The sequence below is a fragment of the Trichosurus vulpecula genome, chromosome 2, assembly GCF_011100635.1.
Source record: "Trichosurus vulpecula isolate mTriVul1 chromosome 2, mTriVul1.pri, whole genome shotgun sequence".
NCBI lineage: Eukaryota > Metazoa > Chordata > Mammalia > Diprotodontia > Phalangeridae > Trichosurus > Trichosurus vulpecula.
The window spans coordinates 214,981,586-215,053,674 of NC_050574.1; positions in this window are offsets into that span (position 1 = coordinate 214,981,586).

The window sequence follows — 72,089 nt, forward strand, 5'->3', positions numbered from 1 at the left end:
TTACATCGTCATCATCATCTACTGTGGATGCTTTCACTCAACAGAAGACACATTTAAATCCTAACACTTTTAATCAGTTAAAAAATTGAGTCATTTTACTGCAATAGCCTGTCAAAAATAAACATAAAAGAATGATAACAAGATGACTTATCCCAGGACTATTTCTACCTGTACTCCATCTAATATAAGCTCATGATAAAATGATAATAATATTTACATAACTTCTACAATCGTGTTAGCCAGTACTTTTAAGCAAGCACTCTAACTGAATCTTTCATTTCCTTTTTCCCCCCATTGATTCTTAATAGATTCCAATCTCCTGTTTGAATCAAATGTGAAGGAAGTTTAGTTCTCGCACCTGGAATAAAACTAATAAAAGCTGCAGAAAGAAATTTAAAAAGTGGAATTTCTATGGAAAGGTTCATACCTTTCAATTTGGCTAGTAATACATACAGTCAACCTTCTTTTGACTCTTGTTAGGCATTAAAAAACTTCTTCAAGTGTCCTTCCTCCCACATTACCCAGTATTCTGACTCCTGGAGAATGGTGTAATTAACTTGCTTGTGACTTTGATATCAGTGTAGCCAGTAAGAAGCTGAAATCAGATTTTTGTCTAAACAGTGAGAACAATTCTATGATGCTATATTAGGGAAGTAATTTTGCAGAGACCATAAAGAGAAGACTAAAAGTCAGCACCTGACTACCAGTAGTTTTCCAAAATAAGTCTTTTTGCCTGGAAACAAGCAACTTTTTAAAAGGTACTAGGTCTTAATAAAGTTGTGAGGGCAAATTTAAAAATTTGGGGACTCAGTGAAGAAATAATGTGGACCATGAGCAAGATCTAGGTAGGTAAATAACAACCATTCCCATGTTTGCTGAGCATAAACTAGGCACTGAAACCTGACTAACTTAGCTTTTCAGGTACCAAAATTTTCTTTCTATAATCTTACTTTTTGAACTAAGGAAATCATATGAAACTAGGTAAATGTCAGAAATTTATTTTAAAAACATCCAATATGTTAAACAATGTTAAAACCAAAAGTGACCATAGAGTTCATGTAATTCAACCCCCTTTTCTGGTCACATTACAGTTTAGCTTAATCTGTACCTTTTACAGCTGTACTGTGATGCCAGGGACATGGCCAGGTTCCAGTGCTTAGTATACTGCAATGTGTCTTCTAACCACTCAGTTAATACTGGACCATGAAGACAACCTTGATAACTACAACTAACACTAACAAGGTTCCATAAGAGATTTTGAGAAAAAAAGCTTGAAATCCTTGTCCAAGTTCATTCATTTCAGGTGATAAATGTGTAGGTAATTTCACTGTTCTTTAGTACAGATTTGATTTTGAACACAATAAATTGCACTGAGTCTAGTTATAAAAAAGTTCTGCTTTAAAATTTTTGATGCTTTAAGTACTTTACTTTTTTCGCCACCTCTCCTAAAATTATGACCCTTTGTCCAATCAGCACCAACAAGCTAAATAGAGCTTTTAAATAGTTTGAAAGTTTCTGTGTTTTCAAAATCCTTTTAAATGATAATGTGCATTAATTGTATTTGAGCTTAATGCTATTTTCAGCCTTGAGTACAGACAAATGGTTCTATCACTTCAAATATGACATTGGAAAGATATCTGAAGCCAAGAAATAATGTTGGTTTGGATGAGTTCCCCAGATGGAAGAGGTTAATTGAGGGGAAGATACTGATTTTTAAATATTTTTTGCAGCACATAAGTTAGATGGTAGTGACATGTTTTCGTAGACCATCCATTCATAGATTAAGGAGGAAAGGGATATATAGCTTTCACAATAAGTAACTTCATTAAAACACAGAATCAAAGGCACAGCTAGAATTGCACCCGGAGTCAATAAGACCTGAGTTAAAATCCCATATTGGACACTTACTAGCTGTGTATCCCTTGGGCAAGTCACTAAACCTCAGTGTGCCCTCAGTTTTCATATCTGTAAAATGGGAATATCAATGGCAGCCATTTCCCAGGTTTTTTTGTGAGGAAATAATAGCTTTTTTAAAAAAAATTTATTCATTTTTAAAAAAAAAATTTTCCCCAGTTACATGCAAAAACAATTTTCAACATTCATTCTTAAAACTTTGAGTTCCAAATTCTCTCCCTTCCTCTTCCCCACCCCCCAATGAGAAGAGAAGCAATTCACCATAGGCTTGTATACATGTGCAGTCATGTAAAACATTTCCATATTAGTCATATTGTGAAAGAAAACATAGACAAAAAACTCAAGAAAAATAAAGTAAAAAAAAAGTATGTTCCAATCTATATTCAGACACCATCAGTCCTTTCTCTGGGGATAGATAGCATTATTCATCATAAGTCCTTCAGAGTTGTCTGGGATGTTGTATTGCTAAGAATAGCTGAGTCATTCACAGTTGATCATCCTGCAACTTTGTTGTTACTTTGTAGATAGTACCTTTCACTTTGCATCAGCTCATGTAAGTCTTTCCAAGTTTTGGTTCACTCACTCCTCCCTCTTTCCCTCCACTGTAAAAACTCTTTCTTGTCTCTTTTATGTGAGATAATTTACCGCATTCAACCTCTCCCTTTTCCTTTCTCCAAATACATTCTTCTCTCATCCCTTAATTTTATTTTTTAGGTATCATCCCTTCATATTGAACTCACACCTCTGCCTTCTGTCTGTATATTCTATCTGCCTGAATAATGAGAAAGTTCCTATGAGTTACAAGCATCATCTGCCCATGTGGGAATATAAACAGTTTAACCTTATTAGTTAGTTCCCTTATGAATTCCCTTTCTTGTTTACCTTTTTATGCTTCTCTTGAATCTTGTATTTGAAAGTCAAATTTTATGTTCAGCTCTGATCTTTTCATCAAGAATGCTTGAAAGTCCTCTATTTCATTAAATATCCATTTCCCTTCTGAAGAATTATACTCAGTTTTGCTGGATAGAAGATTCTTGGTTCTAATCCTAGCTCCGTTGCCTTCTGGAATATCATATTCCAAGCTCTACAATCCTTTAATGTAGAAGGTGCTAAACTTGTGTTATATTGTCTCTGGTTCAATGATACTTGAATTGTTTCTTTCTGGCTGCTTGCAAGATTTTCTCTTTGACCTAGGAGCTCTGCAATTTGGCTATAATATTCCTGGGAGTTTTCATTTTGAGATCTCTTTCGGAGATGATGGTGGATTCTTTCAATTTCTATTTTACCCTCTGGTTCTAGAATATCAGCACAGTTTTCCTTGATTATTTCTTGAAAGATCATGTCTAGGCTCCTTTTTTTGATGATGGCTTTCAGGCAATCCAATAATTTTTAAATTATTTCTCCTGGATCTATTTTCCAGGTCAGTTGTTTTTTTCCAATGAGATATTTCACATTGTCTGCTATTTTTTCATTCTTCTGGTTTTGCTTTATTGTTTCTTATTTTCTCATAAAGTCATTAGCTTCCATTAGCTCAATTCTAATTTTTAAGGAATTATTTTCTTCAGTGAGCTTTTGTACCTTCTTTTTTATTTGGCCAATTCCACTTTTTAAAGAGTTTTTTTCTTCAGTAAATTTTTGTGCCTCTTTTTCCATTTGTCCAATTCTGCTTTTAAGGCATTCATCTCCTCATTGTCTTTTGGGATTTCTTTTACAATTTGTCCTAGTCTGTTTTTTTAAGGTGTTATTTTCTTCAGTATTTTTTTCTGTGTCCTTTACCAAGCTGTTGACTCTTTTTTTCCTCACGATTTTCCTGCATCAGTCTCATTTCTCTTCCCAATTTTTCCTCTACTTCTCTTGCTTGATTTTCAAAATCCTTTTTGAGCTCTTCCATGGCCTGAGACCAATTCATATTTTCTTGGAGGCTTTACATGTAGGAACTTTGATTTTGTTATCTTCTTCTGAGTATGTGTTTTGATCTTCCTCATTCACCGTAGTGACTTTCTATGATCAGAATTTTTTTTTCTGTTGTTTGCTCATTTTCCTAGCTTATTACTTATTACAAGCTTCAGGGGTTTTCTGCAGCTGTTTTCAGAGATACTTCTAGGGACCTCTAAGTTTTCAGTTCTTCCAAAGTGGTATCATCTAAGGTGAGGTATGTTTACTAATCTCCTGGCCTGTGCTGTGGTCTGTGAGTGACCACAAGCATTCTTTTCTTCCCTGTAACTGTGAGGAGGGTCCCTCAACCTCCTTACCCTGGGACTACCACCCAGGACTGGGACCTGGATCTGAGTATGGGTAAAGCAACAGAGTCCTACCCCATTGCCAGCAAAGCAACCCCTGTAATCTCTTTCTGGCCAATTGTTTGACCCCCTTACCGTCTATGGGCTGAGAGCTCTGGAAGCAGCTGCTTCTGATTTAATAGCTCCTAAAACCTAATTTCCTGGGGATGGGTCTGTGCTGGCCTGACCTGTGCTGGACTGTGCTCTACTCTCACCCAGGTGGGACAGACCTTTCCTGCTGACCTTTTAATTTGTCTTTTGTGTCTATGGGCTCAGAGCTCTGGAAACTGCCACTGTTGCCACTGATTCAGTTGTCCTAAGGCCTGCTCTTGGTTTGCTGGATGAATTGCAGTGAACTGCGCTCCTCTATCTCCCCAGTAATAGAGGACCTGCTGACCTTTAAGTTGTCTTGGGCTGGCATATTGTTTCTCTCCGTCTTTTTGTGGGTTCTGTTACTCTAGAATTTGTTTAGAGTCATTATTTCAGGATATTTGTAGTGGTTTGGGGGACAGCTCAGGCAAGTCCCTGTCTTTACTCTGTCATCTTGGCTCTGCTCCCAGGAGATAATATTTGTAAAGCAGTTTTCAAATCTTAGCATGCTATATAAATGCTAACTGTTGTTATTCTGAGAGACCTTAGAGAACATTTGTTTCAACACCCTAATTTCATAAATGAGGAAAATGAGGTTCAGACAGAAGTTATGGGACCTTGGTTTACACAACTTCTCTTCCACAGTAAGTGTTCAACAATTTCAAATAAACAAGGAATTATTTTCTGAGCCTCAACAAATATTGTCATATTTGATACCTGTGACCTCTTAAGCAGTTTATCTGTTTTACATTTTATTATTTTATATTTTATTATTGTTGTAAATAGCTCCACTTTAATACTTGCAAAGCACTTAACACATGTTATCTCACTTGATCCTCACAACTCTATTAGATAATACTATTATTATCCCCACTTTACCGATGAGTCTCTCAGAGATTAAGTGCCTGAGGCAGAATTTGACTTAGGTTTTCCTCACTCCAAGTCCCACATTCACTTCATAACCTGCCTGCTTTAGATTATAATTATATTATCACATAAATATATCTCATACTTTTATTTTGGAGGGGGGAAGGCAGGGCAATTGGGGTTAAGTGACTTGCCCAAGGTCACACAGCTAGTAAGTGTGTCAAGTGTCTGAGGTCAGATTTGAACTCAGGTCCTCCTGACTCCAGGGCCAGTACTCTACTCACTGTGCCACCTAGCTGCCCCGATGTCTCATACTTTGAAATCTCCCTCCCCCTAATCACTTAATACAGGACCTTGCATACAGGAGAATATTAATGTTTGCAACTTTGTTAATGACCCTTTCCCATGTCCACTATTCCTTTCCACTAGTAGACAGACTAAAACAGAGATGGACAAACACATATATGCACCATTTTATCCCTATTGCTATTCATTTGGGACTGGAACTGACAGAACAAGACAGGCAAAAAGGGAGCAGCAAGATGTCTAGGAATGATCCTGCTCTACAATGATCCTACTCTACCTCCAGTATTCTCTTCCTTCACTGTCCTCTTTTTACTCTATCCTAAAATGTTGTGCTATTTTCTGAATCCCATTCACCAAGAACTCAAAACTTTTAAGGGGAGAGACATTTCAAATATATTGATTTCATGAATCACATGGAAATGGTATATACTTTGTTCTTCCAATTTAAAAAATGTAATTTAGAATGCTGAGAATTCGTATGGTACAAGGGGGTGACTTAAACAATGCACTTTGTAAATACACCAACTTTTTCTCGTGAAATCTGTCAAGTGTACCAACTAGAAGACTAATTCTGAAACCTGACCTTACTAGGTGGTGCAGTGGATAGAGTGCTGGGCCTGGAGTCAGCAAGACTCCTCTTCCTGAGTTCAGATCCAGCCCCAGATACTTACTAGCTGTATGACCCCGGGCAAGTCATTTAACCCTATTTGCCTCAGTTTCCTCATCTGTGAAATAAGATGGAGAAGGAAATGGAAAACTACTCCAGTATCTTTGCCAAGAAAAAACCAAATGGGTCATAAAGAGTCAGAAATGACTGAACTGAACTGACCTTGCTATTCCTAATAATGTCTTTAATTTTAATTATCCTGAATTGTCCTAAAATTATCAAAAAGGTTTCACTATAATTGTAAACACATATTTATACATATATGAGTACTTACTGGATGAGTTCAGGCATTGTAAAATTAAAATCTATAAAAATATTTGAAACTATTGCATAAAATAATAATTTGCTGAGAAGTGTTTTAGAGGTATAAAAGAATTACATATCATTTCAATTTCATTGCATTCTATTATTAAATCCCTATTATGTGCAAGGCACTGTACTGAGTCCTATGAGGATGAAAAACAATGTGGTCCCTTTCTTTATAGGGTAGTAGAGGAAGGAATAGACATATAACTTTGTTCCAAGGTAGGATGTGAAGGGGAAAAGGAAAGATCCAGACAAATTGTTCAAGGAAAATGGGGAACTCAAATTGGGATGTGAAATGTTACATGTTTGTTCTTCTATAGCAAGGCTTAGCAAGTCCTTTTGCCCCAAGTGGCATTGATAATATCAAGCAATTAAATTCAATGTTGCAAATGTTTACAGTAAATCCACTATGCATTTGCTAAACTTAATTTTATTAAGAAGGCAGGAAGAATAGAAAACATGGTCCCTTCCCTAGAAGAGGGAGAGAAAGAAGAAAGCAGAGGAAGAGGGCAGGAATGACAAAGAAAAGTACCTATCCCATTCCTTCTCTGCTCCTTTCATCAGAGGGTAGGGAATATACCAGTTAGGCATGCAGTAAAGGTCTGAAGACTGGTGGAATACTTCACTTTTTTCTTTATTTAAACTGGTTAATTTGGCAATAAAATTCCACACTGGAAGCAAATGAGATTTGGGGAATAAACACTTTGAACTTTAGCAAGTCAGCTGATTTTAATATGTCAATTCCAATACTCATTTATTAATTCTACAAAAGATTTATTAGAATCCACACTGGGCAGTGTAATGTGTGGGGCACTTGTGGGAGATACAAAGATATGTTCCCAGGACAGTGAATTTCACATAAGTTCCTAGGATTAAGAACTCAAAGGGAGCTTAGAGATCACATGTCTAATCCCTTTCCTTTTATAGGTAAGACCACTGGAGCCAAGAGAGATGAAGTGACTTATACCACCCATGTAGTGAGTGACAAGGCTAAGATTTGAACTCAGGGTCTTCTGACCATACAGACATTGTGGCTGTTTTTCTTTTCCTGAGATACCACAATGCCTACTCTATTCATTATTTGTAAGAGTCATACTTACAGGTACCCAGGCATAGAAAATTAAAAGGGCACTCGATGGTCAGGCTGAGCCACGAGTCAGAAGCAAGGAGTTTAGTCCAGGCTAGATGTGAGCAAATCACTTCACTTCTCTGGCCTCAGTTTTCTTTGATGAGGGATTTGGAGTAGATGATCTCTAAAGTCCTTTCCAAATGTAAGATTGTATAATAAGCTCATTGTCTGCAATATGCCAACATACTTTTCAAACTGGGCCTATGAACTTATTGTAATTAAGGGAACCACATTCAGAGGATTTAATACCAGCATGTCATTTAAAACATGAACAACTTTTACTCATCCTTCAGTCACGGCTCAAGCCTTTTGAACTTGTGTGAAATAGGCCTACCATACAAAATGTTCAAGATGGAAAGCAACCTTTATCTGGGATGCTAAAAGAACTACATTGTGCTCTCCAGGTTTTTCCATTCATTTGCTCAAAGATAAGCAGCAAGCTATTACTCTCTAGTGGGGCTGTCTTCAGGGACTATTTCTGGTCACCACTTGTGGGAATGCTTTATGAGATGTCAGCATGTGTGAGCAAAGATAGTATGGCTTGTCATGTGTAGATAGGCCATATTCTGCTATAAACTGATGGCTTTGTCTTTTATCACTGTCACAGGCTTACTTAACAAGCTATGACTCTGTGGTTCATCACAAAGGAAACTGTCATCCCCAGACACATGGCCTGAACATCCTTTCATCTTCCATGCAGGTAAGATCTGTCATGTGACACCAAGCAGAACAGTAAGTCCAGATGGACCAGGCTAGTGTAACTGCACAACAACAAAGGGTTTTATTGGCACACAACCAGGCTTTGCACCTTTGATTAGATTACTAGACGGGAGGAACATGTGTGGGCTTTTAAGCTATGTACGTTGATAATATGTCATAAATACCATTGCAAAGGCGATGGTACACCAGTTGTGTTTACGTGATAATTGTTTATCACAGGGTTATTCTGAGTAACAGATAAATCAATTAAGGTTGATTTTTTAAAGCCCCAAGTACTTTTCTCATAACCAGGTGATGACAGAAGGAATCATAATAACAGTATTTTCTTTTGAAACTTTTATCATGCACATTTATTTTAAAAAATGTATTGGTACGTTTTGCTTTGATTCAACAGTCAATTCTGAACAAGAACTCAAACACACTCCTTTATACAGAAAATATCATTCTCTCCCAAAACCAATAAGTTTATTGCTTATTTACAAAAAGAATTGATGTGTTCTTTTACTCTTGAATCAGATACTGATGTTGGTGACCATATTTGACTAGTTTTGTAGTTTCTCCTTGTTACATTTTTTACATTGTTATAATTATTGTATATATAAGTGTGCATATAATTGTTTTGACTCTACCTTTTGAATTCTGTATCAGTTCTTGCAAATCTTCCCATGTTTCTCCGAATTCTTCGTATTTGTCATTCCTGATAGTGCATACAAATATTTCCTGATTCTCCCAGCTCGAAGTGATTTCTCCCTCATCGTAATTCCTATAGATATTTGGCTAGATACCCTCCTTTATCCTTATTAAATTCTATCTTACAACACAACAATCGCAAAAATATTTCACTGAATAATAATGATAATAGCTAACATTTATGTAGTGCTTACTATTTGTCAGGCACCATGCTAAGCACTTTACAATTATTATCTCACTTGATCCTCACAACAACCTTGTGAGGTAGGTGCTGTGATGATTCCCATTTTACAAGATGAGGAAACTGAGGAAAACAGAGAAGAAGTGATTGCCCAAGGTCACACAGCTAATAAATGTCTGTGGCTAGATTCAAACATAGGTGTCCCTGACTCCAGGACGAGTGCTCCATCCTCTAAAGTCTTTTCCAGCTCTGGATCTTTGACTATCTATGACTATTAGATTATGAGCTTATAAATTCTTTGGGGGCTTTGGGGACTATTTTTCCTCTTTGTTTTCCGAGCATCTGAGGGAATTATCATTATAATCATAATAGCTAGCATTTATGTAGCATTTTAAGGTTCGCAAAGTGCTTTACATATTGTCTCTCATTTCATTGTCACATTAACCCTATGAGGTAGGAGTTATTATTATCCCTGTTTTACAGATAAGGTAACTGAGGCACAAAAAAATAATAAGTGACTTGTCCGGAGTCAGACAGCTAAAGTATCTCAGGTAGGAGCTGAATTCAGACCTTTCTGACTCTGAGTCCAACACTCGGTGCACTGAGCCACCTAGCTGCATTCTAGCGCTACATAAATAACAATCAACACTGATGTTATATACTGATAACATCTGCCAAGTGATTTACATTCACTTTCTCATTTGAACTTTGCAACAACTTTATGAGGTAGAAACTACTGGCATTATTATCCCCAATCCACAAATGAGGAAACTGAGGTTCAGAGATGTTAAGTGACTTGTCTTTGGTTAAAGAGCTAGTAAAAGTCAGATGGCTAATTCAAATTTAGATGTACCTGACTTCAACTGCAGAGCTCTACCTCTCTATGCCATGCACACAGCCATTTAATAAGTGTTTGTTGACCTGAATTGCTGTGTTAAAGGATATCACTATAATTCTCTGGTTCTGATTTTGAGGTAGCTAGGTAGCCTACTGGATGAAGTGTTGGGCTTGAAGTCAGGAAGAGCTGAGCTTGAATCCTGATTCAAACACTTGCTATCTGTGTGAATCTGGGCAAGTCACTTAACCTTTCTCAACCTCAGTTTCCTCATCTGTAAAACTGAGATGATAATAATAGCCCCTATCTCTCAAGGCTGTTATGAGGATCAAATGAGCTGATATTTGTAAAATGCCTTGTAAAATTTAAAGCACAATATAAATTCTAGCTATTGTTATCATCAGATAGTCTTCTCCGCTATGAAGTTGTGCCTGCTCAGTAGAACAAAATACAATGGTCACCTAGTTAGGGTGTCTGATCTCCTGGACAAAGTCAGATGAACTCTTACAATTTCTAACTTCTCTAAGATTACCTTTCATTTTTTCTTTATATATCTTATATAAAGTACATAGGGCATATGGTGTATTCAGGTAGGATTAACACCTCTGGTGCTAGGGCTTGCCGAATCCTTTTCAGGGTTGCTCATCTACCTTGGGTGTCCACCTGTCATCCAACTCTCACCTGTGGCTCCCATAAGCTATAGCAAGCCCAGCAGCCTCACCCCAGCAAAACCATTTTGGCAGATTGGCTAAACCAAGTTCAGGGCAACCAACGGGCCTCAAACCCATTGGTGAGTTATGGGAATGTCTCCTCTAAGCCTGTGAAGACTTCCTCTGGCAGAATGAATGGATGAGAACGGTTTGCTCCAACAGCCGTGAAGGCAGTGGACACAGGTGCTATGGAATGCTTAGAACTTGACCAGACACCCAAGATACCAAGTTCATCCACTTCATGCAGGCCACTGCTAATCATCTTGACTTTTGTTACTCAACTTTGATGATTCTGGAAGAGAGAGTGAGGCCGATGACTTTGTGCAACTGCCTCACTTAATTCCAATTCATGTTCAAGTGAAGACATCACCCCACAATATCATTGGTCCTCTTCTAAATGAAGGATGACCAACATATACCTTATACTGTAAGTACCTATTCATTTATACACACACACACACACACACACACACACACACACACACACACATATCTCCCTTTAGCATGAAGACTGTTTTGTTTACACAACCTTGCCCCAGTTAATCTTTCTAGCCTCATTGGACGTTTCTCCCCTCTTCCCTCCCCCACACTCTATGGTTCATCCAGACCAGCCTTCTCTCTGTTCCTCATAGGATATCCCATCTCCTTTTGCACTCCCCATCCCCCATTCCTAGAATGTACTCTTCACCTCTATCCCAGAGAATTTCTCTTTTATTTAAGATGCATCTTATGCTACCTTCTACATGAAGTCTTTTATTTCCCCCCACCCCGCTAATGTCCCTCTCTCAAAGTATATTATAGTAATTGCAATTATATAGATGATAACTCATCTTCACATTCCTTATGTTTTACTTTCCTTGATGAGATTTGGGATACAATCAAGTCTCTCGATTTGATTTTGGAGGCACTTTGACCTCCTTGATAAAGATTCAGAAGGAATCTTATTCTCACCAACAACACATTTGTAGCCCTCCTTTTATAGTAGGTTACTTTTGAGGCTAGCTAATTACATTTATTTTATGATGATTCACATTAACTCTGAGTTCAGAAGGTGACATTCTCTGACCTTGTCACCACAAGTTGGCATTCATTCTATACATGAGCTGCTGCTCATTGCTACACAGAATACATATTGAAGCTATTGTTTTAAGTAGGGTCTCAAAATTGGATCAAGGGATTATAGATTTAGAGTCCATAGGCTCATAGACATAGAGCTGAAAGAGATTTTAAAGGTCTAATTTAATCCCTTTGTTTTATAGATAATGAGTCTGAAGAATAGAGAGTTTAAAGGCCTTGTATAATATTACACAAGTCAAGTTGCTATCCAAACCCAAGTGCCCTCACTCCAAATCCAGCCTTCTTCTCATCATACCATGCTGCTTCCAACTGATGGCAAATGAATCATATTTTGGTTACACAAAACAATATTGTTAAATCTTATCTCTTTTGTTTGTAATATCATCCAAGAATGAACAAATCTAGCAGTCCCAAACAGAGAAGCCCTAGTTTTTTCTGGAGTGAATGAAGAGCCAACAATTAAGGTGGTTGTTTTGTACTGTGGCTTGCAGGTCAGTACTTTCTTGGCCTCAGAATCGGGGCATTGCCTGCTTACTTCAGCACAATGTCTGGCTGTGGCACATATTATATTGCTGGAGCAGTGATTCTGTAGATCAGATTAAACTACTTTGGGGACATTAAAGTATAAATATTTCATGGGAGCTTTCATGGGTTTGAATTTAAAGTAAGATGCTTACATGCCTCACAGTTGTTTCCTCTTACTGGCAATTTTTGTCTCCTCCTTCCCAGCCCCGCAAATCCCAGCCTTGTGCTAACTCATAGCTGTTATGAAAATAGAAAAATAATTCCCAAGTGTATTAAGGCAGGAATGTTAGTAGAAGCATGCTAAATCCCAGGACTAAGTAAGGAGAAAAGTATCAGTCAACAGGAGCGTCTTCTGATGGGCAAAATGACCAGTACTGGAGGGATGGCTCCTTTTATGGCAGGAACTTACAATAACAACTAAGCATAGAAAAGATTTCAGAGAGAAATTTTCTCATGCAAAAGCCAACTCATGCAGAAGAGTTAGCCAAAAAGGGCGTTTTATGAGTGAGAAGAGTGGAGGGAAAGTTTGAGACCTGTGATTTCACCAGTGTAGGGAACTCCAAGTATGGAAACTTCTTTCCAGATAGAACAGGAATTTTTCTGTTACTTATAATCTTGAGAGTTGCCTGAGGGCATTGAGAGGTTAAGTGCCTTGCATATGATTATATAGCTGAGGTATATACATATACATGTACATGTACATATGCATGTATTTATATATATACATATACGTGTGTGTATATCAGATGCAGGACTTTCTGACTTCTATCTATCATGATAACTTTTATTAATTTATTTTCATTTATTTCTTTGGCTAGTACTCTATAAGACAGTTTTGTCTTGGGTCCTATTCTGTTCTATTTTTTTTCTCTTCTTTCTCTATAGTCTTTCATTTCTGATTTTATAAAGTCTCACGGGTGATTATCATCTATATGAAGACAATTCCCAGATCTACATATACAACCCTAATCCTGTCTAAACCTTAATCACCAACCGCCTATTGGACATTTCTAATCATATACCCTATAGGTATATTAAACACATGTCCAAAACAGAATTCATTATCTTCTCCTCCCCCCAAATCCCAACCCATTTTTCTTCTGAACTTGCCTTTTCTCTCTAGGGCATTACTGTTCCTGTGGTCTCCCAGGTTTGCACCTTCAATGTTATCTTTAACTCTCCACTATCCCTACCTCACATATCCAGTAAGGTACCAAATCATGACATTTCTACTTCCATATTTTTTACATTTGTCCTTTTCTCACTAACCGTTATCTTAGTTCAGGCTTTCATCAACTGACTATTGGAATAGACTCCTATTTCATCTCCCTTATCCAAGTTTCTCCCAGCCTCAAGTCTCTCCTGACTCCAATTCAATTGCTAAAATTATTTTCCTTGAGAAGAGGTTTGAACACACCATTCTCCTACTCAACAAATTCCAGTAACTCCTTACTCCCTCTGAGATCAAATAAAAACTCTTCTTTATGGCTTTTACACTCTTTCATAGCTTTTCACAAACTTACCTTTTCAGGCTCCTTACATATTACTTCCCTTTTGGCACTCTATGCTCTAATCAAACTGAATGAATAGCAATTCCTAACCTATGACACGACATCTGCCATTTCCAGGACTTATCCCCATAACTAAAATGTTCTCCTACTATAATCAACTCTGTAGAAGCTATTTCCATCACATTCCTGGTTATAATCTTGGCTTAATTACTAGCTCCTTTTGTTATCTTGGATCATTTGTTTCCTAAGACCACCTCGATTAATAACAGGCCAATTAGTTGAGTATAGTGGAGAGAGTAAGGGGATAGGAGTTAGGAACCTACTACATCTCCACCATGGGCTGCCCATTCTTCATAGATAAAATAAGAAATCTAGGAGAGGGATTTCTTTTTCTTTCCTTCCTTCCTTCCTTCCTTCCTTCCTTCTTTCCTTCCTTCCTTCCTTCCTTCCTTCCTTCCTTCCTTCCTTCCTTCCTTCCTTCCTTCCTTCCTTCCTTCCTTCTTTCCTTCCTTCCTTCTCCCACTCCTCTCTCTGTCTCTCTCCCCCCTAGTTGGGTACACAGCACCTACTCACAAGCCCACTATCAGTACTGATTGTCATGAGAGCTTTCACCTCCTCCATTTCTGACCTAGGCTGGATTCCTCCCCCTCCTTTCCTCCCCTATCCCTTCTCATGCTTTTCTCTGATTTACTGCAGACTCCCTTTCTGATTTAGCCCACTACAGTCCCAAACTCCCAAGCTCAAGCAATCCACCATGCCTCCAGTGTGGCAGGAATTGAAGACATGCATAATCATACCCAGTGATATAGATTATTTCTAAAGTCTTTTCAGCTCCAAGAGTCTATGGTTTACCAAGTAGGCAATTGTTCTCAGAGTTACCTATTTTTTTATAGAAGATTATAGTCTCTGCTTTCATGGAATTTCCATTCAAAAAGAGACAGAAACTACACAATTTTAAAAGTTGTTAAAAAGAAATGGTTTTTCCACCCTATGCCCAACATTTGTGTCCCCCCCCCATCTTATGACCCTTCCCACCAAAACATCAGCACAATAATACCAGTAAGAAGAGTATACTTTTAGATTCCACTGTCTGAGTCCTGGAAATGATCATATCACATCTATTAGAACACTTGTATTTGACTTTTTCATAATGATTTTTCTTGCTTTGTTAATTCTGCTCCTCATCTATTTTTAAAGAATGTATAAAGGAGGAAGAAAGAATTGGAAGAATGTAAAAATAATTCAGAATGAAAAGTGAAGGGACACACAGTAAGGCAGAAGGCAAGGTATAGGATTACAAGTTTTTCATCAGACAGGACATTAGAGAGTTTTGTACAGTCTTATTTACCAATGAGGAAATAGAGTCCCACAGAGATTAAGTGACTTGCCCAAGATCATACAGGGAGTAAATAGTAGAGCTGAGATTAGAATTCTAATTCTTGGACTTCAAATTCATCTCTAGCTGTTGATATGTGTAGATGTAGAATGTTTTACACTGTTATACTTTTATACATAGCATAAATACACACATATACACACATAACATTATTATATAAATATATTATGCATTTATTGTCTAAGTTCCAAGAAGTTAAATGTATACTCTCTTTAGTGCCTTGCACATTATGACCAATCACATAATAGAATTAAAAAATCACAAAAATGTTAGATTTAGATAGCACCTTGGAGAGTATATCACAACACTTTTATTTTATGGATGAGGTTTTTGATGGTCAGAGAGGTTAAATGTCTTACCCAAGGTCACACAGATAGAATTAGAATCCAGGTGGCTTTTATCCCAGTCTAATGTAATGTTTTTTTTTCTATGATATCTCCCTACCTCTCTCCCTTTTCTATGGTCTGTGAATATTTTAGAATCTGCAACCATCCAATCAGGTTGCAGATGCTATTCACACAACCTGTTTACTTCCAGGATCAAATACAAAATTCTTTGGCATCAGAGCCTTTTATCACTGGACACCTTTCTACCTTTCCAATCTCCTTACACCTTACTCTCCTCCACTTACTCCACAATCCAATGATACCGGCTTTTTTGTTTCTTGCACAAAACATACCATTTCCCAGTTCTGAGCATTTTCGACAGTTGTACCACATGGCTAGGACTCTCTCCCTCCTTGTATCTACCTCCAGGCTTTCCTGACTTTCTTTAAGTTTCAGCTAAAATTTCACCTTCTGTAAGAAGCCATTAGTCTTCTATAATCTTAGTTCCTCTTTGCTGAGATTCCCCCCCCCTCCAATTTATCCTGTAGGTATCTTGTTTGTACATAGTTGTTCACAGGTTGTCTCCCCCATTAGTCTATGAGCTCCTTGAAAACAGGGACGATTTTTGTCCTTTTTCTGTATCCCCAAAACTTAGCATGTACTTGACACATAGTAGGTGCTTAATAAATACTTGTTGACAATTTATTACTTATCTTAGGGAAATACAGTTCAGGGGAATCATTCTAGCAGCATGAGGGGGAAGGAGAAGTGACACAAAGGGAATTCTCACTTAATACCATTTAAATTGAGCGTAAGAATAACATAGCATTTAATTGCCAGGAGTTGAGAATCCAGAGGCATATTTGTGATGAAGACAGGGTGAGCCCAGCTTCTATTTCCTAAGGCAGATTCCCCACTCAATTTGGCTTCCCTACTTGTAAAGTGGGAATAATGAACCTCCTTCTGAGCTTGTGATGAAGGGCAGTTTATCAAAACAGCCACAGAGCATCTGGCAATGGAAAACAAGTGGGTGTGAGGAATGAAAAGGAAACAAATAATAATTGCTGGGGTAATAAAATTGCTGAAATACGGGCACCTGTGGGATAAATCCCATTATTTTTCAGTCTGAGCACAAAGTTCCTACCCTGCCTTTTAGGATATCAAGAGACTTGGGAATCTATCTATCTATCTCTATGCATCTACCTATTTATTCTTTTATTTATTTATTCATCTATTTGTTTATTTGTGTGTTTATTTAATTATTTTCAGAATACTGGTAAAGATAAGGGAGAATATTAAAGGGGAAAATGAAAGGAGTCGGAAGACAGAAAAAAGGCACTCATAATATAGACTTTGAAGGTGAGGTTGGGGGATGGAATCCTTTTTTCACTGGGGTTATATTATAACATCTCTCAGGGATATGTTACTGGGTCACCATTGAAAGAACAGGGGTCATGACTAAGTAGGTGGAGAAGAATTACATGAAACAGAGCTGTAACCAGCAATTTTTTGTACCTAAGACAAACTTCACAAAATCTGGGCTCACCTGGGGCCCTGACATTAACCTTTTGAGACAGATTCAATAGATGGGGGAAAAAAGACTCCAGGGCACTTTCCCTGTGGGAAAAGACTCTGGGATACAGGGAGACTATTTCAGGGAAGGAAGAAGTGCATTTAGGGTTCAGGAGACAGAAGAAAGACTGAGCTGTCTGAATGCAGCTGAAAGAGCATAAATTTTCCTCATACTCAGAATTTTGGCACATTTTGGCAAAGTCCTGGCTACCTGCAGCTAGGTGTAGGCGTATTCAAGGTAGGCTGCTGTATAACAAGCAGGGGAGCACATAAGGGGACATTATTTTTTTAATAAATGTGGGTGTTTTTAATGGTGGAAAATTCTATTTTCCGTGTTACAGAGGGAAAGGAATTAAAAAAAAAGGAAGTAAGTAATTATATAGTGCCTACTCTGTGTTAGGCACTGTGCTAAGGCTGTTATCCTCATTTTATCATTGAAGAAACTGAGGAAAACAGAGGTTAAGTGTCACACAGCACAAGTAAATGTCTGTATCCAGATTTGAACTCAAGACTTCCTGACCTCAGTCCCAGTGCTCTATCAGTTACACCTCCAACTTCCTCAGAGAGGTATTTCTTTTGGGACATCAAGTTCCATGCATTGTAGTAAAGGACAAATGCCCCAGCACAATATTTTCAAGCCCTGTCTAGGATACACAGGTATTATTTACAGGCTCTAACCTAGAGAGGAATCACTGCTTGTAGGATCCCAGAATGTCAGTATTAGGAGTACCCTTAAAGATTTCCTAGTCCAACCCCTTCATTTTATGGGTGAGAAAATGGAGACCCTAGCCATTCCCCAACAGAGAAATGGTTAAAGGATATGAACAGGCAGTTTTCAGAGGAAGAAATTGAAGATATCTACAGGCACATGAAAAAATGCTCTAAATCACTATTGATTAGAGAAATGTAAATCAAAATAACTCTTAGGTACCACATCTGTTCTGTCAGAGTGGCTAACATGAAAAACATGAAAATGATAAATACTAGAGAGGATATGGGAAAACTGGAACATTAATACATTGTTGGTGGAGTTGTGAACAGATCCAGCCATTTTGGAACTATGCCCAAAGGGCTATAAAAATGTGCATGCCTTTTGACCCAGCAATAACACTCCTAGGGCTATATCCCAAAGAGATCACACAAGTGAGAAAAGGATCTGTATGTACAAAAAATATTTATAGCAGATCTTTTTGTGGTAGCAAAGAATTGGAAATCAAGAGGATGCCCATCAATTGGGGAATGGCTGAACAAGTTGTGGTATACAAATGTAATGGAATACTATTGTGCTATAAGAAATGGGGAAGATACAGACTTCATAATAAACTGGAAACTCCTACATGATATGATGCTGAGCAAGAGGAGCAGAACCAGGAGAACATTGTACACAACCACAGACATATTGATTCTGTGATGACTAACCTTGATAGACTTGGCTCTTCTCAGCAAGACAAGGCTCAAAGACAGCTCCAAGGGACTCATGATGGAGAGAGCTAGCTACATCCAGAGAAAGAACTGTGGAGTCTTAATGCAGACTGAGGCAAAGTATTTGCTCTCTTTTTTCTTTTCTTTTTTGATTCTCTTTCTTCTCTCTCATGATTCATTCCATTGGTCATAATTCTTCTTTGCAACCTGACTATTGTATAAATAAGTTTAATGCAAAGGTTTATGTAGAATCTATATTGGACTACATGCTGTTTTGGGGAGGAGAGGGGAAGGAAAGGAACAAAATTTGAAACTCAAGAATATGTAGAACTAAGTGTTGTAAACTAAAAATAATAAATCTAATTTTAAAAAAAGAAAAGAAAATGGAGACACTGAGAGATTTAGTGACTTATCTTGGGTCACACAGTTACATCTCATATTAACAAAATGGATATTAAAAATATAAAAAAGTGTAACTGGTCTTTGGAAAGCAGTTTTAGAGGGAAGACACTAGCAGCCTGGTGGGCAATGTGATGTATTAAATGCCGGGCACTGTGCTAAGTGCTGAGGATACAAATACAAACAAAAAGAAAGGAAATCCTTGCTCACAAGGAGCTTACATTCCAATGATGGATGACAATGCATAAAGAGGACCTGAAGAGGAAGTTGGAGAGAGAGAAAAGGTCCCCAGCTGGGGAGAGTCAGAAGGGACAGAAGTATGACTAAGGCTAAGAAGCTTGGCTGGGTTGTACCCTTCCCCAAAATGGAAGTCATGGAAGGAACTCACCACTTGGAGAAGGGGGCATGGGAGAAGGGAGGTTCCAGGGTAAGAAGGTCCCAGGCACTGAGAACAATCCCAGGGTAAGATATCAACTGAGACGTGGTGGCCAATTTCAAAGAATTGTGGAAAGGGAGAAAAACACCTACACCAGAAAGTAGGATTTGAGTGAAATCTTGAAGGAAATGAGGTTAAGGTTAAGACACTCTACAACTAGAAATTCAATCTTCTCAAAGAATTATCATTATATTATTTCTTATGTCCATAGAAGAAAACTAAGAACTTTTCAATCTACAATGTTTGATAAATCCAGCCTGCATAGAAATCTTCATTATTTTGACTAATATGCAGGCACCAAACAAATAGTTAAGAAAGTAAAAATAGCACTTAATTTATGAAAAGGTTGTTTCAAGAATTCATTTGTTCATTTGTTAGGAATTAATAATTCAAGGTTCCAATGAAACATCATAAATAATAGATAGATTCTAGAAGAGTTGCACCTATTATGGGATCATAAAGCTTTGTCCCACAGGGTTCAAATCTGGAGGTGCAGCATTTGTACCCCTTCAGGAGGTGTCATGTTGAGGTCTGAAGGCTTTTTCTTCAAACCAAACTCCTTATAATGCCCAGCCTAGGGAATGTTTTGGTACTTTTCCACTGGGCACCATAATTGCTGATTGTGGCTCTGGTACCCAGGATACCCCATAAAAGCCTGTATCACCCAAAGTATACCTGAAGTACCCCAGCTTCAAACCACTAGTGGTGCGTCCTGTGACTTAGATGGGACCAGTTCAAACCTTGTGTGTTCCAGTCATCCAGGGCATTATTTTGATTAGGCAAGTTCCAGACTGCTTTGATTTAGCAGAGGATCATTGGCTATCAGATGGACAAGTGAGGGTAAGCTACGTAGGAAAGTATCTGTAATAGGGAGGAATGTCAAGTAGTAGAGTTTAAAAGCTGGGCCAGTGAGTGATTTAAGGTATAGGAAAGCCACAGATGGGAAAGTAGGGCTGGGATAGAAGCCTCAGGGAGAATGTTGGTTGAATGGCTTAATGAGTGAAGCTAAGAAATTTCACCAACTCAGTGACTTATATGTGTCAATCTTCCCCCAACTGTCAATGTGGATTTTTAAAAACTCAACTTTTTAAATGGTCAGTTAAAAAAGGAGTAAGAGTTATGGGTACTGGTGTCTCACATTAGTGTAAAACTCTGAGGACAGTTCTGGGTCATAAGCTGACACCATTATGACTACCTTTCTTTTCTAACAGTCTGTGGGCTTGTTTTGCCTGGTGCCCTTTCCACCTCCTGCATCTGCTAATGGTTCTGACCAGATTTTCTCTCTCACCTGGCAGACTATGTATAGCAAACTCACGGTTTTTTCTCCACTCTCCTATCTCTAAACTTTAGGGCTTCAAGTAAAGGATCAAGGGCTCACAAATTTAGAGGTAGGTGGAACCTTGAAATTCAACCCCCTCATTTTACAGATGATGAAATGGAAGCACAGGGGAGTTAAATGACTTGCCCAGCATTACACATTTAAGTATCTAAAGAAGGATTAGAATTTAGGTCTTTCTAATTACTACTACAGTGCTCAATCCACTATACCACTATACCTTGGTTTTTGTTGGAATTATTTTGTTTGTTACTACAAGTAACAGTAGGAAATAAATAAGAGGGAAAAAAGGTTTTCTCATCTTTTTTCCTTCCTTCCTTTCTTCCTTCTTTCCTTTTTCTTATACGATCTGGAAGACTACATCCTTGTCCTAATGGTTATTTTCTGTGGACCTAAAGAGCAAAGATAAAATTCAAGTATGTTTAAGAAGAAGAACAGACTCTTGTTCTCTTTAACATTTTTTACCCATTTCAGGGGTTCCTTGGCAGAAAGCAGATGGGTTTGGGTACAGTGAGAGAAATGAAATAGATTTGGGAGGTGGGGTAGGGATAGAAATCATCTCAAGATTCAGTATGGTGTAGTTGACATGGAATCAGGAAAACCTAGGTTCAAATATCTCCTCAGATACTTATTAGTTGTGTGATCCTGGTCAAGTAACTTAACCTCTCTGTACCTCAGTTTACTTGTGTATAAAATGAGAGAGTTGGACTCAATGATTTCAATACTTCTAAATCTATATCTAAAGTTCTATGTCTATGACAGTATCATGCTTCCTTTCCATCAGGCCTGTCACCTTGGTTCCTGTCCCTAGTTCCATCACCCAATGTAAGGCATGGGAGTTCCTATAACCTTTCAATCACCCAACTCTAGCAGTTGTTCTTAGGTCATTGCTCATGTGTAAGGGTGCAACACACATAACTCAAGCAGAAAGAGATTGGGTACCAATGAAATAACATATAATCTATAACCCAGGGAGATTTTAAGGTCCCTGAAGAGATGGGAATTTATAGTTTTTCCTACAGTAGAAATGAATCATTTTAATCCTCATTTTGTAATCAATCAATATGAGAAGACCAGAAGACTATTAGTCAAACCAAAACCAATTCAACTATCAAGGTAGGATCAAAGCTAAAAAATGGCTGAGCAAACACAAATGGCAAGGCTGAAGGAAAAGATTTTGCCTTTCCTTGGTTCACAGTGCACACCTTTTCATGGGGCTTTAAAGTTTACAAACTGCTTTGACATAACATTAATTTATTTGATACTCAGAACCACTCAGTGATGAAGTCAGAATACATGCAATTATTACTAGTTGTGATGCAATGGAAAGGACATTGGCCTTGGAATTAAAGGACCTGGGTTCAAATTTTGCTTCATATGCTTACCTTGGGTAAATCACTTAATCTGCCTGGGCTGTATTTTTCCTCCTCTGTAAAATAAGAGGATTGGCTTATCTATGTACCCTTTAAGGTCCCTCCCAGTTTTAGGTCTTTAATCTTGTTCAATAGATGGAAAAATCTGCATACTTAGAGTTTAAATGATTATTAATAAACTCTAGTTAATAAATGACAGCGCTAGGACTGAGACCCACATGATCTGACTCTAAATCCAGTACTCTTTTTACTAAAATAGTGTTATTTTACTGGATTTAGGAAAACCTAAGAAAGGAATACCTTACATGTAATGAAAAATAACATTTTACCTATGACTGTGAATTCCAGATTTGAAAGATTTTAAATTATTGGCTCATCAATTCTAGGAAACACAACTGCTAAAGATTGTAAGCTCCTTGAGTACAGGGGCTGCCTCTTTCCTCTTTTTGTACCCTCAGGACTTAGCACATTGCCTGGCATGCAGCAGGCCCTTAATGAATGTTTATTGAATTGAATCGAATATACAAACTTCATGTATCCCCAGCTGCTAGTGTGACATTCTGCACATGGCAGAGACATAATGAATGTGTGTCATATTATTAATTGATCAATGGTTCCACTGAATTTGTTGCTTTGAAATCTCAAATGACTTCATCTTCAAATATTTTGCATTGACTCATTTATGTACATGTCATCCTGACCATAGAATGTAAGGTCCTTGAAGGCAGGGACTGTTTTATCTATGTCTTTCATTAGTCTCTAGCACAGTTAGTGGGAACAGAATAAACATTTAATAAATACTTATTATATTACATTGTACTGAGCTGCCATTTGAATCTAATTTGTTGTCTAATGGAAGTTGGGCTAAATAAATACATTTATTATCATCATTATCATCTTCATCATCATCAACCATAGTAGCTAAGGTTTGCAAAGCACTTTATAATTGTTATCTCATTTGATTTTCACAACAACCCTGGGAGGTAGGTGGTATTTATTGGTCTGTTTCACAGATGAAGAAACTTGAGGCATGGAAAAGTTAAAAGACTTGCCCAGGGTCAAACAGCTTGGGAGAGCCTAAGGCAGGATTCGAAAGCACCTTTTATTGATTCTCAGCACTTTACATACTGCACAATCCAGTTACTCTCCTCTTTGATTGTATCTGAATTAATTCACAATAAAACTTTTGTATCAGATAATTAATATAAAATTCAAAAATCCATTCTCATGGGTACCATGTCAGGATATAGGCCTAGGATAAGGGATTATCCATATCAGAGGTATCAAACACATAGCCTATGGCATGTATAGTGGCCCACAAAATACCTATGCATGACTTCAGATTTAAATGTATTTGGGAAATAGTTAACAAAATAAACAAAAATATAAAAAAATAGATGAAACAGCATTTAGCATAGTACCTGGAATATACCAGGCACTTAATAAATGTTTGTTGACTATCGATTGGTAATGTTAAAATATGGCTTTTAAGTCAATATGCTGGGGATTTTTATGTATGGTGCAATGGCCTCTCCTTTCTTTTTGAGTTTGACACCATTGATCTATGTAGGCCTAGTAGATGATCTGTTTTATTACCGTTTCTTTAAAAATTCCCGTAGCTATGGATACTCAAGGAAGAAGCATGAAATGAACAAATAACACATGAATTGTCTCATTGATTTACTCATTTCCCACACTGAGTCCATCTGGAGGATAGGATTGAAGAACTATCTACCTTGCTTGTACCATGTGCCATGCTGTAAAGAGAAATGCCATTTCATACTCTGTTCTTTGAAATTAGATGACATATTGGTTTTCATCCCAGAAAATAAACTATGATACCTTTACCTGCCAATATTTCATTTTCTACCTTAAATTCAACTGACTTTAAGGTGAATCAAGGAAGATTACAGAAGCAATGGAATGAAAAGCACCTCAAAATGAAACTCCAGGTAGTAATTATTCCTGAATGTGTGTTGTATTTGTATATTTGTCTGTGTCTGCAGGTGTGTGTGTGGGTGTGTGTGTATGTGTGTGTGTGTGTGTATGCATGTTTCAACAATTCGGCTAGCAGCTGCTGTGGGGGTGAAAGACCATCACAAGCCCAACAAGAATAATGCTGCCAGCAGAGGTTCTTTTGATCTGCTTTACTAAGGAAAGTAATGTTAGGGGGTTAACAATCTTATTTCAATCCAATATACGAATATCATTCACTTAGTTCAGGGCAAAAAGCCAGCACTCTGAACTTCAGAGCAAATACAAACAAATTACAAACATGCATTATAAATAGACCAAATACAATTCATAGTTGCCAAGAAACCATCAACATCTGGGTGAACCAGGAGGCTCTTACAGCAGCTGCCCAGAGTCTCATGCCAACATTCCTCCAGGAGTGACAGCCTCAAGCAACTAACTTTGGTCTCTCTTTTTATACACTCTTTAGCCATCATCAAAAATCAACTGAGTGACCAGAACTTCGGCTCCTGCTATTGGTTCTGGTCTTAGCAACTCCCCTTAGGGCTTCCAGCCTCTCTTGAACTAAGGAACTAGTTTGCTAACCAGCTTGGGGCTTTGCACCTAGTCGTAAAAGGGTGTGGGCCTGGGGTTGAGCTCCTAGTAAGACTCAATCAAAGAGACTTAATTAATTTATCATTCTAAAACAGTAAGAAAGTCCCACCTTGGTTGCCAGTGCAGGGCAAGTGTATGTGTATGGCCTTTGCCTTTCCCTGATGCTTTCTGATACCATATAATTTTCCAGTTAGGAGTGGGCTATCAGGAAATCAGGAATGATGTTACCATGTATGAATGGTTTTGTTTCAGGCCAGTTTGGATTTTGGTGGGTTGCCTGATTCGGATGGTAATTAACTTTTTGTTGTTGTTGCTGTTCCAAATCTTGCTGACCTCATTTGGAGTTTTCTTAGCTAAAGCTTTTGGAGTAGTTTGCCATTTCCATAAAATGAGCTAGAGCTCATTCATTTTTGCAGATGAGGAAACCAAGGCAAACAGGGTTAAGTGACTTGTCTAGGGTCATACAACTAGTAAGTGTCTGAGACTGGATTTGAAGTTAGAAAGATGAGTCTCCCTGACTTCAAGCCCAGCACTCTATCCACTGTGCCACAATGTGTTAATGCAACATATTCCCTATTGTTTGCTTTGCCGGCAAACATAACCAAGGACAATTTTTTTTTGGATGGGGGCAGGCAGGGCAATTGGGGTTAAGTGACTTGCCCAAGATCACACAGAAAAAATTAAGCCTAGTCTTTTTTTTTTTTTTGCAGGGGGGAAGGCGGGGCAATTGGGGTTACATGCCTTGCCCAAGGTCACACAGCTAGTAAGTGTGTCAAGTGTCTGAGGCCGGATTTGAACTCAGGTCCTCCTGACTCCAGGGCCAGTGCTCTACTCACTATGCCACCTAGCTGCCCCCAACCAAGGGCAATATTACCATTTTACACACATGGCAAATTTTTGGAATCCTAGAAAGAAATGGGATTTCTTGAAGATGAGTTCAGTAGAAAGAATACCAGACTAAGCGTCAGGAGACCTGAATTTTTGTTTCAGCTCTAACAGACACTTGATTTGGAATCTTGGGTAAGTCACTTAAGTTCTCTGGGTCTTGGTTTCCTTATTTGTAAAGTGAGGACACTGGATGAGAAGATCTTCCATGGTTGTTCCAGTTCAAAAGTTCTTTGATTAAGGTCTAGGCTATTGATTCATCTAGATAGAAGTTGTTCACTAGAGGAAGTTCCCTATACCAATGAAATAAGAATTCTGGACAATCTAAACCATGAGTGTGGTGTATGCAGAACAAGACCTTCATAAAGGCCTTGGATGTTTTGTGAAAGTTATGAGTCATGGTTGGTAGAACTGCTGAGCTGCAAATAGCTGTGAGCTGTGTCCTGTTCCGGTCTTCACTCCTGACAGTTCTCTCTCTCTCTCTCTCTCTCTCTCTCTCTCTCTCTCTCTCTCTCTCTCTCTCTCCCTCTCTCCCCCTCTCCCTCTCTAAAATATACTATTGTAACAGAGATGATCAGGGGAGTGGGGGCACCCTCAATGGAGCTGGGTATGTATGCTCCAGCTGTGTGGAGAGGGAGATATATGCCTTGGCCTCCAGTTAAAAACAAAAAAACAAATGAATGTGTTTTAAAAGTGGCTTCTTGTTGGTCTCTGCAGGCCCCCATGACATGACTTTTGCCAAAGAGGAGGATTCTACAGATTAAGATTTGTACTGATTTGCCAGGCTGTCTGGGCTTGTGCATTGCACTGGTAGCAGCAGTTTGGAGGAGAAAGTGAACTGCCTGATCATTAAATCTATAAAGTGTTTCATGTTTAAAATATTTTTTGTGTGCAGCTGTGACTTTTATTTAAAGTATTTTTTATGATGGAGGAAACAGTTATTCTATGGCTATCTACTACTTCGTACAATGAACAAATTTTCTAAAAGATTCAACTAATTCCTTTTGAGAGAAACCCTAGATGTAAGTCATTATTAAGCTTTTTAAAAGAGATTTTCCTAGAACCTCAGGGTAGGAGTGTAATGAGGCAGAGGAGATGAGAAATTCTTTATCCCCTCTATTTCATGTCAAGCTTTCCAAGGATCCAACCTGGTCCTGTTGCACTAGGTCTTGTGAGTACCGAGCCAGGATCTCTTGTGGACAAGACTATCCCTGAATGGGTAGTCAGGTGACACTAGAATATTGAGAGTGAACCCAAAACTTCAATACTTTGAAGAATTACTTGGTGGTTTACACACCCATACACACACACACACACACACACACACACACACACCCATACATACATTGGTGACTGAAAAATACTAGCAGGTTGTTTCTTTCCCCCTGTGGAGAGGTTTTTGTGGAAGGCAAATATCTCTATGTTGTCACCAAAAGCAAGCAAATGAGTTAATCAAATTAATAACTTTCCAGAGGAAACTACGAGGAACTACTTGCTCAGATGCTTCACTAGATCTGTGATTTCATCATTGTGCATATTCTTTTCACCAATTCAGCCAAATTCATAGAAAAAGCTATCTACACTGACTCCCTTCACTCCCTCTCCTTTGACTCTCTCCTCAGTCCTTTGTAATCTGGCTTCCAACCTCAACACTTCACTGAAACTGTTCATTTCAAAGTTCTTAGTAACCTTTTAATTCCCAGATCTAATGATCTTTTTTTCAGTCCAATTGCTCCTTAACCTTTCTGAAGTATTTGACTCTGTTGACCACTTTCTCCTGGATTCTTTCATCTCTCTGGGTTTTCATGATGCTATTGTCTTTTGGTTCTCCTCCTATCTGTCCTATGGCTCCTCTTCCATGCTCATCATGCATATCATACCCCTTAACTGTGAGTGTTCCCAAAGCTCTCTTCTCTTCTCTCCCTTAACAACATCATCAGCTACTCTGGTTTTAACCATCATATCTTTGCAGGTGACTCACACATATGAATGTAGAGCCCCAATATCCCCCACATTACCAGTTGCCTATTAAATATTTCCAAATGTATGTCTAGAGACATTTCAAACTCAACATATCCAAAACTGTACTTAAGATCTTTTCGACCAAAACTTCTCTTCTTATAAATTTCCCTATTTTAGTTGAAGCCACCACCATCCTTACAGTCTCCCAGGTTTGTAACCTGGGCATTTTCTTGAACTCATGGGAGCATAGGGTGATAGATTTAAAGCCGGGATGAAGCTATGAATCCGTATTGTTTAGCCCTTGCATTTTACAGATGAAGAAACTGTCTCATAGAGGCAAAGTGACTTGATCATGGTCAAATAGCTAGTGTCAGAAGCATAATTTGCACTCCAGTCTTTATGATTTCAAGCGAAGCATTCTAGCCTCACTATCTCAGTTCTTTCTGAGGCCATCACCCATGCACTGGCTACACTCTCCTTCCTTCTCCTTCTTGACCTCTTGGGAAACCAACCTAAATTTACACTGTTTTCTTTTCTCGAGTCTCTTGCCCCTTATCCTAAAAAGGATCTTGTTTTACCAAGCCTCTGCCTTGCATTATTCCTACCATCAGCTGCCTTCACTCCTACTCATGTGCTGACTAGTGAAGATAAAGAAAATTATAAAATCATGCTGATTGGGCATATTGCATATTATTATATATTGCATAATCTCAACTGGGCCCTCACTGCAGCCAAAAAAGAAAAAGAAGAAAAAGAAAATCCTTTTGCAATTCCTTAACTGGGTTACTATTACACTAGTTTCCTCTTCCCCCCAACCTTCTCAGCTAAGAATGTTGCCGTACATTTCACCGAAAAAATTGAAGCCATTTGTCTAGAGCTCTATCTCATCTCCTAGTTCTTCTCTTTCACGCACTAAAATATTACTTTCTCCTCTACCTTGTCTCAAGAGAAGAGATGGTCCTTCATCTTACCAAAACAAACTTCTCTGCATGCACAAGAGATCCCATTCTGTCCCTTCTTCCCCCCCAGATCTTCCTTTTTCTTATCTTCAATCTCTAACTAACCTTCAATCTCTCCCTGTCTACTGACTGCTTACCTACTTCCTACAAACATGCCCATATTTTTCTTATCCTCAAAAAACTCTAACTCTAGCCCTCACCTGCTGCTCTCTATCATCCAATAGCTTTCCTTTCATTAGTGGCTAAAGTCCTTGAGAAAACAATCTGCAACTGATGCTTCCACTTCCTTTACTCTTACTCTCTACTTAACTCCCTGTAGTCTAGCTTCTGACCTCATCATTCTGATAAAACTGCTTTCTGTAGAGTTATAAATATTCTCTTAAGGGCCAAATGTCATGGCCTTTTCTTAATCCTCTTCCTTCTTGACCTCTCTCTGTTCATGACCCTCTCCTCTTTGATACTCTCTACTCTTTAGGTTTCCATGACACTGCTCTGTTTTCTCCTCCTACCTGTCAGACTGCTGTTTCTCAGATTTGGTTGGGTTTTCATCCAATTAATGCCTGCTAAACATGAATGCCCCTCCCTAGAGCCCAGGTTTTGTCCTGAGCCCTCTTCTCTTCTCCTTGAATACCCTGGCAATTATAGTGTTCACATCAGTTTCCATGGATTCCTCTCTCATCTCTATTTGTCCAGCTTCTACATCGCTCTTTACCTACAGTCTTGTATCTCCAAATGCCTACTGGGCATCTCAAACTGGGTATCTTGTAAACATCTTGAACACAGCACAGCCAAAGTTGAACTCACTTCTCTTTCCCAGAACCCCCCCTCTTCCTAACTTCTTTGTTAATGTCAAACTTCCTAGTCACATAGGCTCACAGTCTAGATATCATCCTTAACTCCACTCTCTCACATGCTCCATATTCAATCAGTTGCCAAATGCTATTATTTCTACCTGGGTACCTTCTCTTGTACATGCTCCCTTAGAAACTGCCTGCATCCTGGTGCAGTCCTCATCACCTCATGCCTGGGCTATTACAATAGCTTACTGGTGGTCTCCCTGCTTTAATCTCTCCCCACTCTGGTCTGTCTTCCATTCAGCTGTCAAACTGAACTTCCTAGATAATTGTAAGTCTGACCATATCATATCTTTCTTTGATCAACACCAGTAGCTCTCTAATGTCTCCAGGATCAAATATGAAATCTTTTCTTTGACTTGTAAAATCCTCCATCAACTGGACCCTTCTACTTTTCCAGTGCTTTTACACATTACTGCCTTCCACTTGCTCTGTGATCCATTGACACTGGCATCCTTTCTGTTCCTTCCACAGAAAACATCATTTCTGACTCCAGGCATTTTAATTGGTTCCTCTCCATTCCTGAAACTCTCTCCTTCCTCATCTCTGCTTCCTGGTTTTTCTGGCTTCCTTCAAATCTCAGCTAATGTCCCACCTTCCCCAAGAAGCCTTTCCTAATCCTCCTTAGTCTTAATGTCTTCCCTCTAAGATCATCTTTAATATACCCTGTATATATCCTATTTGTATGTATTTGTTTGCATGTTGATTTATTAGATTGTGAGTCCTTTGAGAAGAGGGACTGGCTTTTTTCCATTCTTTGTATCATCAGCTCTTAGCACACTGCCTGGGAAATGCTTATTGACTGAGTGCTTTATTGAACATCTCTCCCTTACACTACCATCCAGTTGTCCAATATTGTCATTTCTTTCTCCACTCTCACATCCGACTTCTTCTCAGATATTGTACCTTGTCAATTCTTGCCTAAGATTATTGTAATACCCTCCTAATTTGTTTATCTTGCTTTCTCTGTTACCATTGCAATCCGTCATCTACACTGCTTCAAAGTGATTTTTCTCAAGTGCAGATCAGATAATTTCATCTCTCTACTCAATCAATCAATCATTCAGTTGGCAAGCATTTATTGAGTGCCTAGTATATGTTAGGCATCATGCTAAGTGCAGAAATCCCTACTTAAAAAGAATCTACATTCCAATTGTAAAAACAGGAAGTACTTAATATATAAGTGTATATAGCATAATTATAAGGTGAATAAATACAAAGCAGTTAAGTTTGGAGGTCAGATAGTAACAATAGGTAGGACAAGAAAAGGCTTTATGCAGAAGTTGTTGCATCTTAACTGAAGAAAGGGATTTTATTAAGAATAAGTAAGAAGTGAGGACGTTCTAGGAAAGTAAGAAACTACTACAATCAATTCCAATAGTTCTCTCATTTTTGATAATATCTTCTCTCTAGCTTTTCAAGACCCTGCTCTTTCCTGCAGGTAAGAAAGTATAGATGATTCAGTAAAATCTTTTAATACTATTCAGAAAAAAAGAGTCAAAATACTGGATTCAGAACAGGCCAGTAGTGTCATCTAGCTATCATTGGAAGGGTACAATATCCCTTGACTCACAGAGACAACAGATGAACTTTTTAGTGGAACACCCTACCCCTCTCTACTTTCTTCATAATTTAGTGTAATTGTCAGTATAATCATGGAGACAAGGCAGTTTATGTATGGGGCAGGAAGATGGCAACTGTTACTAACTGATTTAATGAGGCCGCCAGCTTCTTCTTTCTCATTCAGAAGCTGTTTACATAGCATCATATAAAAAGCAAGAAGAGCCAGACCTCCTGAGAGGATTTATAGGCTGATCCACTACAGTGGCAGAACTATGTATGGGAGAAGAGTTGGATGAGTGAAGAAGGGAGAGCCAAAAGCCAGAGATCTCTTCTTAACAGAACAGAGTGGTTTAGGTGGTTATTATGCTACCCTGTGTAGTGTTTTCATCCTGTGTAGTGTGCAGTGTGTTCCTAAACAAATTAAACTAAAGAAATGCCTGAAGTCTTGGGCACTGAAAATATTGGAGGGCTGAGCAGCAATGACTATGCAGTTCAAAGTTATTGGCAGTTGTGTCCTTGACAAAAAATTTTGAGCCCTGCAGCTTTCTTTTGGAAATACCTATGTCTTTGTGGAAGATCACGTCAAAATTTGGTTGCCCAGAGAATATCATCATTATTGCAATCCAGTTCCATGATAGCATATTTGCATGGATTCTGGATAATGGACAATACTTTCACACATTCCCAGTCACCAATGGAGTAAAACAGGGCTGTGTGCTTGCTCCCAATCTTTCTAGCATGATGTTTTTAGTGATGTGTTCTGATGCCTTCAACAAGGATGAAAATGACATCAAGGTCAGCTACCACACTGATGGCAAATTATTTAACTTGAAAAGGCTACAAGCCAAGACTAAAGTGGAGGAAGAGTGGGCGCATTACTTTTTGTTTGCAGTTAATTGTGCACTCAGTACATCTCTGAAGCTGAGGTGCAACAGGGTATGGATCAATTCTCTGTTGTTTTTGCCAATGTTGGCCTGAAAATTAACACTAAGAAAACAGAGGTTCTCTATCAGCTGGTAACACACCATCCATACATTACAGGAAATAGTTACAGGAAATGGAGAAATTTTGAATACTGTGGATAAGTTTGCTTATCTTGGAAGTATAATTTCTGGGGATGAACATATAGATGATGAGGTTGATACACACAATGCCAGAGTTAACTCAGTGTTTGGGAGGGTCTGAAGGAAATGCAGGAGGGAAGACGTATCAGGCTGCCTACCAAACTGAAGGTCTCCAGAGCTATTGGTCTGACTTCATTATTGTTTGTATGCCTGTGAAACCTGGACAGTATACCAATGCCATGCCAGAATCTCTTCCATTAGACATCATCTTAGGAAGATTCTGAAGATCACCTGGAAAGATAAGGTACTGGACTCTGAGGTCCTTCCTTGAGCTGAACTATCAAGCTTTCAAACTCTACTTAAAGAATGCAACTCCAATAGGCTGCTTATGTTGTTTGAATGCCAAATGTACATTTACCTAAATGATTATTTCACAGTGAACTCACTCAAAGCAAGAGCTCACTCAGAGGTCAGAAGAAGCAATACAAGGACACTCTCAAGATCTCTCAGGAGAAAGCTGGAATCAATTGTGAGATGCTAGCACAAGACCTCCCAGCATGGTGTGCCCACATCAAAGAAAGTGCTGTGCTCTACGAGCAAAGAGGAATTGGAGTAGCTTAAAAGAAACCTGAGATGCGCAAATTTAGAAACATCTCCACTCCAAATGTTCATATGGACTATTTGTACCTGGACTGTGATAGATCCTTCCAAGTTTGTATTGGTCTGATCAGCCACAGTGGGACTCACTCTACCTTGACCCCAATATAGTGATATTATTTTGGTCCTCTTCGAGAATGGACAACTGCCATGATGCCTAAGGCTTTAACGACTTCAGAGTCAGAGATCTGGGGGCCATGAAAGTATTACTTTCTTTCTTTTTTTAATACCACAAAAGACACTTCAGTTTTTTTTTCCATGAAAATATATGCAAGTTACCAAAGTTAAATCTTGTCCTTCACTGAATCCAAAGGCCCCAGATGCCTGTAGCTCATTTACCTCAAAATTCGTACTCATTGTTCATCAACAACATGACCGAAAAGAATCGGGGTATAAACCAAGCTACACTAAGCCACAATATCCGTACTTGACAGTCAAGGTCAAAATCCAATTAGAGTTCTGGGGATAGTCAGCCAAGACTGGGTACACATATAGACAACAGGGATTTATGTAAAGCATTTGCACAACTCTTGAGAGAAATCATATATTTATTTTTTGTGCTGTTCTGACTCTGTCTGATAAGATATACAAACTTAGCTTGGTCTCAAGAAATCACAATAAGAAAAAATAATCTCGTTCAATTTTAATGTCTGACCCTCTCTCCTACCTCCTTCATCTAGAGCACTAATGGTCCCCGGGATCATTCATGTCAGTGTCTAGCACAGAGGAAGGACAGCTGATATTGTGCATGAAGCATCTTGTTAATAATTGTTATGCATGTGCTTGTTATTCCTTCTCCAGAAGGACAATTCCTCTGAATATTTTATAGTTATTTCTGAGTTGAGCTGATTCCCTAACATCTGTCTCAGAAGACTGGGTACTCTGCATTCACCTTGTCTTCAGTTTCTAAACTCACACATCGTTTGCTGGTGAAGGTTAGAAATACAAAGCTGAATAATTAGACACCTCTCTTCTACCTGTTTTCTGGTAGAGTCATCACTGAAAGCTGGGTTCTAATTGCAAATAGCTTCACTGAGAACATTAACAACAAACATTTATAAAGCACTAAAAAAAAATTGCAGGTTCTACCATGTTGTACATAATCATAAACAAAGACACATACACAGAGACAGCAGCATACAGACACACACACACACACACAAATACAAACTGGGAAAAGTGCCCAGAAAGCCAGTTGAGTATATATAATATAAAAGAGGTGGTGGGGGCATGGGAGAAAGGGATGACAGCATTTTAAAGAACCATCACTAAAAGAAAATTTAAATGAGCTGAAAATGTACTTGTATCACTAGGAAAGCACTCAGCACATAAACATAAACTAAGCAACTCATCCTCTAGGGTTGCTGCTATTTAATATGGATTAAGAAATTCCTATGTACTAAATACTTTACTAACCAAGCCAACAATATGATTCTTCCCTTCCATAGGGTCACAATATAGGGTCTCACTGTGACTTAAGGAAAGATCACTAAAGTAGGAATCAGAAGTCACAGGGCTCAGGCCTGTCTCTGCCATTAACTTGCAGCATGATCTTTTTATTCTCCATCACGTATAAAAAATTTTTAACATTCTTTTTGTAAAATTTTGAGTTTCAAATTCCCTCTCTATCTCCTTCCTCTCCCCCTTCTTGAGAAGGCAGGCAATTTAATATAGATTGTTTATATGCAATCATGCAAAACATTTCCATATTTGCCACGATGCAAAAGAAAATACAGACAAAAAAACCCCAAGAAACATAAAGTAAAAAGGTATGCTATGGTCTGCATTCAGACTCCATTGGTTCTTTCATTGGATATGGATAACATTTTTCATAATAAATCTTTTGGAATTGTTTTAGATCATTGTATTGCTGAGAATAGCTAAGTCATTTACAGTTGATCATCATACAACATTGCTATTATTTTGTACAATGTTCTCCTAGTTCTGCTCACTTCACTTTGCATCAGTTCATATAAGCTTTTCCAGTTTTTTCTGAAAGCTTCCTGCTTGTCACAATAGTCATTCATATACCACTATGTGTTCAGCCATACCCCAATTGATAGGCATTCTTTTAATTTCCAATTCTTTACCACCACAAAAGATGCTATAAATATTTTTGTACACGTAGGTCCTTTTCCTTTTCCTTTGATCTCTTTGTTACACAGACCTAGTAGTAGTATTGCTGGGTCAAAAGATATGCACACTTTTATAGCCCTTTGAGTACATTTCCAAATTGCTTTCCAGAATGGCTGGATCAGTTCACAACTCCACTAATAGTGCATTAGCATTCCAATTTTTCCATGTCCCCTCCAACATTTGTCATTTTCCATTTCTTTCATATTATCTAATCTTATAGGTGTGAAGTGGTACATCAGAGTTGTTTTAATTTTCATTTCTCTTATCAATAGTGATGTGGAGCATTTTTTCATATGGCTATAGATAGTTTCTTTGATTTCTTCTTCTGAAAACTGTTCATATACTTTGACCATTTATGAATTGGGCAATTACTTGTATTCTTATAAAGTTGACTTAGTTCTCTATATATTTGAGAAATGAGGCCTTTATCAGAGAAACTTGCTTCAATTTTTCCCCCAGTTTCTTGCTGTTCTATTCAAAATTATCCATTTTGTATTCCATAACATTCTCTATCTCTTGTATGGTCATAAATTCTTCCCTATAGATCTGACAGGTACAATTATCCATGCTGCCTAATTTGCTTGTGATTTTTTTGATTTTTTATGTCTGAATCATGAGGACATTGTGACTTTTTATGTCTGAATCATGAGGACATTTTGACCTTATGTCAGGATACAGTGTGATATGTATACAAAAGACAAAAATGAAACAATCCCTGCCCTCAAGTAGATTACAATCTATTGGGGGACAGAATGTGTATATATTAAGATGGGAATAATAATAGTGGCAACCTGCAGGGGATATTTTTAGGAAAAGGGGGATAATATGGCTGTAGGACTGTGGACTTTCTTTGGTGAGCTTCAATCAAAGGCCTTGTGCTATCACTAGTACATCAACTCCAAGGTAATTGTGGTTGTGGTTCTCTTCTTTCCTCCCTGCAGCTGGTTAATACCTGGATTTGGAACTCAAGAACTCTTAACCAATACATTGGTCAATATTTTCTACTTGGTGAAGAAAGAAGAAGGAAATGGTCAATGATTTAAGCTCATAGTCCTGCTGCTGTGTGTTTGGTGCTACTACTGATGCCTGGTGGATGGAGAGGCAGGGAAGGGATTTTATACCTAGCTGGAAGGCCAAGGGAGGGAAAGCTTGTGCACTGAGGAAATAGCCCTCAAAATACAAGAAAAGAAACATTTTTTCTTCCTTTCCTTACTCTACTTCAGAGGTCTTATTTGGCTTACTAATTTGGCCTACTGCCTTGTTTTCAAAAACATTACTCAGCAACCCCCTGAAAATCTACTTTCTTTAACCTTTTAATGTTTTTTTTTAATTTGTCATTTCAAAAAAATATAAACAATTTTTTAAATGGTACATCTTAAATTTAATAGTTCATTGTGAATTTGTGAGCTTTTTCCTGCATTAAAAATTTGATGACACAATACTGTGTCATGTAATCATGTAGTATTATTTTAAACAAGTCATTACATACATATACATGCTGACACATGCTAGACTTCCCAAAGATATGTGACACACTTGCCTGCTGACACTTGCCAAAAAAGACCTGTCAGTGGACTTGACCACTAATCAGTTATAACTTGCATTTTGTGTTTTATTTGGAAGATAATGTAATCACTATGACTTTATGTTACATAACAGATAAAATATGTATGGATGGTTTTTCAAAATTTTCTTATCTACTCTTCATTCCTTGTGCTTCCACTTCCCCCTTATTTTTATTCAATCCCCCCAATTGCACTTGAGGCTATTACTACACTCCTGGATCATTCCAGTGCCGCCCCCCCCCCCCGGGTGATATTGCCCACTTTGGGAACATATGGAGTCTACTTTGATATATACATATTTTTGTCCTCATAGATTACTACTTGAGGGCAAGGGTTGTTTCATTTTTGTATTTTGTATATCTGTTGCTTTATATAGTGTCTGGTACATAATTAATCCTAATTGATTGGCAGATTGGCAGGCACCTCAATGGAATAATGCCTCAGGACATAGCATATTATGGGCAGCTATCTGGTACAGTGGATAGAATGACAGCTTTGGAGTCAGGAAGACCTAAGTTCAAATCCAGCCTCAGATACTTACTAACTGTGGGACCCTGGGCAAATCAGTGAACCCGGTTTACCTCAGTTCCTCATCTATAAAATGAGCTGGAGAAGGAAATGTAAAATCACTCCAGTATCTTCGCCAAGAAAACCTCAAATGGGGTCCCAGAAAGTCAGACACAACTTGCACAACTCAACAGCAACAGGTACCAGGTTAATTTTTACTATAAGCCTTCAAGAAAAGGTTGAGTGATCACTCATTGAGGAGGTGGTAGCAAGGGCTATTTTTAGGGTATTAGTTGAACTTAATGTACTTTGAGGGAATTTCCAACGCTAAAACTGTGTGAATTTGTGACTCTTTCTCTTTAAAATGGGAATAATAACACTCGTTTTACCTTAGAGTTAGTATATGGGGAGCACTTTACAAATATCCAAGTCATTATGTGTATAAAATAATAATGAAAACACAATTCAGATACATTCGAAATGAATATAATTATAGTAGAATCTGATATTGTACAATAATAGGAAAATATCATGATTGCTTTTTTTCTTTGTAAATTTATGATACACAATTTGAACAGACCACTTGAAAACACATACAAATAAAATACGTGCAAGGAAAAGAAATCAATGCAAAATAATTTTGTGCCCCATAGGCATAAAATGTCATCGTAACTCCAACTCTAAAGCAATTATAATGTGGCCATTTAATGAAAATAATGAATAGTCTGGATAAGAAAGAGCATTACATGTGAATAAGTGAATCACCATAGAATGGAGGTTCTTTGTGCCACTAAGTACTGTACTTCCCTTCAGGTACTTTTGCTCCTCTATCTTTCCATTACAGCTGCACAGCAAGCTACCTTATTTAGCCAGCTAGGAGCTAGCTGGTCAGGATGGGGCAGTAGAATAATAATGATGATAATTGTCATTTTATATAACACTCTAGAGTTTGCTACATGCTTTGCATACATTATTCATTTTAAGCCTCACGAAACTGTGAGATAAGCGTCACAGATATTATTCCTTTTACACAAATGAAGAAACTGAGGTTTAAAGAGATCTGTGTTCCCATGTCAGAAATGGGATTTGAACCCAGGCCTTCCAGACTCTAAGTCTATTGCTTTGTCCACAAATGACAAGTTTGCCGTGCCTCTTTAAAGTCTGTGCCTGGTAAGCCAAATTCTTGTTTTATCCTGTCTAGTAATGCACTTTTTATTGATGTTTTTATACATCAGCCGTATTTCTCCAACTCTCCATCCTCTTCTCCTTACCAGTCATTGAAGGAATAAAAAGAAGGGAAAACAAGGCAAAGCAGTTCAGCTAAACTAAGCAACACATCCCAAATGTCTAACATGATATCCAGTAAAGGTTTTCTAAGTCAATGATAATGAGAATGGAAGAAAAACAAAGTAAAAAAAAAATCAAACTAATCTTTAAGTCCACTGTTCTTTTCACTATGCATGTTCATTGTCAAAAGATGGATAATGGGTATTCTTAATGTGGGGTGGGGGTTTATATTTTGATAACTGTATTTCAATACCATTGATTTCCTTTGTAACACAATGAATTTTCTTTTATGCATTTAAAATAATTATTCCGAGAAGAGATCCTTAGGTTTCACCAGATAGTCAAAATGATCCATGACAGAAAAAAAGGCAAGAAGCCCTGATGTTGGGTGGATTCTATATGGAGATTTTATGGGAAGTCATGGACAATGGCTGCTCAGGATTTGGTGGGTTTAATCTGTGTCTTTGAATCCTCATAGATATTTCACAGATGAGCTGATTCACTGAAATGTGTTAGGCCCTTGTTCATTCATTCAGCAAATATTTATTTAGTTCATGTTATATGCTAGGTATTTTGAAGTCTGCAAAGATGACTGAGATATGTTCCTTGGCCTAGAAAGTAAAGAGACAATAAATATTTAAATGATGTCTTGTAGTGTTAATGTGATTAAAGATCTTCCCCACCTATTCAATAGGCCTCAGGTGGAGTTAGTTAAGGGAAGCTTATCAGGTGGAGCCAGTTAAAGGAAATTTGATCAAGAGAGGCTTGAATGTAGGCAGGCCCACACCCTTTCTCCACAGGAGAGGTGTGAAGCCCTTGGGCCCTAAAAAGAGAGTGTGTGTGTGTGTGTGTGTACATATATATGCATATATATATATATATGTGTGTGTGTGTGTGTGTGTACATATATATGCATATATATATATATATATATATGTGTGTGTGTGTGTGTATGTGTGTATGTATGTATGTATATGTGTATATATATATGTGTGTGTATACATATATATGCATATATATGTGTGTATATATATGTATGTATATGTGTATATACATATATATGTGTGTGTGTGTGTGTGTATGTGTGTGTATATGTATATATCCAGAAGGTAGCCATAGAACTCAGAATCTGCAGAGAGTTCAGAGTGTAGGGAAATACAGAACTCAGATTGCTGCAGAGAGAGTGCAGAGTGGAGAGTGGAGACCGGAGAACTGAGAATCTACACAACTGAGAGATCAGAGAATAGAAAATCCACAGACTGGAGAATCCAGAAGACTTCAAGGACTCTGAGAATTGAAAGGGGGGAGAGAACGCAGGCAAGCAGTCAGGATTAGTGAGTGTTTACAGGGAGGCCCCAGCAGGGAGGAAGGTTACTAGACGACTTGGGGCCCTGCTGTGATATTGTGCTTTAAGTTCTTTGCCTTTAAGATGAAGTCGACTTACTGGTTTTGGGATTTAATTGCTATGTCAAATTGGGGTTATTGGTTCTGGGATTTGATCCTCTGCTGTCTGAATAAATGTTTTACTTCTACCTTCTATACAGAGAGTTTCTTATACCTTGTGATTCTAAAAGATACAGGTATAATCACAAACATCATAGATGTTATGTTTATCACCTTAGTGATACGTGTGTGTGTGTGTGTGTGTGTGTGTGTGTGTGTGTATAATTACCACAAAGGCACTTGATTTTGTACCCTTTCCTTCCCTGCCCCCAAAATTGGAGTTCATGTTAGAATTCTCTACACTTCATTTCTAGCAAAAAGAGGAAAAGTTTTAAGAAAAACCAACAGACAATAGCCTACCTCCAATTCCCTGTTACTTCATTACTATAGTCATTACTAATATAATAATGGTAACCAAAAATATTATTGACTTGATTAAGCAAAAAAATCACAGAATTACACAGTTCAAATGACCTCGATTCATAAAATACACTGTCTTCTTGAAGTATTAATCCTGAAACCTGTTTACGATATTCCTAACAACTAGTCAATCAGCTTGTCTTTGAAGACCTCTAGTCATGAGGAACTCACTGATTTATGAGGAATAATATTCAATTTTTGGTTAGATGTAATTGTTAAGATTCTTTTCATTATGGTGAACTGAATTCTATGGCCCTATAACTTTGATTCATTGGTCCTGGTTTTACATCGAGGCCAAAAAAGAATGTCTAAACCTTTTTGCCCATGAAAACTCTTCAAATCTTTGAAGATGGTTATTATGCCCAGTCTAAGACTTCTTATAGTGAAAAATCTCTAGTTCTTCAAAAAATTTTCAGGTAATATGATTTAAAATCTTCTTACTCTCCTTATCACCTCCCTGTCATGAATTCTAAATGATTGATGTTCTTTCTAATTTGTGGTGAAGAGTGCTGAACACAACACTCTGGGTATGGTCTAAGAAAAAATACAGAGTATTGGTTGAAGTATAAAGTCATAAAGTAACAATAGGAAGGTATGCAAAGTGTTATATGATGGCAGGATTACCCACTGCAGTTTAGGCCTCTTTATCCTTTTCTCTACTTTTGGCAGCAGGAACTATATTTCTGAATTTCTGGAGGTAGTGTTAATTCAACAAGAGAAATATGTGGTGTGTGTGTGTGTGTCTGTGTGTGTGTGGTCTATTGTAGTGGCTCCCCTGTGTAACAGCCCAAATATGTGCACTACAGGTGGAGCCTATACATAAAGTGATATAAGTTCAAATGTTTCTCCTCCAACTAGCAGGCCTAAATTCCCCCAAATAGATCACCACCATATGGGTTATATTTAAACTTTCTCAGGGTCCTACAGGTAACTCTGTTGAGGGAAAATCTGTTTTCCCTACTCACCACTTTAGGTCATGCGTTTTTCTTCCAACATGTTTTCTATCTATACACGATAGGCTACTCATAAGACAATGTATCCACACCATTTGTGAAATTTCCACAGCCAGTCAATCACAACAGATACTTTGAGATCTTAGGCATAATCATGCACTTAATAAGGAAAAAGAAACAATAATATTATAGATGTAAAATAGTAAAACATATATATAAAAAATTAAATGTTTCACAACATCCATGCAAACTTAGATCATGCTCTTCCAGAAATGAACTCAACAGCTAAAATGAAAAGTGGGTACACACTTTTAGGACCTGGCATGGAAACACGCAGGAGAGGAAAACTCATGTGTATAGTGATGCTCAGACTCTAGACTACTAGCTTCAAAGTTATTAGTCTGTTCAAGAATTTCTGTCCCACAATAAACTGTGTGAATGTTGACCCTCACCGCTCACCTGGGGAAATCGTTTTCTCTTGACTACTCAAACATGGCCTCTATGAGGTCTTTCAATTAGACATCACCCTTATAAAAGGTATTCAGGAAGTGTTAGTTCATAATAAGTATACCAGTTCTGTCAAGCTCATCAAACTATCTCTTGCCTATACAGAGCACCCTAGACAATTATTCAGTTACTTAGATCCAATCAAAATGAAGCTAACAGATGGAGGGAGGGAAAGAATTTGGAACTCAAAATAAAAACAACAACAACAAATATTAAGAATTGTTTTTAAATGTAGTTGGAATTTTTTTTTTTAAAAAAGGATGGAGCTCACAGAAACACAACCTGGTGGACACAGAGAGGTTCTCCAACTCTAGGTGGTAGAGAGGGACAGTTTCTATCACTGGAGTTCACGGTCAATGACATCAATTCTCTCTGAGTTATCAGGAATCACTCCCCAAAGCCACATTCATGCTAACTACTTCTAACTGCCAAAGCTACAATGAGCAAGTTTTCATCCCCTCCCCCCCCACCCCAGCTCTTCCTTCCCTTCTCAGGTTTTTCTTCCTCTGCTGCTTTGGCTGTGATGTGTTTCTTCTGGTCAATGGCTTGAACATCCTGACTCTCAGTGACTCAGCTTTTAATTAAAAAGTCACAACTTCCCAACTTCTCCCCAACATATTTAGTTCTTTTTCAATCACTGTTCAGTTTCCAATTGTTTATATGAATTTAATTTTTTGTAGCATTTCCCTCATTAATCATTAAACATGTATATGCAAGTCAACTGACATATCCCTCCTCTAATTTTTTAATAAATAAAATAACTTTCTCTGCTTCTTTATAACATTAAGCTCTTCCCACACAAATGAGGCACCACTCCACATTGTTGTTAGGGACTTGATTCCTCAAATCTATATCACAGACCATTCCCTTCCTAAAACTGTCCAAAATTCCTTCTAAAAATTGTATTTATTTAGTCATATCTTTTAGGAGTGTATGCTGAAATATTTCTTTCCTCATTCATATTACATATCAAAATATTCATAAATAACATCAGGGATATATTCTGTTCTTTAGCAATTAGTATAATTATCTTACTTTACACAACTTTTCTTCTATTTTCACCATTAATAGCTCAATATGAACAAAGGCTTAAAGTGTCAGTGTCCCTTCCATTGGCAATTCCCATCCGTTGATAAGCGCATGAGTTGATAGAAATAAAGCCTTTCTAGTTTTTTTTTTCCCCATCCTGTATTTTCTGTTATTTTTGATCCCCAATTCAGATCTTTAAATTTATCCCTGTTAAATCTCATCCCATTGTCCTCAACACAATTTAACAAGCACATTCCTACTATGTGCAAAGCATCATTTTGGGCTCTGAGGGTAAAAAGATGGACAGATGTTATTCCTTCCCACTTTGTGCTATTTGAAAATCAGGTAAGCAAGGCATCTTTTTTTTTAAGTTTATGATAAATCAGGGTTAAAATTAGTTATGTTCTATTCACTAAGATACTAACCATTTACCAATACATTTAAGAAAAACTATCAACAAGTTTTGAAAAAAAAAGTTTTGATTTTTTTGGGTGTATGTGTGACATAACCCACATTATTACATGTATGGTTTTTTAAAAAAAAGCTCAAGTCTCATCAACCAGAACAATCCATTCATTCTCCTTTTCAATTAATCAAGATTTTACTGGACCAGGGCATTCCTTATTCACTGACTCTTGTTTTTTGATTTGTTCTGCATTGGTTCCCCAAGCACAAGACATTTGTGTATAGATGTTATTTCAGTAATTGCAAAGTTTTATTTATAGTTTCAATACCATAAGGAGATGGAATTAGTGTGCTGAATTAAGCAATTTCTCAAGAATGATTTTGGTCTATGTGGCTTGCAGTTGCCATTAATCTAGTGAACTGTAATTGGAATATTTAATGTTCCTCTATTTTCTGTAATCATGATTAATTTACTCAACTAACGAATATTATTTTTCAAACACCAAATAATTCCCCTTAAGTTATTCCACAAGATTTTCACGGTGTTAAACCAGAAACGGAGTGTACTCTATTCTTTGCCAAACCAGTTTCCTTTTAGGTAACTACAAATTCCTGCCTTTATTCTCATGATTATTTCTCACCCCCCCATCCCCATCTAATTATGATTTGTATTTTCGCCTCCATTGGCCCTCTAGGAAAGACAGATGGTGCATGAAGGTTACTTAAACCAGTGCTAATCTTAGCTGAATAGCAGACATGGGCCAGTTGGGTAGAATCTGGTGGAAGTGAGGGCGGGTTAAAGGAGCAGAAGTGGATGTGGTATTTTCCAACCTTGGAATGCGTTGTTCTGTCACTAATGTGAGCTCAATAAGGATTCATCTGGAAAAAAAGGCTGACATAATTAAAATACCATTTGGGGAAGATGATTCTCATAACGTGGATGGGCAAAGTATGGGCAGCAGGCAAGCAAATGATCAAAGCCTAGAGCAAGACAAATCTGTACAAATGTAGAAGAATGTGAGAATATTATATTATAGGGCTTGGGACTGGACTTGCAATTGCGTTAGTAGAGGGAGCTCCCAAGTGAGGAAATTCCCTTTACCAATGCAGGGCTATATCTTCCCTATAACTTAATAGTCTTAGTTACCTAGAGTACTAAGAGGATAAATGATAAGTCCTAGGTCATACAGTCAATGCTGATTAGGTAGGGCTTGAACCCATGTCTTCCTGAGATCAAGGCCAGTTCTATCCACTAGGCTATGATGCCGCCCCCTCACAATATACATATGCTCATTAATCCAGTTAAAGTTTGCTAGATTAATGGCAACTATAAGCTACATAGAACAAGCTGATTCTTGAAAAATTGCTTAATTCAGTGCAGTGATTCCATTTTCTTGCAAGGGGTGTATACGTGTGTGTGTGTGTGTGTGTTCAAGTTTTCAAAATGGTTTTGGCACGCTAAGGGTGACAGCTGAGGGTATCTAGAAGAGACTTGTACATATTCATAGGCAGAAGTAAAAAGAAAAAAAGAAATGGAAGAGTCAAGAGAAAGAGAAGAAATTTGATGGAACAAAGTCCAAGAGGAAGTAAGAGTAGATAAGATCTAAAATACAGGTAATAGTCATTTATGAGGGATGTAAGGTTGTCTGCTGAGAGTTCATGTCAGGAGGAGTAAAAATTTGGATTTAAGGACTGTGGGAAAGGCTTGAAAGAGTTTGTGAAAAAAAAAAAAAACATTCCTTTTCCCTTCATGAAAACTGTTTTTTTGTTGTTTGTATTCAGATACTGAAACTACAATGATAGAGTTATTGGGAAAATAACCATCCAGGGGTTGGTACACATTGATGATGTGTTATAAAAAAGAACCTGGTGTAGGAAAAGCTCTTTGTTACAAGGGAGGTGCAATAGAGGGCAATATCATTAGAAAATGATAGTGACTTTCAAAATTCATTAATAAAATATGTATTTAGTTATTTAAAAAGACTTAGAAGGGAAAAGAATTGATTACTCATTTTGTGTCAGTCATTTTTACTCCACAAATAAAAGTAATATTAATAGCCATTATTTTTATCAATCTGTCCTAAAATCCAGCCCCTTACTGCTAACTGCTTATTAGACATTCTCATCCAGATGGGTGTATCAAACTCAATACATGCAAAATATAATTCATTTTCTTTTTTCCACAAACATAACCCTCTTTTTATCTTTTTAACATCTCTGTCTCTGCCTCTCTCTCTCTCTCTCTCTCTCTCTCTCTCTCTCTCTCTCTCTCTCTCTTTCTCCTTTTCCTTAAGTAACCCAGGTTGATAGCCTAGAGTCATCCTCAGTTTCTTACTTTCCCTAAGCTCTCAGATACAATCACTCCTCCAGTCTTTTTGATTTCACTGCCCTTTTCTCTACTCACGGCCACTACCCTAGTTCAAGCCCTTATAACCCTCTTACATGAGGACTGTAACAACCTTCTAATTGGTTTCAATGCCTCATGTCTATCCCCTTTCCATTGTATCCTCCAAATGGCTAGCAAAGTGATATTTCTACAACTTAGATGTGACCACGTTAATTCCCTACTCAAATTCTAGTGGTTCCCTATTGCCACTAGTATCAAATAAAGTTCCTTTGGAACTTAAAGCCAGTCACTTGATTGTGGAAAACTGTCCCACTTGTAGTTCCTTACACATAACAGTCTGTCATCCATGCCTTTGCCATACCTGCAAGTCATTCCCCTATAACCTCTATAGCTTAGAATTCCTAGCTTTCTTCAAAGTTCAGTGCAAACACCTCCTTTTCAATAAGATCTTTCCTCACCCACCTCTCAATTCCCATGCTATTGCCTCAATTCTCCATTTACTACATATAATGTAGCTATATAATTTATTATATTATATAAGATGCTGTATTATTATATTAAAATTACATGAATATAGATTTAGATGGTATATTTATAAGTGAAGCAATTATAAATTCACAATATTTATTAATTATGATTTTAAATTTTTAATAATCATAATTGTTATATAACCATATGTAATATAATAAGAGTTATAACTCATAACAAGACAATAGAATATTATAATAATATACTGTGATTTAATAATTTAATAATGTTATAATAATATTCTATTATATTGTCATACTATAATATAATATGCTATGGTAAATTGTAATTATATTCTAATAATTATATAATCATGCATTTTATAATTATATATATAATTATTAGAACAGTTTCTAAAAGAATATTTCTCTTGCCTTGGGGAAAACTATGTAATTTTTGCTATTTACATTCAGATATTATAAACTATAATGATAGAATTTTGGGGAAAATAGCCATGCAATGGTGAGTACCTGTTGGTGATGGGGTATCAAAAAGAACCTGGTCATTGTATATATATATACACATATATATATATATGTATATATATATATGTGTGTGTGTGTGTGTGTGTACATATATACATATACACAGACACACACACATATATGTATAATGGTCATTATATATAAAACTACATAACATATAGTGATATTACAATAAGAATATGTAATTATACAACATATGACAATTATAAATACAAACAGATAATTGTCATATCCTATTAAGTGTAGCTACATAGGACATGATACAGTATGATGATGAACAATATAGTAAATATAAAGTAAATATACATGCAAATGTGTATACACACATATACATACACATATTGTATTTAGTTATATGTCACTTGCCTAGTAGAATGTGCTTTCTTTGAGGGTGGTAACTCTTTTCTTTTCATTTTTATGTCCTCAGCACCTAGTACAATGATGCTTAAGGAATGCTTGTTAGTTGTCCTGGTGCTGTACAATTCCAAAGCACTTTGATACATATTATTGCATTGGCTTCCTACACCAGCACTATAAAGGAGATAATACAATTATTGTTCTTCCTATTTCATAGATGAGGAACTTTGGGCAAATTGCTTCACCTTTCTGGGCCTCAGTTTCCTCTGAAAAGAGGGAGTTGGACCAGGTCACCTCTAAAGTTTCTTATCACTTTGTTATGCTATGAATTCTGATGATCCTGTGAGCTAAGCCTGGCACACCTGCTAGTGGATATACAAAAGGCAAAGCTGAAAAAAAAAAGTCAGAGAGCAATTATTTAGCAGCATGTATAGAATGGTTTGGAGCCAAGGGAAGGACTCATTGGCATAGAAAAAAACTTACAAGACATGAAGAGGCCAGGACCGCTATATAAAACAGAAGTTCAGTGGGTCATTCTCTACTAAAAAGAGCAATCTGTAAGATCCTCACCAAAACAGAAAACTAAGAAGCCAAAGAATTCTCTGAGACTTGTGAGTAGTACCAGTGTAAAGGTACCTCAAGCTGTTCTGAGTATCGTTGTCTACAATACACCTTTACGTACCAAAATAAGGTTTAAATAGGGGAAAGGGGCTGGATTGTAGACAATTTTTGCTTGATCAAAAAAAAATTGGTTGTGTAGGTTGTGTTTTAATTTTCTTCTGTCCTCTTCTCCCCATTGGGTATAGGGTAGGAGAGAAAGAAAATGAGTTCTTGTTAATTGAAAAAAAAAACAACTTTTTTCCCCAAGCAAATGAAATGTGAATACCCCTTCAGATGTACTAAAATCCACCTTTGGCAACATTTTTGGTGGTTAGGATGAGAAATTTGCGTTGCAAAGAAGCATTACTTTATATATTTTAAAACACTTTTTACTTATTTATAGTTCCCTTTAAGAAATTGTTTAAGCTAAATTAAAGAGGAAGAAGAATTTTCCACATATTATATTTAGATTTTAGGATAGAATTATGATTCTACACCAGAACTTGCAGGAATTTGAGAGGTTCTTAACTGTTTTTGTGTCATGGACCCTTCGGTAGGGTGAAGCCAATGGACCTCTTTTCAAGATAATTTTGAAATACATAAAATAAAATACATAGCAGAACAAAGGAAACCAACTTTATCAAAATACAGTTGTCAAACATGTGGTTAAAAGTTCATCGACCCCAGGTTAAGAACCCTAATTCTAATCTAACCCCATCATTTTACATGAGTCTTTTTGGGCTCCAGACTTCCTCAACCATGCCACAGAAATCTCTTTACCCTGGAAGTTCATTCTATTTCTGTACTTCTCACACTGTAATTACCTTCCCCCCCCCCGCCCCGTAGCCTCATTCTGATTGTCTGGTTCCTCCAAGAGGCTCCATTTTTTCTATCTATCCATTTATGTATCTATCTATCTATCTATCTATCTATCTATCTATCTAGCTATCTATCTAGATATCTATCTAGCTATCTAGCTAGCTAGCTATCTATCTGTTTTATTTGTTTATTTATTTATTTTTAATCTTGTTCTTAGTTTATTGAATAAAACAAGTATTTCCACAACATAGTACAATTAAAAAGATGATTGCACATGAAACTGCAAATCTACAATGTGCAATTTGCTATTCCTTTCAAATATCCAACAAAATGGTCACGTAAATGTTTTTCTTCCTTACCCCCTGCCCTAGAGATGGCTATTGTTAGACAGGTGTGTGTGTGTGTGTGTGTATGTGTGTGTATACACAAGAAATTTTTCTATACATACTTCTATTTGTCCTTTCTCTAGATGTAGATAGCATCTTTCTTCGTATGTCATTTGCAGTTAATTTGAGTATTTACAATATTCCAAATAACTTATTCACGCAAAGTCATTCTTAAAGCAATATTGCTATTACTGTATACAATCAACGTTCTCTTGGTTCTGCTCATCACACTCTTCATTATTTTGTTAAAGTCCTTTTACGTTTTTCTAAAATCACTGAACCCATCATTTCTTATAGTATTCTGTCATAATCACATACTGCAACTTGTTCAGCTATTCTGCAATTGATGGCATCCCTGCTATTTCCAGTTCTTTGCCACCGCAAAGAGAGCTGCTATAAGCATTTTAGAACATATAGGTTCCTTTCCTTTTCCCTTAATTGTCTTAAGAAACAGACCAAGTAGTGGTATTGCTGGGTCAAAGGGTATAGGAAGTTTAATAACTCTTTGGGCATAATTCCAGGTTACTTTGCAAATGGTTGGATCAGTTCACAACTCCACCAACAATGAGTTGGTGTCCCAATTTTTCCACATCTCCTCCAACATTTGTCACTTTCCTTTTCTATTATTTTAAACAATCTTGTAGGTGTAAAATGATATCTCAAGGTTGTTTTAATTTGCATTTCTCCAATCAATAATGATTTGGAGCATTTTTTCATATGACTATAAATTGTTTTGATTTCTTCATGGGAAAACTGCCTGTTTATACCCGTTGACCATTTATCAATTGGGGAACGACTTGTATTCTTATAGATTTGACAAAGTTCTTCATATATTTTAAATATGAGACTGCTATCTGATAAACTATCTATACCCCCCCTCCCTAATTTCTTGCTTTTCTTCTTGTCTTGGCTACATTTGTTTTATTTGTACAAACCTTTTTCAATTTCATGAAATTAAATTAAATTTCAAGATACTCCATTTAAGGGAAGATAAACTGGCCAGTTATGTCTTCATTCCCCTCTAGACTATATTCCTAACTTTCTGGACTTTCTCTAAGTTGCTCCTCATGTAGTTACCTTTCCTCTTATTTTTCAGCTTCCTTTTATATGTTGTCTTCCTCCATTTGAATTAAGCTCTGTGAAGGCAGGGACTTTCTTTCTATTTGTATTTTGTATTCCCAGGGCTTGGCATAGTGTCTGGCACATAGGAGGTATTTAATAAATAATTGTTGAGTTGACTTGGGGAAACTGAAGGCAATAGCTGTTAAGTGACTTATCTTAGGTAATACAACTGGTTAATGGGAGAGCCAGTGACAAAGCCTGTGTTTCTTGACTTATAGGACAGAGCTCTTTCCAATGAATGACTATAGTATGCTGCCTTTTGTTGAAATGTCATGAAGATAAGGCCATTTTAGCTCAGAAGCTCAGGATGAGCCAATGGGGCTGTTTCAGAGAGTGAGTTAGAAATCTAAGAGGGAAAGGATATATAGAGATTTTATTCCTTTCCTGTACTCAGTTATTCATTCATCCATCCTACATGGATAATACAGTTGGGAGTTAATAAGAGGAATAATAAATGGTTTCTGATTTATTGAGAGGCCAGCTGATGGTAGATTCAGCAAATTTGACAAAAAAATTTATTTAACATGTATTATCTTCATCTCTCTGTACATAATAATAAACAATCTTCCAAATAGTAAGTAATATATGTGTTGGAGTGGGGGGTAGTTTATAGCATATATACAAATAACTATGATCCAAAATATAAAGTGAAATGTCCATGATAAAGACACCAAAAACCACATTCAATGGGCAATGAAAAGAGGGTTGCTTCACAGACATGACAGCATGTTGCTGAGATTATATAGATTGGCCAACATGCAGTCAAAGCAATGCCTACCCTTGAAATATGGTTAGCACAAGGAGTTGCCATGGAAATGGATTAATAAGTCTACAGGAAAAGAGAGGAAACTACACCCTCCATGGAAGTATAAATGGTAAAGGTGGTTGTCAAGGATGCTGGAAGGAAGAGTTCAAATAAACAACAGCAGATGAGGAGTCTCAGCTGTTACTGCAGACAGAAAATTCCCCTCTTGCCTGATGTTCCTCACTTTAAGGCAGTCAGCTTAGTCTATTAAAAAGGAGCAATACCTTGTTTCAGGGGATCTGATCTTGATCATTAGCTCTCTTCTTGCCTTATCCACCTAGTGCAAGTCTTTGCTCTAGAGAACACAGGAAAAAATTGTTGACAATAGCTTGTGATGGCTGATGCCATCATCTTCGGTGACAATGCTCTAGGAAACATTTTTATTCTTACATGTTATGTGAGACAAGTGCCCTGGGCTCTTCCTTGAGGGATTTGGTCTCAAAGAGAGAAGATATTAGAACACTGGCAAATTCTTTTGTATTTTCTCTGTGGATAGTGAAATGGATTTAAGGACATATAGTGCTACAGGTGGAGCCCATAGATAAAGTGAATGTCTCTGTCTCTCTCTTTCTCTCTCTGTCTTTGTGTCTTTCTGTTTCTTTGTCCGTCTGTCACACACACACACACACACACACACACACACACACACACACACACACACACACAAATTCCAAGGAGCAAATAGTAATACATAGGGAGGAGAGAGGTATTCTTAAAGGCATAACGTGCTGAGTACAGGGTAAGAAAACAAAATATAAGGGCTGGAAAGGCGGAGGAGGAGACAAACACTGAAATTTAAGGGCTCACCTGTCCTCCACTCCAAGTGACTCCTCTAGGTGTTTAGCTGGAATGCTCTCTCCTCATTCCTGTTCATTGAAATATAAAGCTCTTCCAGTTGATCAAATAACTTGGGTTCTGAGCTGGTCTCCCATTTTTTAGATGACCCACAGGATGTGACTATTTCCTCAGCCATCCTGAGAACTCTCCTTCTTAACAGTCACTCCAGTCCATTCTCAGACATTTCCATTCAATTTAATATGTTTATTTGATTGGACATCTAATCACTTACATTGAGTGGGGAATGGAGTGCCTTGACTGATTTCAGTTAATAAAACTCACCTTTACAAAAGATATTTCTGAAGGGAAGCTTTGATATTGATATTTAAAACTGGCCAAGGGCTATATGCAGTGGGTGAAGAAAAATAGGTGATGATATTTCAAAGTTATAATCCTGAGAAGTCAGGAAAATGTTGATACTCTTGATGACAATCGGGAAGTTGGAAAAGAATGGAGGTTTGGGCAGCTAGGGGAGGAGAAATGAGCTAAGTTCTTGACATAATTAGTTTGGGATTTTGGCACCATGTTGAAATGGAAGTATCTTGCTGACAATAGGACATAAATGAATGTGGAGGGTAAGGTGTCAGGACAGATTTAGAGTGTAGAGTTGAGAATATATGAGCAGATGGGCTCTCTAAGGGAAGAATTGTAGAGGGGGGAAAGAATTTTTGACAAGGATTGATTAATGAAATGGACTATGGGAATGGAGATTAAAAAGTGAGGAGATATTTTAGGAGAACAAGGAGAATATAGTAAATGTGTATAAGTATATGTTTTATATATGTACACATATATACATATATACACATATCAGGGAATATAGGAACATGGCTGAGGCTAGAAAGAAGGTTAAAGAAGAGAAGAAAAAAGGAGAGAAAATGAAAATGCATTCAGACCAGAAAAAATAAAATGCTGGCTAAAGGTAAACAAATTCTAGTCTGGCACCTTTAATCACTCAGCTATTGTGTCATATACCCCTTAAGTAAGGATAAGTAAGGGTAATTAAAACACAGAGAGAGACTGGAAAGGACTCAGAATTATGTCCAGTGCCCCTATCTTCAGACAGAATATGTATACTCAGGAAAGATTTTAGTGAAATCATATGGCAATGGAGAATAAATACATTTGAAAACAGCCCCCAAATTTTCAAAATGGTGCAGTTGTGCTATAAACTTGTATAAAACATATTTATTAATTGCATTACTCCCAAATGAATAGTAATTGTCTATTCACTATATTTGGATTTAAAATGCGTAGGAACATCTGTCTCCTCAGTATGTCCTCACTAAATACGCCAATAAACAGAAAGATGGACCAAAAAACCCAAAAAAACAAACCAAAGCACATAATGAATAACATGGGCAGTAGTTTTCGCTACAGCTCAGTGCAGTTTTCAAATAGGGTGTGTTAGGATACAATGATTCCCCCTAACCCTGAAAGTGCTCAAGCAGTCTCATGAGAGATGTTATTGAGTATATTCTTGTTCTATAATAGGAAAGTAAGAAAGGAAATAAGGAGGAAAATAGATGACATGACCTCTGGTTTTGTCTGACAAACCAATCAATCAGTGCTTACATTAGAGTTGCAAGGTGTCAGGAATGACTATGCAAGAAAGGCGTATAGTTGCAAGGTTAGAAGTTTTTATTGGCATATATACAGGAACAGGGTTGGATTGGTAGTGGAATGCCTTGTTCCACTAACTCTAAAATGGCAACTCCATTCAATCTAGTCAACCTTGGGTTTCAGCTTCCTGTCCTCTGATGCACGTTCTGAGTGCTATTGACAGTAAACAGTATATAGTCACATATGGGACTTTACCTGGCACTTAGATTACCTACTCCTCTCTGTTGTCCACCCATCTTATATTCTCACTTAGGTGAGAAGTATTTACAGGGGAATCATCACTCTGTCTTCATCATTTCTGATAGTGAGGCTTATGTCTAGTACTTGCAGTGATCCCTGAGCCAAAGAAGAAAGATACTCTCCTTCCCTTTATTTTGGGCAGTCCTACAAATCAAAAAAAAATTCCTCTAAGTAACAGAGTACGATCTCTGACTAAAAGACAGAAGCCATATATATCATAACATCCATCATTCTAAACAGGGATCTATGGACCACTTCATGGTTGAGCTTGGGTGCCAGTCATTCCAGCCCTAGCCTGATGATGTGATTAATTCCTCCTGAACCTGGCTTTGTAGAGTATCTTTAAAGGGATGAGGCAGGAACTCAGGAGAAGTGGTACATATGTTTTATCTCATAAGGATGTGGAAATCAGAGCTAAGGGAGACCAGTTCCTAGGAAACAGAAATCTAAGCATAGAAACAAAACAAGATACATAGTATATGTTGACCACACAGAAGGTAAATAGACTCAGTTTTTTGAGTTTAACATCAAATAATACTAATTTGGAACTTCATGACCTCTAAGACCACTTTCTAATGCTAGGATTCTTTGAATCTATTGAAAAATCAACTAAAAATTTCCAATACTTAAAATTAGAAAAGGATAGACGTTTGAATAGAGATAGATTGTAGATATTTTTTCAGGTAACCATTCTGGTTGGTTTAATTATTTAAAATAAAATTTAATCTGAAAAATCGACTTTACACCCATCAGAATGGCACAGTCGACAAAAAAAGAAAAATGATGAATACTGGAAAGGCTGTGGGGAAAGAAGAACAGTAATGTTCCAATTGTTCTAGTCATTCTGGAAAGGAATTTCAAACTATGACCGAAGGTTCCTTTAGGAATCTAAAGGTCCTAAAGGAACCTAAGGGTCACTAAAGGAAGAAGTTCCTAAACTCTGCAAACCCTTTGATCAAGGTATTGGTACAACATTGGTAAAGTCCTATCCCCCAAAGAAATTGAAGAAAGGGAGGAAAGCCCCATATTTACAAAATACAGTGGTTCTTTTTTAGTGACAAGTAAGTGGAAAATAAGGGAGTAACAATCAATTGAGTGATGGCTGAACAAATTATCATAATCAGGATATATTAGTATAATATATACTATTGTGACATTAAAAAAAGAGATGAAAAGCAACGGATTCAGAGTCTTGTGTGAATTGGAGCAGAGTCAAGTGATCAGAACCTAGAAAAGAAGCTGCACAATCACAACACTGTAAAAATGATGAACTTTGAAAGAATTCTGATCAGGCTAGTAACTCTCCTTCATTCTACAACATTGAAGAGGAAGAATGTCACCTACCTCCTGGCAGAAAAGTGCTGGGTTCAGTATGATGAATGAGATAAATATTATTGAAGTGTGGCTAATGGGGGAATCTGTTTTCCTTGATTATGTTTGTTTATTATAATGTTTCTATTTCTTTCTCAATGGAAAGAGGTGAGAGAGAGAAAAAAAAAACCAACCCCCCCCCCAAAAAAAACCAAATGCTTGTGAACTGAAAAATTTGTTGTTGTTCTTCAGTCAGTTGTATCCAAGTCTTTGTGACCCTATGTACCATAGCACATTAGGTCCCATTATCCTCCACTATCTCTCAAAGACTGTCCTTGCTGCCCAAGGGATTCTCAAAAGTTGTCTCCAGCACCACAATTTGAAAGCGTTGATTCTGTAGTGTTCAGCTTTCCTTATATTCCAATTCTCACAGTCATGCATTACCACTGGAAAAACCATAGCTTTGAATATACAGACCTTTGTCAGCAAGGTGATGTCTCTGCGTTTTAGTAGGCTGTCCAGATTTACCATAGCTTTCCTTCCAAGGAGCAAGCATTTTTTAATTTCATGGCCAAAGTCATTGTCTCCAGTGATCTTTGAGCCCAAGAATATAAAATCTGACACTGCTTCGATTTTTTTCTCCCTTTATTTGCCAGAAAGTGAAGGAACTAGTTGCCAAGATCTTATTTCTTTTTTTTTATGTTAAACTTCAAGCCAGCTTTTACACTCTTCTCTTAATTAAAAACACATGTAACTGTCTTACTTGTATATGCTTTGTATCCTAAATGAGATAAGAACATCCTTGAAGGTAGAAATGCTATTGTATTTCTTTGTACTTCCTAGTGTACCCAGAACATAAAACATTGTAGGCATTCAACAAAATTTTATAGAATCATCTTACCGCTCTGCAGGTATGTTATTAGCATTGCCTTATGTGCTAACTGTAAAAGTTGATCATTCAAACAAATCTTCAGGGCAGGGAGCAAATATCAAATATATTCATATTTCCTACAATGCCTAGCATAGGGTATTACACATATCCAATGTTTAATATTTTGTTGAATGATCAAAAGGCTTCTTTCTCTTCAGCTTCCTGGCTTGTAATTAGGGGAAGCCATGGCCAGATGGCAGTAGAAGAACTGACAGATGCTTGTTGAGCCACAGTAGGGTTTCCAATCATAAAATTCTTTTTCTCTTTCCTTTCAGCAGTTGTTTCCAGTGGTTGGCTGGTTGCTGAGTGTTACTTCCATCTCATATACTTTCCTGAGTCACTCAAGTTACCATACGCTAACTTGCAAAACTGTTCCCTGAAAGTGTTTCTGTTTTTCTTGCAGAAAATTACATTTTTGACTAGATTTCAACAGAAAACTTAATTTAAAAAAAAAGAGATTTATCATATTTTACTGCAAATTACATACTGGTTACTTAAATTATTTGCCCAAAAAGGCAAAGAAGTTGCAAATGAGAGAGCATGAGCCCCTCACCACAAGTGATGACCTCATAGCGTTGAACCTTAACGTATGACCTAAACTTTGCTTCTGGGAATATATTTTAACAGAAGCTTTACCACTTCATAAAAAGAAGAAAACTAGCTCAGGAGGAGGGAAAACCAGCAGCAAAGAAAAACTGAGATTATCACAGATGGATGATACTATATATGGAGGGAACAGTAAATAATGAACACTGCAGACAGATGCTTAGATTTGTAAAAAGCCAATAGATGGAAGAAGTAATTCAACGATTACAAATATAGAATGACAAAATTCCTTTTTAATGTTTCTTTAAGGGGAACAAACAGCGATTTAAGGTGGAGAGGCTAATATTCAGAACCTGATAGGATATTATCATCAGGGGTATTTTAAATGGCAAAATATTTTACAGTTTTGATTACACATTTCTTACTCAAACTCTAGGAGATAGATAAGGTCATTTTTGTCTTATTTTTCAGGTGAGGAAACAAACAACTAAAGTACTAAAGGATACCCAGATAAACTAGGGACTTAGCCCTGATATTTCTGCTAACTCAGTGAATCTATATTAGTGGTGTTACTTTTTTTTCTGAGCCCACATGCTAAAAATATATTTAAAAACAACTCTGGAGAATAGATTCAAAACCAATTTCAACAGCTGCTGTCCGAGAGATGGCAGATGAGGAGCTGAATGATGTAGTAGATAGAAGGCTAATCTCTGAGACAGGAACACCTTGGTTCAAATCCTGCCTCTGACCCAAACAAGATTTGTGACCTTGGGCAGGTCAGGAAGGAAGGACAAGTGAATAGGTAGAATGTTACGTGCATGAATAAGAATACACTTCAATGAGAAAGACCAAAATACACAAAGAGCTATATAACAATCAGGATGCATGAGGTAGATTAGTGGCGAAACTGAGAGGAGAATTACACACGGGTTCCCAGAACTTTGGATCCCTTTTTTTTTCATGAGCCTAAGGCATTAGGGACATCCAAGGGCTCTTCCCTGATGGTCCTTATTGTTAGGGATGGAAAAGGAGCTGTTTGTTGATCTACTTACCAGAGGTCTATTTCCTTCAATGTTCACATAAGTTGATAATGGGAAGACAAAATGTGGCTTCACTGACTTTGCCCTTTTATTCCAGTTGAATTTTCATACGATCTTAGCTTTAGAGTTTTAGACCTTAAAGGGCATCCAGTTCAGTCATGACCTCACCTCATATCATTAATGAGGAAACTCGGATTTATATCTGGGTACTCTCGATTACTGTGGGTTGGGTGATCTATCTATCTATCTATCTATCTATCTATCTATCTATCTATCTATCCATCTATCTATCCATCTATCTATCCATCTATCTATCTATCTATCTATCTATCTATCTATCTATCTATCTATCTACCTATCTAACTACACAGACATACACAGATATACATATACATACACACATACATACATAATTTTGAATTTTCAGTTTTCCATATTTTCAGATTTTTATTGATGTCTTTTTCAGTTACTCTCATTTCCATAAATTCTTTTGGAACAGGGAGCCACCCATTATTAAAAAAAGAAAAAGAAAGAAAGACAGAAATAATTTCTTATAACACAGTAATATTCTTCTATATTCGCATATCACAATATTTTTAGTCATTCCCCAATTGATGATCATCACTTTGCTTTGGCATTAAAATAATAATTTTGAAGCTACTTTTAAGGAAGGATATAAAGATTAAATGGAGAAAAAAAAGGAGCAGAGAAACCTAAAATTTAGACTATATAATCTATTCCTTTCTGAGTAAAAATAAGTTGTATTGATATATTTCGCTTTTACATAAACCGTATTTCCCATTTTATCTTATCCCCTTCCCCTCTCAAAGAGTCAGGTTCTACAACAAAGAACAAGAGAAATTCATTTCCACAAAATTAAAATATAAAAAATATCTGATTTTAAATACAGTATTCCACATTCACATTTCCCTACCTCTGCAAAGAAATGGTAGGAGATACCTTTTCGTACTGCCTTTTTGGAGCCAAGCTTAATCACTGTAGTTCCATAGCATTCGGTTTTGATTGTTTTGTAGTCTGTGGTCTATTTACACTTTTATAGTTGTGTATATGGTATTCCTGATTCCACTTACTTCACTTTGCACTAATTATACATATCTCCTCATACTTCTCTGTATTCATCATGAAACAGACTACCCTGGTCCGCCATTGACTGTAGGCAAGGTACGTTGGTTACATTTCACTAGAACTGAGGGTGATTAGGCTCTCTGCCAGTGGTTTTCCCTCGAGTAAAGAAGGTGGTTCTTTGGACCTCAGTTCTATCTAACCACAGTTAGATTAGCTTTTAGAAAGAAATATTTACCTCAAAGGTATAATCACAAATATACAAACTTATTCCCCAACATGTGTAACTTACACTCCTACTCCTCCCCTTCCAATCCCATCTGATACTACCTCAGTCTCTGGGGAGGAGAGGATTAAGTTGATACTTTAGCTAGGTTCCTATATAGCACAATCCCCATTTTGAAGTCCACAACCCACCTGGAGCTTGAGTCATAGACACACTGACTTCTTTTTCTTTATTTTCAATTTATGGAATAAAAAAAGTATTTTTGTAACAGTATAATTAAAAAAAGATTGTTCATGATTGTACATGAAACTGCAAATCTGCTATGCACAACTTGCTATTCCTTTCAAATATACAACAAAATTATCATATATTTTTTCTTCCCCCCACCCCGGCCCTACAGATGTGTGTGTGTGTGTGTGTGTGTGTGTTTAAAATTATTCTACACATACTTCTATTTATCAGTTCTTTCTCTGGATATAGATTTTGTCATGAATTTGGGTATTTATAATAGAAAAAATAACTTATTCACCCAAAGTCATTCTTAAAACAATATTGATATTACTGTATACAATGTTCTCTTGGTTCTGCTCATTTTGGTCTTCACTATTTTTTTTCTAAAATCATTGAGATCATCATTTCTTAAAGCACAGTAGTATTCTATCACAATCATATACCACAACTTGTTCAGTCATTCTGCAATGGATGGGTATCCCTGAAATTTCCAGTTCTTTGTCACCACAAAGAGAGCTGCTATAAACATTTTAGAACATATAGATTCTTTTCCTTTTTCCCTAACCATCTTTGGAAATAGACCAAGTAGTGGTATTGCTGGGTCAAAAGTTATAGGTAGTTTAATAATGCTTTGGGCGTAATTCCAGATTGCTTTCCAAAATGGTTGGATTAGCTCACAATTTCAGCAACAATGAATTAGTCAATTTTTCCACATCCCCTCCAACATTTGTCACTTTCCTCTTCTATCATTTTAGCTAATCTTGTAGGTGTAAAATGATATATCAAGGTTGTTTTAATTTACATTTCTTTAATCAATAATGATTTAGAGCATTTTAAAAAATATTTATATTTTATGTATACTTTTTTACACTCTGACTTGTCAAGGCCTCTACATTGGTTTGGACCCACCTAGAATCCTGACTTGAAGGTCATCATGGCCCACATATTCACTTTGGTACCACCAGCACCTGAAACTGAGGACAACCTAAACAGTACAAGACAAACACCCCAGTCCATGGGAAAGAAGAGGGGGAGATAGCCCATCTTTGGGTTCAATTTATGGTTCTGGTCGCTGTGGGTGAACTGTATGTAATCTTTACCCTCTAGGATCAACAAAAAAAGTGATTAAGAAAGAATGAGACAGCCCCTGACTGTCAGTGTTATAGATGTATCCCATTGCAACAAAAGGAGTTTACTCCTACCTATGTGGTAGCAGAATACAGGCTTGCAGGAAAACCCCTCCTAGAAGCAAGGTGCCTCCATGTTCAAGAGATCTGGGCAGACATAAATCAAGCCCTATTACAATATATTTGTCATTTCTTACAGTTCAGTGATACTCCTTAAGATTCATGTGTGACATTTGTCCCCAGCTGATAGTCTTCTACTTTGTTTACAATTCTTTGTTACTACCAAAGTGCTGCTATAAATATTCATTCTCTCTCTTTCTCTCTCTCTCTCTCTCTCTCTCTCTCTCTCTCTCTCTCTCTCTCTCTCTCTCTCTCTCTCTCTCTCTCTCTCTCTCCCCTTCTCCATTGAGCTCCTTTGGGCTGATGGATAGTGACATAACCTCTTGATTAAAGGTTAGTGGAATTTTATGAACACTCTCTTCCTAAAAATAAGAGAAGAAAAATTAGAAAAATGCTCCTTTATACTAATGATGCATGTGATTAAGAATGATTTACACATAGAAAGAAAAATATTCTTCTACCTCAATAATTGCTATTTAGATATATCACTCATTTTGAGCTCTTATGCCAAATGCTATGAGCTTCCAGGCAAAGCCAATGTGTACATTTTCATTGTTTTTTCCAGTTTCAATATTTTTCCCCTTATGGGAGAAGGTATTTTGTAGGTGGTAGGGTATCTAGACCTGTGATTCAGGAAAATAAATTTTAAAATCAACTTTAACCTTTGGCTTGAGAGTGTATTCCATGTCTTTTGGAGGACTATTCAGTGAAAGCAGGCTGTTGTACCTTGTCATGAGCAGAACTGGAATCCCAATGATATACCACTTTCATAAAAAAAAGAGCCCTAATCATCAAGTATAAAGGATATGTCACAAAAGTAAATGCTGACAAAATAGCTTAGAAAGTTAGACTATCCCACAGTGATAGGACACAAACCCAATTATTGGTGAGTATCAAGTGTGGGTTCCACTAATCATAGACAGATTTTTTAATAAGTATTTTGAACATTAGGACATTTTCTCCTAATAATTCAGGCAATGCTGAACCTTTTTTTCTGAAAATGCTTATTGATTTAGACATTTTGTACTGTATTAAGCTTTAATGAGTGGGATAGATAATGTATTTTCTCTGAAATACGCAGATTTTTGAAAGCCACAATAGTTTTTTTAAGACTTACAACACATACTAAATGTGATATGCTCTGTTTCGGGATATTTGACTTTTTCATTTGTCTTGGAAGGACATGGAAGTATCAAGAATAAGTGAATTATAAATCATGAAAATTAGTTTTCTTCTAAAGGAATAGAAAACTATTTTGGCCTACTCTAAAGATGTTACTTTTAAAGCTCTTCGATTGTATATTTGAGGATAGAAATCTATTTTAAATGAAAGCAATCAATTGTCAAATTCAAACTAAGACTCCCTGTGAATCTTAAGCAGAATTGCCCTGTGCTCCAAAATGGCAATAGGTGAAGAGCAATGCTCTTTTTGCTGACTTCTCTTTCTAAATTATGCGTAAGTCTATGCCCTACCAGCTTAAACAAATGTCCCAAAGAACCTTCATGATGTTTTATGATCATGTCCTTCTTCTTTGTTCTTTTTCTACAGCATTAACATTTACCCTGATCCTAATGTCTTGCTTTCTCCTACTCTACTCCCTTCAATAATTGATCTCTTTCTCTTCTTGTGATTTGCATTTCTTGTCCTGTCCTCTACTTGTCATGTTTTGCTTGCCTGGTTGTTAGGACGAGTGGAGATTGTGTGGTTTTTGACTGTAAGAGTAATTGTATTTTGGTTAGCCATTGGCAAAAATATAAAGTAGGTTAAATTTTGTCTTTTGCCTCTTCCTGCACATCCTTGGCTTCTCCTTAATTCTCTTTTCTGATACCTTATAGTTCCCCCTCTTTCGTACCCGATATACACTAACTGCTTCTAGTAAGACCCCATAAAGGATATATGAATTTCAGATATGCCTCCTTTCCCAATTTAATTGTTTTTATTTTATACATTCATTTTGTCTCTCTCAGTAGAATGGAAGTTCTTTGAGGTCAGGGAGCTACTTCATTTTGGTCTTTGAATCCCCTAGTCCCTGGCAAGTTTAATAAATGTTGATCCACTGATTCATTCAGTAGGGAATCCCTGCAGGCTTCGCAGCTTTAAGACCTAGTGGAATGAATACAATAATGGTAGAATTTCAGGTACAATGACAGCTAAGGAGTGGAAAAACTTTCTTCATGAAATAATAACAACAGTAATAATTAATAATACTAGAATTTATGTGGGTTTTTAAGGTATACACAGTACTTTATGTGTCTCTGGTCATCATAACCCTCTGATATAGGGGCTATGATTATTCTCATTTTACAGGTGAGGAAACTGAGGTTAAGAGAGGTTGAGTGATATGCTCAGGGACAAACAACTAGTAGATGTACAAGGATTAGAACTCAGGTTTTTCTGACTGAGTTTCTTGCTTTATCCACTATGCCACCTAGCTGCCTCAAATCACACTGCACAGTGGAATCCAGTTTAACTGCATTTGTGCTGAGAAATGACATGTGAAACCCACACATTGGTGTGTGACAAATAAGGACAAAGCTGGATGGGGTTTATGAGGTTTATTTCTAAGTGTAGATCTTTTGTGGAGGATTTATGGAAGGATGTGGATATGAATCAAACAGGATCAAGAGGCAGAAAGGCATGGATTATCTGTATTGAAGGAGGAAGAAGCCAGGAAGATGAAATAATTGATCCACAGAAATACAAAAGAATCAAAGAATATATACAAATATGACTCCAAGCCAGTCAAACAATTCTCTGGTTAACGAAGAAACTAGGTACTCCCCTCGTCTGTGATGAGTCTCAAAATGAAGCCAGTATATTTTAAATGCCAGAGTCAGGTTTGAATGCCAGTCTCTTGCTGACGGATAATTTATAATATACAACAAACTGCATAGAGATGATTCTATCCCTGTCCCAAGCATACCGCTAAATATGTAGCAGAAGAAATGCATTATCTTTAAAAATATAAGTGCATCAAATAAATTGTCACTGAATCCCAATATCAATTAGAAATCAGATTTAAAAAGCTAAATTTCCCTTTTAATAATATGTGCACAAATATCCTCTTAGCCATTTCTATTTTTTCTTTTCTTCCTACTTTTTTTTTGGGGGGGGGAAATTATATTCTGGCCCTATTCCTAGGTTTTCAAAACACCTGCCATTATATGAAGGCTAATTAATGATTGGATAAACAATAGAATTACTCTGTCTTCCCTACTGAGTTCATGAAACTTTTCAAAATTATCTCAAATATTTAATTATCCATGGAAAGCTCAGTATTTGATATCTTAATAGAGGCAGGATAAATAAGAATCCAATATCTAGATGTAGTTAAAGAAACAATTTGGTAAAATACAAAGAGGACTGAATTTGGGGACAGAGGGCCCAAGGTCAAGTCTCATCCCCATTATTTACTACCTGTGTGACCTTGGGCAAGTAACTTAACTTCTCTGGTCCCCAGTTATGACATCTTTAAAATAAGGGAGTTAGATTAAATGACCTCTAAGTTCCTTTCCATCTCTAAATATCCGAATCTTATGATATCTGTGATCCTATGAATTAAGAACATAATGCTTAAGCTATTTCCCAAAAGTTTAAAAGAACCAAAAAACCCCAGAGATTTGAGCCTTGAAATTTAATATCAAGTGAACTTTCATTTTCCCCCTAACACTCTCTCTCTCTCTCTCACACACACACACACACACACACACACAAACACACAGATATTAGTGCACAAAAGACATTATTTTTAACAGGCAAATGGAACAATGGAAATTGGAGAAGAGAGGTAAAAGGGAGGGTTGATGGGGGCAGAGGATTAGTCATAAACAAAACAAACTCCAACCGTGGTGTGTAACTAATTCATTCTTTAACATTATTTAGTTTCTAATTAAATTTTTAATCTATGTTTCAAAGTACTTTTATTGAATGTAATTGTTATTGCATTGTGATCAGAAAAAAAGATGCATTTAATATTTTTGCATTTCTTCATGAGGTTTTATGCCCTAATACATAATCATTTTTTTGTGAAGGTGCTATGTATACCTGAGAAATAGGTGTATTCTTCTCTAACTTTAAAACATTTTTTTCACCTCCTAAACTTTTTCCTTCTTTATCTTATGGTTAGATTTATCTAGCTCTGAGAGGGGTGAATTAAGGTCCCCTACTTTTATTATTTCATCTTGCAACTCATTTAACTCTTGTTTATGCCAAAATTTAGATGCTATGTAATTTGATGTACATATGCCTAGCACTGATATTAATTCATTTATGATACCTTTTAGTAAAATGTAATTTCTAAGTTTATCCCTTTTAATTATGTCTAATTTTTATTTTTGCTTTGTCTGAAATCATGATTGCTACCTCTGCCTTTTTCTTTTTACGATAGTTGAAACAATAGATTCTGCTTCAGTCCCTTATTTTAACTCCGTGTGTATCTAAATAAATGGAAAAATATCAGTTGCTCATGGTTAGGCCAAGCTAATATAATAAAAATGACAATTTTATCTAAATTAATCTATCTATTCAGTGCCATACCAATTGAACTGCCAAAATATTATTTTACAGAGATGGATAAAATAATAACAAAATTCATCTGGAAGAACAAGAGGTCTAGAATATCTAGGGTATTAATGAAAAGAAATGCTAGAGAAGGTGGCCTAGCCATACCAGATATTAAACTGTACTATAAAGCAGCAGTCATCAAAAAAATCTAGTACTGGCTAAGAAACAGAGTTGTGGATCAGTGGAATAGGATAGGTACACAAGATGGAGAAGTCAACGACTATAGCAATCTACTGTTTGATAAACCCAAAGAGGCCAGCTTATGGGCTAAGAATTCACTATTTCACAAAAACTGTTGGGAAAATTGGAAAATGGTAGGGTAGAAACTGGGCAGAGACCAATATCTTACACCATATACCAAAATAAAGTCAAAATGGGTTCATGATTTAGGAATAAAGGCTGATACTATAAGTAATTTGGGAGAGAAAGGAATAGTTTACCTATCAGATTTATGGAAAAGAAAAGAACTCATGACCCAACAAGAGATAGAGAGCATTACAAAATGCAAAATGGATAATTTTGATTATGTTAAATTGAAATGTTTTTGTACAAAAAAAGCCAATGCAACAAAGATTAGGACGGAAGCAGAAAATTGGGAGAAAATCTTTACAACTAGTGTCTCTCATAAAGGCCTCATTTCTAAAATATACAGGGAACTGAGCCAAATATATAGGAATACAAGTCATTCCCCAATTGAGAAATGGTCAAAAGATATGAACAGGCAGTTTTCAGAGGAAGAAATTAAAGATATCTATAGGCATATGAAAAAATGCTCTAAATCACTACTGATTAGAGAAATAAAAATCAAAACAACTCTTAGATACCACATCTCTCCTGTCAGATTGGCTAAAATGACAAAACAGGAAAATGATAAATGCTGGAGAGGATGTGGGAAAACTGGAACATTGTTACATTGCTAGTGGAGTTGTGAACTGATCTAGCCATTCTGGAGAGCAATTTGGAACTATGTCCTAAGGGCTATAAAAATGTTCATACCGTTTGACCCAGCAATACCGCTTCTAGGGTTGTATCCCAAAGAGATCACACAAGCAGGAAAAAGACCCATATGTACAAAAATATTTATAGCAGCTTTTTTTGTAGTTGCTAAGAATTGGAAACCAAAGGGATGCCCATCAATTGGGGAATGGCTGAACAAGCTGTGGTATATGAAGGTAATGGAATACTATTATGCTATAAGAAATGGGAATGATACAGCTTTCATAACAACCTGGAAAAACCTACATGACATAATGCTGAGTGAGCAGGGCAGAGCCAGGAGAACATTATACACAACCACAGATATATGGATTCTGGGAGGACTAACCCTGACAGACTTTGCTTGTCTCAGCAACACAAGGTGCAAAGACAACTCCAAGGGACTCATGATGGAGAATACTATCTACATACAGAGAAAGAACTATGAAGTATGAATGCAGATTGAGGTACACTTCATGCTGGCCTTCTTTTCCCCCCCCTTTTTTTGTCTCTTTTGTTTTTGTTTTTGGGTTATTTTTTTTCTTTTTGTTCTGTTTCTTCTTTCTTGTGATTCATTCCATTGGTCATAATTCTTCTCCACAGCTTGACTAGTGTGTAAATTAATTCAATGTGAAGTTATATGGGGAAGTTATATGCGATTCCATGCCATCTTGGGGAGGGAGGGAAGAAAATCTGGAACTCAAAATTATGTAGAACCAAGTGTTGTAAACTAAAAATAAAAAATAAAAATAAAAAAATGAGTACCAACAAAAAAAATAAATAAAATAAATGACTAAAGTAAAATTTATCAGGCTTCATCTGAAGCAAAAAGCAATGGTTAGCAATCATGATTTTTGAGCCAGTGGATAGACTTGAATTGTACCTAGGAATTCTTACACACAGTTCGTGAGAACAAACTAAGTGGAAGTAGTAGAAACTGCAAGAATTGAGCCATAGCAGTAGCATAGGTGATAGTGTACTAGTCCTGTTCAGAACTTAATAAAGGTTGGAAAGAATTAGAAGCTCAAAGATGAGAGATGAAGGCAGAAACTGAAAGGGGGAAAAAGAAGAATGAATTATAGTGGAGAAGGGAGAGATTGAGGAGGGCCATCAGAAATCTAAATGCATCTTGGAAACATAAGACTCAGGCTGAAGACAGCAGCTGTCTCCACCTTCTCAAGAACCTGGGAAAGTTCCATAAAACAGTCATTCCCCCCTCTCCCTTCCCGCCCCAAGTTGGTCAGCTCCTTCTGTCTATTAACAGATACTGCAATATACATGACTTGCTTCTTTTACATAAATGTTCCCCATTTCCTAATCTTCGCCTTAGATATAAATAAGAGTATCTAGAAGTAAACAAACCTTTAAAAAAATACAGAGCCAAATCTTGGTCTTTCCCAACTGGGAGCCCAGAGTTCTTGTAAGTTTATTATTAACCTTCTCTCCGATAAAGAAGAAAAAGGAACCTGAGGGCAATTATATCACCTACCCCTAAGCTTAAGAAGAAAGCTAATTTTTGTAAGAGGATGGAGCTGATTAAGCCTCCAGAGATAAAGGAGAAGATGATAATGACCAGATAAAACACCCTAAACAATCTTCCCCTTGCCCACCCCATCCCACCCCCTCTGGAAGGAGGTAGAAAAGACCAAGAAAGTATTTAGCCCATCGCTTCCAGGAAGGAGGTGGGAGCAGAAAAGGTCTAGTAGTTCTAGACAGCCAATTCTACCACTGGTATTTCCTTCTTCATCTTTACTTCTTATAAGATCTATTCTCTCTAAGGCTTAGTTCAAGCACCATCTTCTACATAAGGCATTTTCTAATTCGCACAATCATTAGTACTCTTCTAACTCTAATTACTCCAAATTTGTCCTTGCAACAATAAACCAACATTTATTGTTACTTGATGTGCTGGACACTGTGCTAGGCACTGAAGACACAAAAATTGAAAGAAAATGGTTCCTTCCCTCAAGGAGTTTACATTCTATCAGAAAAAACAACATGCTCATAAATAGCTTGTGAAACTCCAAGAACTCCAAATTTAAACAGAGTCTGTTCTAAAAAAGAAACAAACAAAATTAGGGTACATGTACCCATAGTTTAATTTCTCTCAAGCTGGCTTGACATGCATTGTATGTGAGTTACAGTACAAAACTGCACCCCACTCCAAGGGGGCCAGTTCAGAACTGGCTTGATTTGGGGATACAGGTTATATGCCCTTCGAAGAGTAGGTGTTCCTAAGGGGTGCCAATCAACTCTGATTGGTTTAAATGCTGGGAGGTGGGCTATATCAAAATGAGGTCTTGAATACTTGACTTAGGTCACTCAATCAGGATCAGAGAGACTTTGATTTCCATATCACCTGTCTTAACAATAAGGAGGAATCAGCATTTTCCCACAACTGTCAGGGCAACACAAAGAGCAGAAATAGAGCCATTTGGATTAGACCTTAAAGTCCTTCTGAAGAAGGAGTGAACTTGGAAAAAAAGGGGGATGGGGAAGCTCTGAGCTTTCAAGACAATGATTACTAAGAAAAATTATTTTTCACAAACTTTATACAAAACACATAGAAAGCAGATAAATAACATTAGAGGAAGGCACTAGTACAGGAAACCAGCAAAGGCCTCATTCAGAAGGACTCATTTCAGTTAAATTTTTCAAGAAAGTAGGGATTCCAAGATGCAGGAGTGAAGAGGGAGGATATTATAAGCATAACCAGTACAAAGGTAAAGAAATAAACATGAGATAGAATGTTGTGTGTGAAGAACGACAAGAAAGACAGTATGGCTGCACCATAGAGTGTGTATGGAGTTAGTGAAGGTGAGGCAGATTGTGAACCAGGATGACTGCAAGAATAGTGATGTCCTTAAGAGAAATTTGGATGAGGAATAGGTTTTGGAGGAAAGATGATGGGATTTGTTTGGGACTTGCTGAGTCTGAGATTACCACATGATATACAGTGTAAAGGGTCAAAAAGTTAGTTTGATAATGCAGGGCTAGAGGATTGGAACTTAGGAGAGAGAAGACTAGATGCATACACATGTGTACACATATATACATCATATTCCAACATATATGTGTACACATACATATATCCACATCCATACATTATATATGTGAATAATATTCTGCATAGAGATGGTAATTAAATCCTTGGGAGCTAATGAGATCAAAGAAGACTAAAAAGAACTGACCAGAAAAATAGAAACTAAACCAGTTATGCAGAAATCAAGGTAAAGCCACAATATTTTGTAGTTAAGAGATCAGTGGTAACATTGGAGAGTACAGCTTCAGTCGACTGATGAGATCAGAAGCCAAATTGCAAAGGTTTGAGAAATCAGTAGAGAAAAAGTATGGACACTGTAGTTTTTTCCCCAAAAAAGTTTGATTGAGAAAGAGAGAAGAACTATAGCACCATAGCTGGATGGGATGGAAACATCTGATGAAGGTTTTGTTTTTAAGCATTAAGAATCTTTGTGTGATCATAAGCATCAGAGAAGAAGCTATTAGATAGACAATTAATTTAGAGAAGGAGAAATCATGGTGGCATCAATATGCTGGAAAAGAGGGAAGAAGATGGGATAGAAGGCACATAAAGAGAAAAAAAGAATAAATCAACTTTTCATTAGAGTCTGGAATAAAGGAGAAGGTAGTAGGGGATGATGTTAAGGGGCTGTTAGATGAGAACAAAAGCGGAAGACAGAGTTCGGGAGAAATGCCTTCAGTTTTGTTAATAAATTATGAGACAAGTTCTTCAGCTGAATGAGGAAATGGGGGACTGTGGGAGTCTCAAAGGACAGAAGAAAAATTTGTAACATGCTGTGAGGAGTGAGATAGACAATCAATTAGGGAGGGGTAAAAAGATTGCCTTGTTTCAAGGAGAACCTAATTAAGATGAGATAACATAAATTTGTAAGAGTAAGTCAGCAGGAATGCATGACTTCCTCCACCTCCATTCAGTAGCAAGTAAGAAATCTCCACATATCGTACACATTTAATGCTTGTTGAATTCAGGTGAATCATCTCTTCTATCCCTTGTTTGGTAAAGAATATACATTTTTAATTTTTTTCTTTCCCTGCTGAGCCAAGAAAACTATATACACAATGACTAAGATAATGTAAGTGGAAAGAACCACCACAAAATAGTAAAAAAAGAATGTCACAAAATTATAAAACACAATCTTGACTCCAAAGAAGAGACAGAAGATACCACCCCACCCCCCTCCCCAGCCATTCCCTTGCAGAGTTGAGGGATTGACAGATATGGAATATAATATAATGTCATGTGTTTTCATTCCAATATATTGATTGGTTTCTCTAAATATTTTTCTCTTTCTCTTTTTTCTTTTCTCTTTAAAAATTATTCTTTGTTAAAGGTATCACTCACAGTGAGGGAGGAAAGGAAGGATACAATGGGAAATCTAGAAGAAATAAAAACAAAAGATGTCAATAAAAATGACTGGTCTTTCTACAATGCTTTAAGATTTGCTTTCACTACCAAACATATTAAAGATATTTCCCCCTTATTTTTTTAAACACTCCATTTTACTTCGGGAACTAATGGTGGTACATGTATGTAGGATCATAGTATCTGAGATATCAAGGTGAAAGGAACCTCAGAAGCTTTCTAATGTAACCCCAGTCCCAAGGCCTATAATTATGAGACTGTCTCCTTATTGGGGGAGATGAATGCTCTGCTCTTTATGAGGGGCAGGGCAGTTGTCTAGAGTGAGAGATTTTCACTGTCTTCAGTTTTCTTTGGGACTTATCAAGCTTTGAGTCCCTTGGGGCCCTGCAATTATTTTGGGCACTTCTGGCTTTCATCTTTGAGAGGGTGTAATAACAATACTACTTGCTGCTACTGTAGCTGTGTAAGGCCAATAACACCAGCACACAGGAGGGCTCCTAGCACAAGTTCTTTGATCTGCTTTTCTAAGGAAAGCAACCTTAAGGGGTTTACAATCTCACTTTAATTAAACATACATATATCATTCACTTAGTTCAGGGGAAAAAGTCAGCACCATGAACTTCAGAGAAAACACAAACAGAAATTACAAGCAGAAATTATATAAACAGAGCAAAATAACATAAATCAGCAGACAGGCTTCTAGCTGTCTGTCCAAGACATTACATACATAGTTACCAGAGAGAGAAGCACCAACATCTGGGTTTTTCAAAGCCGGGGTGGGGGGGAGGGTGCTCCTTAACAGCTACCGAGTCTCGTATGGTCAAATCACACAACACTTTTCCAGTGAGTAAGCCCCAAGCAAAATGCTAACCTCAGAGTATATATACACTTCTTCAAGGGTCAGAAGACATCACAACCATGTGACTCAAACCCATGTGACCTAAGCCTTCCCATCACTTAAGCAGGTCATCAGAGACTCCTGATTCAATCGAAGACTCTTGATTGAAACAAAGGCAAGACTCAAAGACACTTGATTGCCTTAGTGCTGAGAAGCACTCCAAAACAAAAGACAAGAAAAAAGTACCACCGTGCTTGCCATTACAGAGGGAAAATTAATGACACCAACCTGACTCAGGTTGCTAAAGGAAAAGACTGGGAAGACATCAGAGGAGCTGGCAGTCTCCATCATATCCCTATCCCCAGCTGGCTACACTAGACACTTTAGGGAACTTCCCCTTGGGTGAAAACTAGGATTGTCTCTCTCTGTTGGGCTATTACCTTGCTCCCAATGGGAGAGCTCCTTCAATCTGTATTGTCCGGCATATATCCTCCAATGTACACCTTCTCTGATTTCTGAGTTTTTGATTTTTTTTTTCCTACCAGTATGGATAAATGAGTTTTCTTGGTTAAGTGCTGTTGAAGAAAAGGGAGTAAAGCCTTAGACATAAAGCTTCTGCCCCACTCCTCTCCTCCCATATGGAAACAGTAATCAGAAGTTTGCTTGAACCTGAAAACACATCCTCTAGACTAATAATATTTAAGGGAGCAGATAGATTTAATTCTAGCCTTTTACTTTCTCTCTGAGGAGAGCAAACTAGCCCTGACCTCAACTTCCTGGTCCCCCTCATAGCAGGAATTAAAGTATCCCTTGCAGAAGGGTGAGAGAAGAAGAGGCTAGAGATGTCTATTCTGCCTCCCTTGGAGTCACACAATTATACCCCCTTGCCCAGTGGCAGGGCAGCCCTAGCTATACTAGTACCAAACTATCATTTTACAGATGAGGAAACTGAGGTCAAAAGAAATTAAGTGATTTGCTCAAGGTTAGAAGTATAGTAAATTAAGCATCAGATATAAGATTTGAACCCAGATTCTCTGGACTCATAATCAGTGCTCTTTCTACAATACTATACTACTTCAACATATGGGTGTAATGTTAATTTCTTCCAAACAGCCTTCCGATTTTCCTAGTAGGTCTCAACAAATAGTGAGTCCTTTCCTCAGGAGTTTATATTCCTAGATTTATTAAATCCTGAACTGAACTTCTATATCCAATTACTTTCTAAGTCTTGCTTCATTATTCTGTTACATATATTTCTTTTTTTTCTGTCTTGTAACCAATACCAAAATGTTTTAGGATTACTACTTTGTAATAGAGTTTTAAATCTGGTAATGTTATACTCTTATTTTTGCTTTTCTCACATCTGTTATTTCCCTTAAGTTTCTAGACATTTTGTTCCTCTAAATGAAGATATATTATTTTTCTTAGTTCTACAAAGTAACTTCTTAGTATTTTAACTATATTCACAGAAAATCTCTGTATAGGCAATATAATCATTTTATATTATATTGATAAATCCATCAAAAAAGCATTTATTAAGTTCTTATTATGGACCAGATAGTGTGCTAAAAATTGGCAAAGCAAGGTAAAAATATTGTTTCTGCTCTTAAAGAGCTCACAGTGGTGGCTGGAAACTGGGGTAAAGGCAGTAGAGAAGAGGAGGGTAGTTGAAAATGGACCAGCCCTAGGCCCTACTATAATGCACAAGGCAGG